Source organism: Rhamphochromis longiceps, linkage group LG18 (assembly GCF_057381845.1).
Source record: "Rhamphochromis longiceps isolate RC_006_pf linkage group LG18, R_longiceps_female_GT1.1, whole genome shotgun sequence".
Taxonomy (NCBI): Eukaryota; Metazoa; Chordata; class Actinopteri; order Cichliformes; family Cichlidae; genus Rhamphochromis; species Rhamphochromis longiceps.
The window spans coordinates 19508676-19571908 of record NC_140574.1 but is presented as its reverse complement, the minus strand read 5'-3'; the positions used below and the strand labels follow the sequence as shown (position 1 = coordinate 19571908).

The window sequence follows — 63233 nt, the reverse complement described above, 5'->3', positions numbered from 1 at the left end:
GACTCAGGAGACGATCACCTGCCAAAGTTTATGTAACTGTTCCTGAAGCCAGAATTGTGCCACTGTCAATCCCCTGCAGAGCTCCTTCACGCCGCTAGATGTCCCGCTCTGCTCGTGGGTGTTGTTTGGTAATATCTATGTAGATTTACTGCATTGCATCCTGATCTTTTTATTTATTTATCTATCTAAGATAATGAGATAAGATAGGATAACTCTTTATTGTCATTGCACTGTCATACTTAGTACAAATACAAAGAAATATTTGCTACAGTCATGGAACACAAAAGAAAAAACTCTTAATGTCTTTATATTTTCTGTCATCTATTCAGTCAAAGAAGACAAGATATTTTTTGTTGTTGTTGTTTTCTGCTGTGTGTGTGTGTGTGTGTGTGTGTGTGTGTGTGTGTGTGTGTGTGTGTGTGTGTGTGTGTGTGTGTGTGTGTGTGTGTGTGTGTGTGTGTGGATGTGTGGATGTACTTGTTTAAACATCTTTTTGAGGACCAAAAATTAGTATCCCATTATACTTGTGGGGACAACAGTCACTTCTGGGGACATAATGCCGGTACTCACAAATTTGAAAGCGTTTTTGAGGCTCAAAAATTGTTTTTTTTAGGGTTAGGGTTACAATTGGGTTATGGTCAGGGTAAAGGTTAGGGTTAGGGTTAGGTATTCATTTCTGATGGTTGCAGTTTTAGTAAGGGGCTAAGGAAAGCAATGTCCTCACCAAGATATGAAAATGTGTGTGTGTGTGTGTGGCTTTTTTTATTTAGTTTGTTTGGCTTTTTAGAAAACAAGTACTCTAAGTAGGAATAAATATTACAATGTAAACTATATGAAAAATAACAGGTGAAAGGCATTGGTTAAATGTAAGTTTTTTTTATTTGAAAAGACTGTAAAAAAAAAATTTTAAGTATGTAAAATTAAATATTTTGTTATTTCATTTCAAACAGTCATCCTCAAAAAAGAGAAAAGAAAAACTGTTATTTGCTACTTTGCTTTTAAATTGCTCGTGTGTTTTAAATTATAAAAACTAATCCAAAGGATTTTTTTGAACTGGCTTCATTAATTTCCCTGCAGTGTTGCTGTTTCTCCTGTGTTTTGAAGACCTGAGCCATTTATCCTCTTAAAATACCCACAACTGAGAATTACATAAAAGCAAAACAGCAATTTGTGCAAACACGGATTCAAACAATGTGGACACAGGAACTCAAGAGAAAACTGGATTTTAAGTGTAGCAAACTGAAACTGTTAAAAAAAAAAAGTTGTAAAAAACAAATACAAAAATTCAGTATTGTGATAAATGTTAGTGTGAAGATGCTCTGGTTATAAAAGGGTAAACTACAGCTGGATGTGAAACTATGAACGGTCTCTTGTATCTTTGCTTTTTCTCTTTTATCATAATTCTATATTTCAATCGGTTAAAGATGTAATTTTCCTTACATGTTGACTTTTTTGTATAAGTGTAGCTGTAGTTTTAACCTACGTCCTTTCACATTTCCTTTTTCTTTTAATCCCTATAAATGAACCGAATAAAGAGAAAGATTTTATTATTTTTTATTGTAAGCAAAATGCACAGAAAGATGATTTGCAAAGTCAAATCTCAGCAGAGGATTGCAAATGAGCTCCTGCTCAAACAAGGACACCATGCCTCAGATGATCACACTACACATGCTTAATGTTTATGTAACATCTGCCAAGTTAAACTCTGACAGTATAAATATTCCAGACATGAGGACTAAATGCTCAGAGGCCAAAGGAACATCGTGTCACTGTGTTTGTCTAGACAGAAAGATTAGAGAAAGACCTCGGAGTGAAATAAAATCCCACGAGAACCAAAGTGATACAAAAAATAAACAGAAAACATTTTTTAATGCCAAAAACATAATTGCAAAACTTGACACTTGACAGACAAAAAGCAACTTGGGGACCTTTTTTTTTAGTTTGATACAGCTCTGACACATAGTCAGTCTGAATAACTTCTTGCTGCACATTATGTAATTTATTTGTTATTCTATACTCTTGTGGAAAAAAGAAACATCTTGTCCTTTAGGTCTTCAGCAGAAGGGATTGAAAACTACAGTTTCAGGAAGACAAACGCACAGTCATAAATGTACAACACACACATATTTTGAATTTCTTCTTCTTCTGTAACTCAGAAAGTAATCACACACCACTTGCACTTTTACCCCCCTTTAGACAAAAAAAAAGAAATTAGGAATGACGAATGATGGCCGTTCCTCCTCAAAACCAAGCTAATAATCTGCAAACAGATTAGACTTCTGCATGGTGATTCCCTGAAAGAGTGTTTACCTCTCTTGGCATGTTGATTGCTGCTGATGCAGGCTTTATTCACATAAGGATTAGATGAAGCATTATAAAGTTAAGTCATTGTTTTCACTGGGAGTGCACTTACTTGTCCAAACTCAGGTGAATGGGAACATATGATCTCAAAAGATTTTCGGTGTGGCTTCTTGGTTCAGTCAGTTTTGCACAATAAAGTAGTTTTCAAGGCTTTAACATTTAAATGCATGATCAAAAAGAAAAAATAAATAAATACATTTATAGGGTCAGACACCTGCAATAACTTATTAAAAGTCCAACTTAAATACTTTTCTATATGTAAAGGGAATCAGAATAAGTAAAGTGAGACTATAATGTGTTTTGCAGTATTTTGTATAGTATTTTTTTTTCTAAATTACAACCTGTATACTGTTTACATGATCAAAATTAACTGAACAAATCCAAAACAATTAATAAATAAAACCAAGCTTGAACTCATAGCACTGAATGGATTTTTCTAGAATACCCACAATATGAAAAGGTTTTGTCAGGCTTTTGAAATTCCTCACCTAAAGCTTGCCATTGAAATGTTACTTAAGATCTCAGACTCCAGTTATCTTCCATTGCAGACAGGCACCTGTCTTAGTTATTAGCAAAACAGTTGCCAGATAAGTGATTTTATTGTAAGAAAACAGTGATAAGAAAGAAAAAACCTTTTCACACATATGATCAGTATCACAAACCTGAATTTTCACATCCATGGGGAGGGGAGAAGAAAAAGAAAAGTGCCTTTCAGCTCCAGTGTTTGGTAATGTCTCTACAGTTTTGTTTAGATGGGCTGCAAACAAGCAATGGATTAAAAATGATAATGTTGGGGTATATATACATAAACGTAATGAATTACATAACTCGGCCACTGCTAACCACATGTGAACTCGACTGTGTTTCTTCACAAACAGCACAAACTGCTCTGGAGTGCCGGCTTCCACAAATGACAGAATCACTGAAGAGAGAATGTATGAGCATGGGCAACCATATGATTTCTTAAGCAATCCTCACTGCTATTACATAAAGCACAGAGCTGAGAATTTAAAGAATCCCCCCCACATCCATTCATTCATTTTTCCACATCCAGATGAGGCCCATCCTGCCTAATTTTCCACAATTGGCAAAGTGAGGGAAACTATTATCTGCGCTGCGCAGTGGGACTGAATGTCAGCTTGTTTGCCGGTTTGTTAGCTCATATGCGATAAACTAAAGTCAGTGTTTAACAGTCACAGGACCAAGATGGACAGGGAGTGTGCTGTATTATTTAGGAATATGGCAGCAATGGAAAACAGCTGACCACGTCGCTGGAGACAAAAACACCAAGTCTCACATTCATGTCAGCTTATGCTTAAAAAGGGCAAAAACACTCCAATAAGCAACATGTTGCTCTCACCCTGCACAGTTAGACTTGGTTTGGATGATCATTTTAAGTTCAAGGTTTTGTCACATTTCCACCAATGCATGGATGATTTAACATATAAGTGTCATTGCATAGAGTTCTGGCTGCATGTGAAACTGACAGCGCCCATGAATTTAGCATGCTTTTAGAAGAAGTCCTTCACTTTTGTAAGAGCCCTGTCTCTGGGTGAAACTGAACTGTTAATATGTTAACAAGATCAGGATATTACACTTACAATATGGTGCCTGCCATGAATGTGAATGGCACATTCAGGAAGCCACCTGTCGAGGTTTTAAGGGGCTCTATCTGAAACTAAAACTGCCCATGTTGGAAAGTCTTTACTTTCTGACACAATGCGTTGCATTTCCAAAAGAATTTCACTTTTTTTTTCCACTTTATGTTTTCATGCTTTCACTTGAGTGCACTTAGTGTTAAAGTGTCATACAATATGTAAACAGACAGCACTGATTGCCTCTCCCCGCTTCCTTCTCGCCCTCTTTCATGTGCATGGATGCCTTTCATTCCTGCCTCTCCGTCTAATCTTGTGGTGCCGAGTAAATTTCTAACACTATCCAGGCCTCACGCCCAGCATCGCCGGTGCTTGGGGAACAGGTCAAACCAGAGGCACCAGAGGGCCTGTCAAATAGCTGCAAGGGTTGGGCAAATCCAAATGTGTCGTTAGGTTTGTAAGTGTATTGTGTGGGTTTGCAACCTTTAACCTAAATCAAGTATGAAGGATAACATTATTACGTTATCCTCATGTACTTCTTTACTTTATTTATTTCATGGCTTTTGGGAATCTGTATTTTTATATCAGTTCACTTTTTTCACATAACTCTGTTTGTTTTCTTGCATTTTACTGAACTTATTAAGTAACAATGGAGGTAGTCGCCTTTGGCTGTAGGTGTCTTATGCAGGGGGCCTTTAACTCTTTCACCCTATCGCCTTCACCACTTATTGATGAGGCAGTCCAATCACAGGCAGTCTCAGTGTGGACAGAGAGGTGGAGCCAAGCACTGAAACAGGGTGTGGTTGTGAAACTACAAAGTAGAGCCATGGGGTTTAAATTGAGCTGAATGAGCCCAGTCCCATAGTTGTCATAGCTCTTCTGTCACTTTTACTCATCTCCCTCTCGGTTTCTTTATCGGTCTTTCCTTAAAGCATTTTAGCTATTGTTGGTCTGTTTTCTGTGTAATTGTGTAAATATCATACATCAGAGGACAGCTGGAGGCTTCAACCCACGGAAAATCCCTTCATGCTTCTGGTTTTTCTGCCTGATCGCTCTCACGGGTGTCGCAGATCTGTTGAATTCACTGGATTGAGTGCTGCCGGCTGTGGCTGAGGAGCTGCTTTCCTCGCATACAGGAGTGCTCAGAGGGTGAGTCACTTGTTACACCTTGTAGCTTTTCACCTTCTTGTCAAAACTGAAGAATAAGCTTGAACTAGTTCAAAACAACAAATGATCGTGTCTCGTTCTACAATTTTACTACCTGAGCTTCATGATCTGCTCATATTTCATTCACTCATTTGGCCACATGGGCCAAGTTCTTTGCCTCACCTGTTTGACTTGCTCTGTTAGTCCCAATGAGCATTTCATTGTTTAAAACCTGTCATCTGAAATCACGTTTCACAATTCTGCCCAAAATATCTATGAAGGACTTCTTCTTTTTAAAAAGTCTGAGCTGTGAAAGAAGTTCTTAAATTCACTCTCATTTTTTCCTTGTATATCTGTTTGAAAAATTGGAGCCGAGGGCACTCAGGGGTGTTTGTTGAGGCCATCCAGCTGTCTCCTGTTTGTTCAGTCATTGAGTCAGCAGGTTGAGCAGTCATATTATTGCTCACCTGCCCAACCAACCTCTTTCAGCTCCGCTTTATCTCTTGTTCTCTGACTCTTTGTCTTTTTGTACTGTTCGTTGTTTTTTTTTCCAGGTGTTTTGAAAGGGTAAAGAGGAAGCAGTCACCATGCTGCAAGAGGCTATAACAAGCGTTGTTGAGTTCCACAGTTATCTACAATCAAGAACTGGTAAGTGTCTTCATTTCTCTCTTCACACCTACAATCTGCTCAAATCAGAACATTTTATTTCGTCATCATCATCAGGTGTGAAACAGCACAAAAGTATGTATGACCTGAAGTGCCGGTGGACCCACCCAGATATTCCAGTATGGAACCATGACTCAAGGACTAAAACATGCCTGTGTTTCCTGTATGCGGTTTCCAGATGCCAGAGTCAGAGATTACCCTCTGATGCAGAGCCCCGTGCACATGACAACCATCCTCCTGGGTTATGTTGCCTTCTCCGTGTACGTGGGGCCTCGCGTGATGGCAAATCGCAAACCTTTCCACCTCAACACCGCCATGATAATCTACAATGTTTCCATGGTTCTGTTGAATGCCTACATAGTGTATGAGGTAAGACGAAAAGGTATTTGTTTGCGCTCTTTTACTACAGGTGTGATGTCAGTGCTAAAAGCTGCTGGTGTGGGTTTTTTTTTTTTTTTTTCTTTTTTTTTACACTTAGTTTATGATGTCTGGATGGGCCACCACCTTCACATGGAGATGCGACCTTATTGACCGTTCCACCAGCCCACAGGCTCTTAGGGTAAGTCAGTAAATTTTTACAGGGGAGCTTTCATTGTCTCAAGCTAATAATTTAAATTTTTTTTTTTTTTTTTGGGTCTTTTAAATGTAATTTATTTTATTTCTGATTGAGTGTCAGATATCTGACATCACAGCCCTCTTCCTTTCCACAGATGATTTGGGTGGCCTGGCTGTTTTATTTTTCCAAATTCATTGAGCTTCTTGACACAGTAGGTGCATTTTCTTTTTCTTTCTTTTTTTTTTTTTAAATCTTCCCTTTATTATTTTGGCCTTTTGATCAGTTAACCGTGACTGATCCCATGTGTGCTTTTGCAGGTATTCTTTGTGCTGAGAAAGAAACAAGGTCAGATCACATTTCTTCACGTCTTCCATCACTCCTTTATGCCCTGGACGTGGTGGTGGGGCGTCACCCTGACACCCGGTGAGCTTACAAATGCATGTAAACGCATTGTTTGACAGTGCAAGACCAGCACAACTTTTCTGAGATGTTGCATCTGTACATTAACATAATATTTTATTACCCCCTTCTTAAGCTGGAGGAATGGGCTCCTTCCATGCCATGGTGAATGCAACAGTCCATGTTATCATGTACACCTACTACGCACTCTCTGCTGCAGGGCCTCGCTTCCACAAATACTTGTGGTGGAAGAAGTACATGACCGCAATCCAGCTTGTACGTTGTTTTGTATTTTCCACAGCAAAAAATTCAAATAAATGGCATATCTGATTTTTGCCTACAGCTCAACTGTTTTACAAAAACTAATGTTTGGGAGGGGTGGTTGTTTTTCAGACGCAGTTCATTCTGGTCTCCATTCACATCAGCCAATACTACTTCATGGAAAAGTGTGACTATCAAGTCCCCTTTTGGATCCACCTGATCTGGATGTATGGGGTCTTATTCTTTCTCCTGTTCTCCCACTTTTGGGTGCAGGCCTACATAAAAGGCAACAGACTTCCCCTCACGCCCGAAAAGTCGAAACAGAACGGCTCAACCAGCGAACCATTCACTGTGGTGGCCAACGGAAAGCACCTTCAGAATGGCAACAGTCACCACTGCACCAACGGCAAAATCTTCATGGGCAAAGTCAAGGAAGTCTAACTCTGTGACCCTGCCTGGAAAATGAGAGAGACACACAGACTGTCAGTTCGAATTAACACCATTAAATTCATCATTCATATCTACTGGCATATTGGACTGACATCAATTTCAGTATGCTTCATCTAAACTGTAGTTTCTTTGTAAATCTAGTCTTTTGTGAAAGCACATCCAGTGTTCTTGGGGCGTGAATGGTGATCTCTACCTGCCCACGTTGTGTTTGTAAGTTGTAACTGTGATGAATACTGTATGAAGATTGGTGCTTATTTTTGTCACTGATAGTATTCTTCAACTCGGGCTCGACCCACACTGCTGTTTTTGCTAACATGGGCTTTGTTGCTTGGGAGTACGGCACAGTTTTCACACAAGACTAGAACATGTAAATAACTGCAATTATCTGTTAGCCCCCCACAAAGAATTTCACTGTAAATGTCAAATATTTAAGGTTTTTTTTCTTATTTTATTTTTTTATTTATCTTTGAAATAAAACTAAATTTAAAGGTCTGCGTAACTTGAAAAACAGTTATGGTGTGCACTGACCGAAAAGTGTTACACCTAAACTAAATTTCAATTTTGAGAGTTGTGGGAGAGCAATGTTATACTGTATATTACAGTTTTGTGTTGTTTTTAAAGTGCACATACACTGCTGTGCATGTTCATCTGTATTAATCCAGTCTGTTTTACAACTCTGTATGGTCTGTTCTCTTTGCACACTGTGCTTGAAGTTAATAGGCTTTCTATGCTGTTGGTTGTTTCTGAATTATAACTAAAGAAATCTGAATATACTGAAACCCATCAATGTTTGCTGCTATTGATTACTTTAACGCAGGTGTCCCCAATCCCAGCCCGCGAGGGCCGGTGTCCCTGCAGGTTTTAGATCTCACACTGGGTCAAACACACCTGAATCACATGATTAGTTCATTACCAGGCCTCTGGAGAACTTCAAGACATGTTGAGAAGGTAATTTATCCATTTAATCCAGCTGTGATGGATCAAGGACACATCTAAAACCTGCAGGGACACTGGCCCTCATGGACTGGGATTGGGGACCCGTTTTAATGTGTATGTGCCCTCTGAGGAACAGAGGTTGGGCCTGTTATGCTGGTTTTAACTCTTGGTCAATTAAAGATAACATTATGGGACCTTTCTAAAAGCCAATGATTTATAAACATGAGCTTTCATAATCTGTACTCGTAGCAGTTGCACATCAATTTAAAAAAAAAAAGTTGACAGCAAAAACCCAGCTTATTTTTGCAATATGACACTTTTAGGAAATTCTGCATGTGAACCCAATCAGCATTCCTTTTAAATAACTTAAATGCAAGCACTCAGTTCTGAATTCAGAGTGAGCCACCTTGTGGCAATATTTGGGCATTTGTATTTACATTAAGTGGGGAAAAAAAGTTCAATGAAATACATCCTCAGGCCTTAGATACTTGAGACACATCTACAAAGTTGGTTGCATTTTATCAACAAACACTACAGAATAACAGCAGATTAAGTGATCCGTTATAATAGATCAACTTTTGTGATGTAACAAAAGCCAGCTCTAGTCTGACAATGAACAGCAGATTTAGTTCTACATCATAAGCAGGATGTATTTGAAAACAACACACCAGTAAACTTTTAAACTGGTCCTGGCAACATGAAGCAACACAAAGGGAAGCCGATATGGTGAAGTGTTTATTTATAACCCAGGTATACAGAACATCCAGATTTTAAAAGAAAAAAAAAAAAAAAAAAAAAAAAAAAAACCTAGGCTATACATTTTAAAAACTGACTGACAAAAATCACTAGTACCACACACACGGCCATTAACACTTTAAACCACCAACTGGAGCATCACAGAACACCAGGTGGTTTCCTTTATTGTGGATAAATTAAGAAAAAATATATATCACAAATAACTCAAACTCATAACAGATGTAAAATCTCATTGAAGAAAATTATCTGATGGACTGATGAATGACGCTGCTGGTTGATTTCACCATCCTCTCTTTAGCCTTCTTCTTAATGGGATCCATTTCGAAGCTCTTCCACAGGCGAATGGTCTCATCTGCAGCAACAGTAGCAACAGTCGAGCAGTCCGGACTGAGAGTCAAACTCAGAACTCTGTCGTCATGGCCTTAAAGAAAAATAAACAAATTATACCAGGAGAAAGGAGGAACAGCAGGTTCTCAGTTCACTGGATGTGCCTTTATGTGGACGGGACTTGTTTACCATTGAGCTCTGCGACTTTACTGAGAGAGGGATATTTCCAGACAACAACATTGTTGTGGGCATATCCATGAGCAGAGACCAGCTCCTTGTAGTTGGGTGCAAACACCAGGGATGAGATCTAAAAAGTTGGATTGGATGAGACATGTAGTCAAACACATTTTAGTGGGAATGACCATTAAAACCGAACTGTGTGGAACAGGGATGTCAAACAGGTGCAGGGCCAGAACCGGCCAAGCAAAGTCTCCATTTAGGCCCACTGGACAGTTCTTGAAAGTGAAAGAAATGATTTTGAACTTGAACCAGCTTTTCCTATTGATAAAGACCTTCCACATCGCCATTCATTCCACACTATAGTAGCTCAATACTATATGCACTTAAATATTAATACAGAAATGTTCATTTTAATCCTCTACAACTATTTAAATCTGTTATGCATTAACAAAAAGTGGAAATTTTGGGCGAGACCTTTATTTTACAATATAGAAAAACTGAGAAATGCTGTTGAAATTTTATTCTATATTAAGAGATTTCAGAGATTAAATGTTTAAACTTCTTTACACTGCCAGAAAACGGAGTTTTACTGATCGGGGCCATTTCAGAACAATGTGAGCTGTATGTGGCCCACAATGTAAAATTAGTTTGACATCCCTGGAAGGATGCAGTTACCTGGGACTGAGTGTCAAGCGAACTGATACAGGAGCCACTGTTTACATTCCAGATACGGATGTGGCGGTCGCTAGTACCACCTCCAGATGCAAGGATATTGGGCTGCCATGGACACCAGGCCAGAGCCTAGAACAATGGAAAGGCATACACAAGTGGCAACGAGAATATTTAAACTTCAGTCTTCATTAAATGTTCACAAGGAGCAGGAAGGGAGAGGAAACTGAAAAGGAGAAAATTAGCATATTGAACTTCTGTTTGCTGCTCACCTTGACTGCTCCCTGATGTTCGCTCCAGCAACGGATCAGCTGGCTGTCGTTGCCAGCACTGCCCCCCTGTGCACGGGGCCATATGCACACCAAGTTATCATTGCCTCCACTAGCCAAGTATCGCCCATCAGGGGACCACTTCAGGCCGCACACTTCCTGTGCGTGAGCAGTCAGGGTGCCGATGTGATGGTCTGCCACCCTCACATCATGGTGGTGGATGTGTCCAGATCTGGAGCCACTGCAGGGGGTGGTGAAAGAGGAGAACACACACTTGAGTGCAAAAATGGAAAACACCAGGGAGATATCACCACTGTCTTTGGTAGGAGAAACATTTTTACCTGGAGACAACATGGTCATTCCAGCTCAGACTTCCAACCCTTGCTGTGTGGCTGGCCATGCTGCGCAAGCGCTTCTGATTTTCAACATCCCACAACTAAATGGAAATCAATACAATTTATAAAAAAAATATATATAAAACACATGTTCTGATATGTCCCATATTCATTTGGCACGATCTCCACACGGACCTGAACCTTGCAGTCACTGGTGCCAACAGCTAGGTAGCTTCCCTCTTTAGTCCAGGACAGGGAGCAGATGTAGTCCTCTTCACGCTCCATCTTCATGAGAAGAAGGATGTCTCCTTGAGTGGCATCCCACAGGTAAACACTGTTATGAAGAGCAACAGCGAGAAAATTTCTACTGCTCCAATCAAGTAGATTCAAATCTAGAGGGGGGAGAAAAAAAGCCTAAATTAATATTGCATGTTAAAGTATTCTTAATTTACTAAACTAGGATGTTTATGCAACACTGAATTTCAGTTGGGTTCCTATTTATTAAACGGGAACATATATAAACAGGAAAACAACTTGGGAATGGTGTTGCTCTGAGATAGAGATCTCTCTCTCTCTTAAATGCTGCAGCGCATTCATGACGGAGCCTTGTCGTGATCTGGATAGTGTTTATACAGCCAGTCATGGACAACAATGGAAACAAAAATGACTTGCACTGCCATCTTAGCTTATGAGGTTGGAGGGCTGCTCCAACTTTCCTAGTAAGAAGTCTGACTTAAATATTCCAGCATGCAAGTCACGAATAAGGACTTCAAACCAAACATACAAGATTTGCTCTTTTAGAATCTATTGATCAGCGTCCATTCTCTGCCTTTCTGTAAATTTGTGGCATCATTTAAAGATTCATTGCAATTAAATAAAGTCAATTGTATAGAGATGTAAAATCCTCTTAAGTGCCCAACTTACAGAAATCATTTCTAAGATCAGGAGCATCCAAGATCCTGTCAGGAGTTGAAGATATGTATCTGGACTTTTTAATAGAGGCAGGGGTTGCTGTGTGAGTGTAGAGGACTTTTAGGTTGTTTTGGTAGCCTGTAAACAAGACAGAGCGACAATGAATAAAAAGAATTGCCTTCAATACAGCAGATATTTATAAAATGCACATATTTCTACCTTCTGGTGCATTAAGTGGTTTCCCTCCAAGATGGAGGATCTTTGCATCTTCAACGTTGTATCCATTCAGTGACACAGACCACGCTTTCTGGGTTTCCTTCAGACACAGGGAGCCACACTGATTGATATCCTACTTGTACAAATAGAAGCTTAAGTGTTTGTTACACAACTTACTGATGTAACTGATGTGTTTGTGTCCGCTGGCTCATTCTCCTTTGTCAGCAGGAAAGTTGCCACATCCATTTGCTTGCTGTTTCTGATGGGAATGAAACGATCACCCCCCATCTTGGATGGGGTTTGTTTCTTGTTTTTGCCTATGACCCATAAAAAAATAAATTAAAAAAAAAAACAAACAAAAAAAAAAACTTCCCAGTGGTTAACATTTGCAAAGCTTTCCCCGACATACGAGTATAAATGCAGACAAATACATTACCTGGCGTTTTGCTTGGTGTTTTTGATGAGCTCAGGGACACATTAGCAGACTTTCCCGGCGACAAGCCGCTCAGGGCGGATGTGTTTGATGAGCTCGCCTTTCTCTGCCACCTCGCCATGGGAGCGTTTGTGATCGGCATGTCCAGCTTCAAGATGCTGTGGATGTCGTTCTCAAACCCAAACTGCGCCATTTTATCAACGTTTTCATAGACCTGGACATCACAACAGATAAACAGTAAGTCCGTATCTGATTTGAAACAGTATAAAGGCTTACTGACAGCTACGATGCTCAGACTAATGCTAGGATAGCATCTGTCAAAAATGTCTTCATTTAAAAAGTAAGTCAGGTCCGATTGAAAAACTTCGCTATGCTTCTATTCTTGTTTTGAACGTTAGCTTAACGTGACCAAGCTAAACGATTGTGTAGCATGAATCCAATGAAAGAACGCGTTAGCACCATCGCTTAACCGATTAAAAATGATTTCAAGTATAAACAAAACAAACTTAAAACTAGTGATTGAATTTAAAAGTATATTTCTGCAATTTCAAAATCAACACAATGACCTCACCTCGTCGAGAAAACGTGAAATGCAGAGAAGCACAAACTCTTGTCTCTCTCTCGATTTTGAATTTCGTGCGTATGACGCCACGACGTTTAAATACCACAGAGCGCTCATGCGATTGGTTAGTTCAAGAAGCTGCAGTAAGCTCAGCGCATTGCTATGGTGACGTTTACGAATACGTTAACGTGATTGGTCAATGATACTTTCTTTAACGTATGAAAAGAAACCTCTCCACTTAAAGGTGTGGCCCTCTATCTGTAGTTTAGGTCTGCGCTGTATGAATTTAAAGAGCGACACAAAACTAAAGACCTGTAAGACGCTTTACTTTAAAACACGAGACCGCTATCAAGTATATTTTTCTGTATTTGAAGGCTAGTAAAATAAATAAATAAATATTGGGTTTTATTTTTTTTATTTAAGAATCTAATATTGGTAAATACTAATTTCAGGGAGAGTTTAAATATAAATATTTGCTGAGTGATTAAGCAAAAATCTTCTCATAGTCTGATAATATATTGTGTCTTTGCTCTTTGACTGATGTGTACACGTTGGTTTTCAGTCACCTTGACACACCTGTACACAGGTCTGGACCACAGCTTAAAGGAGGCACCTCAAACAAACATCTTTAGTATTGAACAAATAAAATATTTATTGTTTATTATGCACTATCATTTAGATTTAAAGTCATTTTCTTGTTTGCTTGGCATTTGGTCAATTGATTTACATCGGGGGTGTCCAACTCTACAGTTTTAGATATCACCCTGGGTCACCATACCTGAATCAAATGATTAGTTCATTACCAGGCCTTTGGAGAACTTCAAGACATATTGAGGAGGTAATTAAGCCATTTAAATCAGCTGTGTTGGATCAAGGACACATCTAAAACCTGCAGGGACACTGGTCCTTGAGGCCTGGAGTTGGACACCCCTGATTTACATGATCAGGATTTACTTTAAATAAAGTGATAACTCTGACATCACAGGTTAATGTGAATTCCAGATTATACTTTTATTCTGCTCTCCTCTTACCTGACATGCCAACAGAAAAAAAAAAACTAAATAAAGCAGTAGGAAATAAAAAAAAGTAATTTACTTAAATAATCTCATGGCCAAGGAATCCCAACAGTGTTTGGTATAAAGAGACGTGCAACTACACTGAAAGCTTTTCAAGTAAAGATGCTGCAGTCACATTTTTAGTTCAAAACAACCAGGATTTGACACTTTGATCAGTCTCTCAGTAGCAAAACAACATAACATTTAAATATTCTACATAAAGATAAGATAAGATAAGATAACCTTTATTAGTCCCACACGTGGGAAATTTGTTTTGTCACAGCAGGAAGTGGACAGTGCAAAAGTTATGACGCAAAAATTAGAATACAATAAGAATAAATACAGTACACAGCTGTACAGAATAGAATAAAATAATATACTATATACAGTAGAATAAAATAGAATAAAAATATACAATAAGATAAAAATAGAATACGAATGCCAGGTGGAGGTGGTGACCAAAACAGAGTACTGTGCAATTTTAATGCAAAAAACAAAAGCTTATGTTTCACTGGAGCCAGGAATGTTACCTAAAGCTTGAATTACACATCGCAAAGGCCTGCTGATATTCATGGAGCTACGCTATCAGTTTTCATACAGAAATATGCTGGAAATATCATCCGTTTTTTTAGTATTATTACAGTTGTGAGGTATTGTAACAGAAAACGTCTACACAATTTCCCGATCATTTTCAGTCATTTCATTCATATCTCTGTGGTAATGGACAATTGAGCCAATGACACCTGTGGGGAAAGGAAAAACACAGATTATGGTATGTGACATGTTACTGAGTTCATGAATATGTGGTTTTAATCTCTAATGATACTTTTAATGATACTATAGTTACAGTCATTTTAGACAGACCACATGACTGGGCCACAAACACCTTTGAAAAGCAAAGGGAGTCTGTTTGACTTCACTTAATATTTAACTTTCTGAATCTTTCACTAGGACTCCGAGCAGAGAAATGCATGAAAATAAAGAGAACACATGACAGTTGTAGTTTTCTTACCTCCAGGGTGCCTGAAACCTGCATAGCAAGTGTGAAAAAGACAAAACACAGGAACATAGTTTACACTTCTCTTGGGTATAAGAGTCATTAAAATCATGTGACAGTTTAAAGTTAGGGCAGAGATAAAGGTCAGCACATTCTGTTAAATGACAATGTGCAACACTGGACTGCAGTCACCTCTTAAACATGCATCTTGTTGCTACATTAAGCAGTGAACAGTGAATAAAGGATGCACAACTTCATGCGCTGACATCTAAATGGAAAGAAAGAAAAATTCTCAATGCCCACCTTTTATTTTGTAGATAACGATGCTGACCATAATTAGTACACCAAACACAATGAGCGCCAGGACTGGGACCAGAAGATGAAGGTGAAGAATTCCTGGAACTAAGAAAATATGTTAAATTTGTAACCCGACAGTCAACAAAAAAATTTCCGCTCCAAAACACGTATGTCCTGTATGTGGAGGTGAACTCTTGTAACTGCATGAAACAAAGTTGTTTTGTTTAAGTACATGCCCATTTTTCTGTTTTAGCGTCATATATAACTGTGCAAAAGTCTTGAGCTGCCCCTTATTTGTTTATATCTTGTATTTCAAGCCAGACTCTTGTCTTTTTTTACAAGTGGTCATTAACAACAGTTCAAGTCCAGACTTTCAAAGTTTTTCTTTGGACATTGGCTGCTTGACCATTTTCAGACAAATCTGTTGTATTTTTTTTATTGTTTGATAAGGCCATGTAACACTGACTTATGAATCATTTAAGCATAAACTTACCTCAAACAATAAACCGGTATTATGTTTGCTTATAGAGCACTTATAACGAACTTAGCAAAGAACCAATTTTAAATTGTGCTTTTAGGCTCTTTGTTACAAGCAGCTGTTCCCATTTTTTTTTAGCTGATTCTGAACAATACAAAAGACAACACAGTATGACAGACATAAAATAGTACCGTCTCAGTGAGTGTGTATTTGTAAAACATGCTTGAGGCTCTGTCATGGTTATGGGTTGTATTTCCACAAGTGGTGTTGGAGATCTTGTCAACAATGATGAAATTATAAATGTAGAAATTTTGAGCCACCAACCCTTAAAAAGCAGCTTAATGAGACCAGTTTCCATTTCCAGCCTAAAAATGATTCCAAAGGAGTAAAAGCACACCAAAATAGAAAAACCCACAGTGGTGCACTAGAAGAAGCCCAGAGAACTATTCCTGAATACTACTTAAAGAAATGACCGGAAAGCTTGCCTGAGAGAGTTCAGCGCATGTTGAAGAATAAAGGTTGTCATACCAAATATTGACTTTCAAGCTTCTTACATTTGGACAAACTGGTTTTGCCTTTTTTTTCTTCTTTCCGTGCACACTTACACATGTTTGAATAAATCGTTGCACCTACTTCAAATAAATGAGGGGTGGCTCAAAACGTTTGCACAGTACTGTACTACATTCCTTTACTACTACTTTCAAAGAGGCTTTTAAAACTAAACAACTGAAATGATTATGAGATACATTATTACGCATTTTCTGCATTTTAAAAAGATTAGCATTAAATAAATAAATGTCCTGTTTCTGGATAAGGAATTTCAGCATATCCTCAAATCAAATATGACACAGTAAGGATAAATTTAAACTAACTTTATTGTTTTCTACAGTAGCAGGCTAATCAAAGTTGACAAAGTAACATCGTCTTCTTATTCTTAACAAAGTCTGCCCAACTGTGATGGAAATGTAAGTCCTTAAATGTTCATTTTTTAGGTCTGTAATCACTGCAAAGGAGTTAAAGCTATCAGCTTAGTGTTTGTTCCAGATAATGACTCACTGTGAACAAAGGAGTCAATTTTGAAGAATAGAGGTGGTCATACCAAATATTGACTTTCAAGCTTGTTAGAAGTGCACAGATTTGTAGAAATGTACATTTCATAAGTCACTGCACTTATTTCCCATTTTCCTAGAAACATATAACAATAAATGAGGGGCGGCTCGAGACTTTTGAAGAGCAGTGTATCATTCAAGTATATGTCATTGAAAATATTTTGTTATTTTTGTATTCAGACATGAATTACTGCATATTATACTTATGGGTTGCTTAGAAAAATGTTATTACAGTTATTGCTGGAGAATCTGACAAGTTTAAAAAGGGCAGTCGGAGCAGGAGTAAAAAAGTTTCTCTAAGTTCAACACTTTATTGAACTGATTTTGTTCCGCAGCGCTTAAAGCAGGCAGGAAAACAGCCTGAAGTAAAATATACCTGACTGTTTCTCAGAAAGGTTCAAATGCTTCATCAGCTTGACGCATCCCTCCTGCAGATGGAGTCTCTCTGCTCTTGTTTGCTGCACTTCCTGGTCCCAAACCGCTTTGATGGCCACCGCCTCCTGTACGTGGGCTGTCCACATGTCATTCTGGTTGAGAGTCAGGTACAACTGGCTGTCAGCAAATACACGATCTGCCCAGCGCAGCTTAGACCCTTCCCACGTGCATTCTCGAGAACGAAGAATGGTGTGGTTACCTGTTGAGAGTTAATGGGTTGTGGCCCTGGTGACAACAATCTCACTTACACAAATGTTCAGTTGTAAAACAAGACAATTTGATTTTCTTACGTATTGAAGAGGTCTGGTTGAAACTGATAAGAGATGTTAGGAGTGTGTCATCTAATACGGCTTTGATAACTGCATTGAATTCTGGGCTTTTGCCCATTAAAGGAATTCCATTGAGAAGGACTTGCTCTTCAACCTGCTGACTTCCTGCCCTCCTCCACTGCTGGATCTGCAGTACGACGGTATCTAATGTAATATGGGCAAAAACAAAAACCAGATATAAATTTTAAAAACATAAAGAAAAAAGGAAATGCAATTGTAGCTTTATGTCAAGAGATTTATTCTAAATGACACTTCTTCAGCTGAGAGTGTCAGAGAGTGGAGACACACACGCTGCAGTTTTTACTTGCAAGGGCGGTCACAGAGCGCTCACATCAGAGTGGGGGCCCTGTGAAGTGCGCTCTGTTACCGCTCTGGTCTTTATTTATATACAAAAGTAATACAATAGTGAATACATCTGTTCATAGACAGAGGAATGTTAGTGCGTATGTATGTGCGTATGCAGGTTTATGTGTGTGTTGTGGGATTCAGAAGGGAGTGAAGATAAGAGTGGTTCAGCTCTTATTATCGCTGTGGGAAGAAACAAAGAAAGAGAACAGAACAAGTTTTTGTAGTGAACAACAGTCTAACACATCAAAAGGTCATCATGCAGTATTCTATCATATGCTAACTTATATCATTAAAAGCTTATACTGACTACTAAGTACAATTTTCTATTGACACTTTATTTATTTCTTGTTGTCGTTTATGGAGATGGCGTGAGAGATAGAACCACACACAATAATTTATCATATTATCATGTGAGCATTATTAACAGCAAGCTTTAGTTTCCTATGGACACGTTTCACATGGTGTCACAGGAGATGAAAATGTGTGAGCTGTGAGGAAAAAAGTTTTTTCATTGGTAATATGAAAATCTACTGTAGTATATTAATCTTTTTGTGTCATTGTAGAGTCATATAACCTTGTGTTGGGGGTGTGTGGAGGGGCGGGCTTTAGCACTCAAACAAAGATAGTGCTTTGTTTGACTAATATATTGCTTTAAGGTTTGGAGATGATCCAATGGGCAAACTGTAAATGGGTGCTAAAAAGGAAGATGAAAGTCAAATGCTTAGTCAGCCTAGGTACTCGTGTCCCACAAGTATATTGTTGCAAAGTGTGAAGACAATCCATAAGAAATTGTGGGTAATATGAAGTTTTTGCTGAACCTTGATCTTGACCCAATTTTCACCTAAATGATCTTGAGCTGTTTTTGGTATCTACCATCACACAAAGTCTGAAAATGATATCCCAAAAAACTTTGGAGCACTAGATTGCAAACACAACCAATTACATAATCCCTCCCTTAGAGGGGGAATAACCAAATCACATTGAACTGATGTATCTAACTTTCACTTCACAAAAGCAAAACTGAAAGCAAAAGCTAATAGCCTTTCTAGTAAATATTTTGCATTTACCATACTTCTGCTTTCTGGAGCAGGATAGACATTTTATGTTAATCGCATGGTGTGAAATAACAAGATGCGGTGATTTCTACATTCTGTCACACAGTGTTTATAGTTGATTAAATAACCAACACTAAATCAAGTCAAGTGCAGCTCTTTGAAATGCTTTGCAGCGTCACATCCCTCGGTATATTTTGATTGTTTTTCATCTCTCCTTCTCTCTATATATATATGCATATTTTAAAATTCACTGCATTTGTCAAATTGATGCAATAAAAGAATCATGTACTGTGCAAGTTGCCTGTTTTGTATCTGGATAACTTTATACAATTCAACATAAGACGCCCACAGATAACTTTTGTTTGGTTGTTTCAGTTTCTGATTACATGGCCAGACATTGTTTTATATTCCTAGGAGTCCTGCACATACAAATAAAACGACCTGTGAAAGAATTAAATCCAGTCAAATCCACCACCCGAAGATTAAAGAGAATAACAGAAAATGGGTGGATTCATGCACTGTTTGAAGCTGCTGAAAGCCGTCCCTGCTGTTCTGTCAAAAGAAATTAAGCAATCCTATACATTTTATTTATTTATTTAATGAATTACAGTGAAACCATTTTTTTTAAAAGACGTGATTCCTACCTGCATCGACAGGAAGACTCCGGCATACGTGAAATGATAGGATCAAAACAAAGCGCAATGAATACATTTCTACACGCGTACAGGACTGTACTGTAGCTGGCGCTCGGTGTCAGATTCAGTGTTGTTCATCTGTCAAAGAAGCACAAACTCCACAGCAGCAGTGTGCTTTAAGCCATTTCCTCATTAAAATGGTGCTCGAAGGATGACCAATCCATCAGGCTTTAACAGAAACTACTCCACAGACACAACGACAGCAATAGTCGGATAGACCCGATCCTCTAGGCGTTTACGTTTCGGTTCACCTGACTTCAGGCTTCCGCCTTGCTTTCTCTTTTGGCTGTCCGGTGAGGTGGAGTTGCTGTTGGTGTGTGTGTGTGGTGGTGGTGGTGGTGCGGGGAGCATGTGGGGCAGCCAAAGGTCATTTAAGGTAGCTTTCAAAACAGCGAAGTTAAGAAGTCAGAGCAAAGGACTCGACTGATAATTCAAAACAGCGCTGCGTAACCATGGAAACCGTAAATAATTAAAATCAGAGCCATCACGTCATCTTTATTTATTTATTTTCCATCTGTATGTAAATATTGTAACTCAACGCATTTATAGATTCATAATAGTCAAAAGTTGCCGGACTGTCTCCTAATTTAAATCCACCGGTAAGTACCGTCACCGCCTATCACGTGACGAATTCTGAACCCTGACACGACTCTGACTTATTCAAGGGCTCTAGCACCTGTATGTTTCTATTACTTTATTCTACCCTGCTTGTGTTTCTACGACAGGTATGCACTTTTGGGGGAGACGCACTAAATTTAAGGTATTTATAGAGGGATAACCCTGAGCCTGATATCCCTGAGAGCAGATTTCTCCCTTTGCTCAAATCCTGCAGTCAGTCCAGTTTAACACAGCTGCTGTCTGCTGTCAGAGATGTGTTGAAAGTGTAAACAATGAAACTCAGTTTATATGCTTAAATTGACTTTACATATAGCACTTTTCTACTCTGTGTGAGCACTCAGAGCATCTTCTTACTACGAGTGTTATTCAGCCACACACAAACATTCGTACGTGTGCTTCTTTCTATGTCTAAGAACTTTGCCTAACATTTGCACACACATACTTCAATGGATGCATCTGGGGCGACTTGGGATTTAATATCTTGCCCAAGGATACTTTGACATACATGCTGGAGGAGCCTGACCTTCCAATTAGCAATCTGATCTGATTGTGAATTATGGAGTCAGTCCGCTTAACTTCAGGCTGGGTTGTGATGTCTCTGAGTTATCGAGTTTTACCCTCAAGAGAGGAAATGAAAAAAAAAAGTCAAAACAAATCAGCAGACTGAAGCTAGCACAGGAGGAAAAAAAGATGTCTGCGCTTACTACTAAAATACATTTACTCCTCTTTGTATCATGGAATAACGAGGGACCAGACAGATCCTCATCAGGCCATTAAATTGTTCTCTGCCAATTTAGCCTCTTGGGGAGAGTGCATCAGAATTGCTGTAGTACAAACAGTTAACACAATACTTTAGCAGATTACAGTATGCATAGTCTTTAATCTTAAATTTCTTTTTTTTTTTATCCTTTTTGCTGGTGTACTGAGGAAAAAATGACTTATGGACCCACCTGTATATTGTATATTCTGCGGTTTATATGTTTGCTGTGCCTTCAACTTTCAGACAAATGTTCTAATTTTGTCATTACTCTTCTGAAGAGTTAATATTTACATTTGTGCCTTGAGTTGACTGGTCAATGATTCTGGGAGGTGCAGCTTAGAAACATATTTAGCTGCTAGTTAACCATGAAAACAACCTTTATTCTCCTATCCTGGCGGCCACACCTCTGCTTACCCCCGATAACATGTCAAGTAAGAATTGTATGTTCCTTTTTAAAAAAAAATCATATCTAACACGTTACACAATCACACTCATGCCGTCATAACAGAAACACATTGATTAGACACCGTGGGCTCAAATCGGCAGTGTCTGCTTGTTATGTTTTTAGAAATTTTAACTATCTGGATGCTGATGTTGTAATCAGGTCTTTTGTGGACGACAGCAGTGCCTCAGTCTTATGCAAGGGAATTCTTAAGATGGGCGGTACGTAGCACGCATGGGAAGTGGTCGTATAAACAACCTGCTGTGGTACTGCAGGAAATGAGCACAGAGGCAGGGCTGTTTTATGTTACATCAGACAGAATTACTTTAAGCACCCTTTTCACCTTGTATATGTAAAGTGGTGCTGCTCACTTTAAATTGTCATCTCTCCCTCTTTTGAGTCATTAATGTGCTACACAAACATCAACATTTTTACAGTCTGCGCCAAATAATTGCTTGAAACGCAAATAAAATAACAGACCTTCCAATCACAAGATATTCAATTCAGTTCTATTCAGTTTTATTTATACAGCACCAAATCACAACAACAGTTGCCTCAACGTGCCTTATATTGTAAGGTAAAGACTCTACAATAACACAGCAAAAAAAAACCCAACAATAAAATCTGATGATGATCAATCAGATTACCCTTATGAGCTAGCAGCTGGTGACAGTGGGAAGGAAACACTCCTTTCTAACAGGAAGAAACTACCAGCTGAACCAGGGGGGCAGCCATCTGCTGTGACTGGTTGGGGGTCCACAGGGTAGACAGATAAAAGAGGTGAGTAAAGCAGAAATGCTCAATGCATCATGGGATATGCATCTGGACTTATTTTGCAGTATGCAACCTTGCAGTGGAGGGGATCCTGATAGTCATACACTTTGACCTCACTGGCGCACATGATGGCAAGGTGGGGTAATATCTCACAAAGGAGTCTTGGCACTTTAATGACCCTTGCCGTAATTCAGAATCGTGGCTCATATGACTTTTAACTAATTACATGATGACAGGATGTGTGAGTGACTCAGAACCACCTCCAACAGGACTATCCCATCTGGGACTCTCCTACTAGAAATGAAACATCTTCATAAATCAAAAAGAAATCTAGGTGCCTTCATTTCAAGCACTTGGCTACCAGGAGCTGATGACTAAGAACCTACAAAGACATACAGTGCCCTAAAAAGACATGTTTCTTCATGAATTAACTGTAACTGAATTAACACATTTTTTTTGAAAAGTGAGCTCAATTTCACTACATACCGAGGCCTGATTGATGCCAGACCTGCTGAATTGAGAATATACTTAGACAGACCCTGTCAGACAAAGTGAAGTAGGATAAGATTTCAAAAAGCAACACACTGTGTCAAACTCAAGGAAAACATCTTTAATACAGTTATTGGTTGCAATCTAAAGAAACAGCTGACAAACAAAGCTAATAACATCTATCAGTCTGAAAGGGGTTACAGTGCTCAAATTAACCAACATGTTAGGTGTCGTGCTGCTGCAGAACAGTAGTAACAACTACCAGACCTCACAGTCACAGCTGTGCTGCTGCTGCAACCACCAGCTGTGGAGAAGGAGGAAGCCACAGAGGAAGATGAGATTAACGTGGTAAGAAAATAGATGAAGGGACATAATTAGGAAGGTAGGATTCAAGGATTCAGATGAAATGAATGGCTGCTCTGATCATGAGTCATTGCTAATAGCTTTTAAATGTGTAGCTTTTAATTGTCCCATGCTGCAGGGCAACTAAGAACTACCCCTACAACAACTGTACCAACCTGATGCCAGGCCCAATTGTTTTGTCCCAGTCCAGCTCTAACTGCATGTATAACATCTGCTGAACAGATTTTTAAAAAAAGAAAAAAAACTGCACTGTGCAGTCTAACAGTTTTATATTCAGGTGTACCGTGTGAAATCCAATAAGTTACAGAATAAGAGAGGAAATAAAAACAGCTTGCATTTGAAATTTTAAACTGAATAATGCAAGTTCAACAACGGTACTCTCTTGTCAACTAGTAGTGTTACATTTATGTCCTGAGTTATATAAACCTTACCGTATAATTTGTTGATGCTCGTTTCCAGCGGCCTTCAGCGCCCCCATGTGGCTGATGTCAGTGTATGCCTCCACTGGATTGGCTGCGCGGTTGTCAGGAGTGTTTACAGGAAACATGGCTTCCCTGTCTGTTGGAGAGCTTCAAGAAATGGAAGGTGAGTAGCCAAATTTTCAATGGTGCAGCCGTGTTGTGATCGATATAGCTTGGTAGCCTGGCGGAAATTTGGATAAAAGAGTCTTTTTTCATCTGAGCACGCTCCTTGATGTTTTTCTCTTGTGACTAACCAAACCTTCATCCTTGCTTTGCTAGCTAACAGGCTAATAACAAGACGCTAGCTGACGATATTAATTTAACGTCAGTTCATGCTATCTTTATAAAGGCCATCTACTGCGGCGTTTCAGGGTATGTTGAGTACCCCATAGTCATAGACGTTTATTTGTTTCCCCGTCCATGTAACATGTTTCAGATTCAGCTCGTAAAAGCTGCTAGCTGTGATACAGTCAGCAACCTAGCTGGCTAACGTGCTTAGCAATGTGTGTGTTCAGTAGGTAACGCGCGTTCAAACTGATTTAAAAAAATGAAAATAAAGCTGGGACACATCCCGCAACATGTAATACTAATAGATAAAATCCGTTGTAGTGCTTTCACATTTTTCCACGCATTTTTCCACAATTTGAGCGCGTTGCAGAGCACAGAAATGTGCACTATCACGATCTTGTCATAGTGGAGACAGAGGGTGGCTGCTCCAGATAAACCTGGGCTTGGCATCATCCAAATGTGTGTGTGTAACCAGTCGGAAGCTGTGAATCTTTGTTGAGGTTTTGAGGCTCTCTTCTGTTTGCGTACTGTAGTGGACCGGAGGGGAGAGTCTGAGGAGTCTGGTGATGATGAAACCAGGAGGAAGAGCATCAATGGCGATGTGGACCCTAATCAGCCCACTGCTACAAGTAGGTCATTATCACCTCCTACCCAGCCAATAAATGTGTTTTAGTTTACAAATTAGGCATGCTGCTTGTGTTATTTTCTCACAAAAACTTTCTTAGATAAAATCTTTATGTGACAATATGTTTGTGATTGCAGTGGATGCTTTAATTTAATTTCATTCATTCTTGCTCATATTAAAGGTAAAGAAGAGTCTCCTGTTGACATGGACACCATAACTTTGGACCCTGAGGAAGAGGTCAGTTTAAGTTTTGAAGAACTTGCCTTTCATCTCTGATGACTTGTTTTGTTTGGAGTTTAAGAAAGTGAAGATTATAGTGTTAGAGTTCATATTAACAGTGATTTTTGGGATTTACAAACTTCTGTGTGTAAATCTGTATACAGGTGCTGTACCATAATGGCTAGTAACCATAGACTGCGTGATCTCTTATGGTGTCTATATTTCTTTCTAGGATGTCGATCTTGTTCACTGTCGTATTGGAAAGATTGAAGGACTGGAGGTGCTACAGAAGGCTAAAGTAAGAATTATTTAGGTGATGCTGTTGGCAGCAGTGTCATTGGCGTCTGAGGCGTTTTATTAGCATTTTGGTTTCATCTGCATTTTTAAAAAAAATATTAATCTCTAAAATAAGGACCTGTCACATGCACTTTAATTCTGCTCTTGATGGTATCCTCTGTTATTTTTGCCTCTCCTCTCTTCACGCAGACACTCTCCTTACGGCAGAACCTCATAAAAAAGATAGAAAACCTCGACAGTTTGAGTGCCCTGCGAGAACTAGATTTCTATGACAATCAGATCCGCAAACTGGAGAACCTGCACAACCTCACAGAGTTGGAGTAAGTGTGACAAAACTGTGATTCTTACGTAAGCCTAAACAAAAGTCTAAGATATCAAGGTATATTTATTCTGAGAGGGACTGTTGTTTTGCCAACCCACAGGCAGCTTGACATGTCATTTAACGTTTTGAGGAAGGTGGAGGGTTTGGAGCAGTTGACTCGGCTGAAGAAACTTTTTCTGCTTCACAACAAAATTAGCAGCATTGCGAATCTGGAGCACCTCACAGGTCTGGAGATGCTGGAGCTCGGCTCCAATCGCATTAGGGTGAGATACGAAGGGACTGTGCTGCACTGAGAAATTGTTTTGAACTCCTTATGTAAATAATGGGTTTTGTTTGCAAAATATAAATGAAGATTTGTTGGAAAATGTAAGTTGTGATGTGATTTTAAAGTGTTGCCTCAATGTTGTTGTGTTCACAGGTCATTGAAAACCTGGATTCACTTACATCTTTGCAAAGTTTGTTTCTTGGCACTAATAAAATAACAAGGCTTCAGAATCTGGACGCTTTACACAACCTGACTGTTTTAAGCATCCAGGTATCATCACGCATATTCATCACTTGATTACAGTTGCACACGCTCCAGGCAACCAACAATCATTGGGTTTGCATTTACTTGCAGAGCAACCGGATTACGAAAATTGAGGGGCTTCAGAACCTCATCAACCTGAAGGAGCTCTATCTGAGCCACAACGGCGTTGAGGTCATTGAGGGGTTAGAAAACAACGTGAGTTATAAGCTTTAAGGCACACATTTCCAAGACACATAAAAGAAAATGGGGTTCCATACTGTTGAATTGTGCAAACATGTAACAGCAATGTTTGTTTTTCCGAACAGAAAAAACTCACCACCCTCGACATCGCAGCCAATCGAGTAAAGAAAATAGAAAACATCAGCCACCTGACGGAGCTGCAGGAGTTCTGGGTACAAATAGTTTGTTTGACATGTTATTTAATGTACAGCCTCAGTACAGACAGCCCATTTTTCACTGCTGACAGTTTGACAGAAGAAGAAAAGTTTCTTAGAACATTAACAAAATTTAACGTCGGCATGCATTAAAAGACAACCATCATCAAATAATTAATTACACCTTTGCTTGTTAATAAAAATGTTGACATTGTGGGTAGAGAACCGATAGAAGAGATCCTGCTGAGGTGGAGGTATGCGCTGGAGAAAAGAGGAATGAGACACCTGGGAGATGGGTAGAAAAGTGAAGATGCAAGGAGTAGAGGCAGTGAAGGTGGATGGGTTTAATTCCCCTGGGTCAGTTATTCAAAACAACAGTGCGCAGAGAGGTGAAGAAGAGCGTGGAGGCAGGGTGGGTGGATGTAATGAAGGCGGACATCCAGAGGGCTGGTTGGACAGAGAGCAAAAATGACAAAATAAATGACAGAAAATTCAAAGTAAGACATAATTAGTTGAAGTACTCGTGTATTTGTATCGCATAATTTTTTTGTTGAGCAGCACATTTAAAATGAAACTTTCTTAAAAGTCAATTTTTGTTGCTACGTTCAGTGTGTTGCTCTTTAAACAGTGGGTCAGTACAAAAAGTTTCAAAGTGTAGTTCTTATATTGTTATGAGTTAAACTGATGGTGCACCCTCACTGCTCTTGTTGTTTTGTAATATCTCCTCAGATGAACGATAATCAGATAGATAACTGGTCTGACCTTGATGAGTTGAAGAACGCCACTTCTCTGGAGACAGTCTACCTTGAAAGAAACCCTCTACAGAAGGATCCACAGTACCGGCGAAAGATCATGCTGGCGCTGCCCAGCGTACGCCAGATCGACGCCACCTTTATCCGCTTCTAAGCTGCAGCGTACGATTTACCTGCCAGCTTCACAGTGTTCTCCCTCACCTCCCTGCCTGTCCTGCCTACACAAACAACAACCTTTGGAATCACATTGGCCTCACTCGATTATATAGCTGCGTCACACATTCCAACATATAGCACACCCACTGCTCACTCAACATACATGTATGCATGTATGCACTCATTCAAACCTTGAATCTGTACTTTTGTGTGGAAGCTTTTATTTATTAAGGTGGACCTGTGAAAATGAAAAACTACCATACACTCATTTCCACATTTTTTTTCCTCTGCACCCTTTTCCCCCCTTGTGTTGTTTTGCATTTGGGATGTGCCGTTTTCATTCATGAAGTGGAGGAAATTATGAAATCAGTCTTATTTATCACACTATTGAAGTTTCACTGTTATTATAGCAGAGGAATTCTTAACATTGGAGGCATTGTTGTATATTTAAGGGATTTTGTGAGTTTACTTCTTTCATTTGGGCGGAGAAAGGCTGGGGTTTTTTTGGGGGGGGGGGGTTGTTGAGACATTAAGTAAAAGAACAATTCAGCATTAAAGGGAACGTCTATAACATAATAGAAGCTGCTTATGTTAAACCTTGGGATATAGCTCACCATTGCATTCGGCCTCAAAACTGTTCCACACTTAGTACCAACTGTGACAGTTTGAGAAGCCTCTAAAACGAAGCTCACTGTGCCATAATGACATCATGCTGACTCAGAGCAGCGCAGTAAAGGTGCAGTTTCATCAGTCCTTTTTAAGGAAAGCAGATCCTTTACGGCTTGATTTACCATTTTAATAAACTGGTTCTATTACTGACAGAAGGGGGATTTTTATTTTATTTTTTTGATGTCCAGCAGCCTTGTCTGTTCCTTGTTCAGAGATTTTACAGCTTATAGATCCATTTGCTGATTAACAAGAGTGACCTCTGCAGTAAAATAAAACTCATGAGAATGTAAGAACAATTAATGTGTCCACAATGATGGTTTTGTAATCGGTGGTGCCGTCACTTTTTTAGTTTATTTTTATTTTTTTAGCCTTTAATGCATCACTGATTACTATCACAGCGTATTAGGGCCACATTGAGAAAAAACAAAAACGTTGTTGCTCATTTTGAGAATAAAGATGACATTTCGAGATTAAAGGCGAAATGTGGAGATTACCGTTGTTGTTTTGAGACCAACTGCCACGGTTGCACTACCCTCTAAAAAATGCCTTGTTTACATGAGTTAGTGAAACAAATTGTGATCAAACATACATCCTCTTTATTGGACGAGAGTGTAACCACTGGTAACCTCACATCTGTCCACTGCCAGTCATTTCGTGTTGTACAAATCAGCTCTTCTGAGTTTGTGTGTTTCTGTATAAACTTTTCAACGTCCTTAAAAGAAATCATTTCCTTCCTTGTTACTCGATTTTACTAACGCAGGGGGTATAAAAACCATGATAGTTTGTCTGGAAACAACTGTAACCTCCACATTTTGACTGTTTTTCTCAAAATGATTGATAATATTTTTTTCATAATGTGGCTGTAATACTTCATAGATTAAAGCTTGGTGATTTCTTTGGCTAAAAAAAATGCTCATAAAGTTTATTTGAACCGATAAAATCTAAATGTAGATTTTTCCTTCATTTACATTCTACTGGCTGGTTTGATCTCATGATAACTAATGTAAGATAGACTATTAATGCTGCTGGTACCGACAGTCTTTATAAACTACTAAACTACATTCAGCAGATGTGTGAAGACACTGCATTGATTCATTTGGCATTTAGGATGGCTTCCAAAAAAAAAAGAATTTCTGTGTATTTATTGACAACATTTAATACAGGATTTTCTCAGATCAAAAAATACAATGACTGCCTGGAACCAAAGTTAATAGATTACTCTTTGGGTCTCCTGTATATAGTACTCCTGTATATGCTTGAGTGCACTTGGTTTTATCCCTGGTACAATTAAAATGCGATGCATCTTTTATATGAAATATGAACTCCCCACCTCAGGGCTTTTAAGTTCACACATGATTACAGTAGAGAAGCATCAAATTTATGTGCATTAAATGAGAAGTGCTAAACGAAGTGCTCCCTTTGCACTCATAATTATAACCTGATTTTATTTGGATTCATTGGAAACCTTTGAATCGTTAAAAGTACCCTGAGTTGGCATTTAAATCTCCCACTGTAGCCTAAAACCCACGCTGAAATGTTGGTTTCTATCGTAGAACAGCTGTTTATTATGCTTATGATCACAGCCTTTTTAAATCCAGTTGCTTGTGATCGTGAGCATAAATTAACAGTAGAACAATTATCAGACTATCAGCACTGACGTTCTTGCTTAATTGAAATGAATGTAATGTTATTTTTATATTCAGCTTGACTGAAACTGGCCAGTGGGGTTGAAAGTATCACGTTGTGTATTTGTAAATAGAGTTTGGACATGCCATGATGTAGAAAGTCAGTTCCACCATCACCTTCCCTTTGTAAAGTGACATTCTTTTTCCTCTTGTTTTGTTTTCACCCGGCAGCACAACAGATTTGTGCGAGATACTTAAGATGACATGACTCTGACTGGTCACTGAGGGAGCAGCTGTTCAGATTGCTGTTTGCTCCTTGTTAGGACTGAGTCTTCAGGTTTTGGGCTTGGTTGATGCCGTTTTCAAACTGAATGTATGAAGCAAATAACAATAAAATGACACTACTTAAGAAGCGGGTTTGTTTAGTTTTAATTTCAAAGATAAAGAGTCTCATAAAGCACAGTGTGAAACTTGATTCACCGTCAAATGATTATGTACCTGGGTATTAAAGGATCCTTTATTATGACAGCTGCTTAATAAATTAGATTTGCTACATTAACAGCCAAAACAATAACAACACACTATGAAACCCCGCAGCTCATCATCTGTCTGAAACAAGCTGTTTTAGCTGCATGGCCATTTAAGCCAAACTTTGGGTCTCCTGTGTATTAGAACTCGTCCTATTGGCTGCCCCCAGCAAACAGACGGTTTAAATCACAGGTGGGTGGGGCTTGCTATGCTCACATTTTAGGGGACATCAATCGTGAGTCATCATAGAGACTCAAGAACGGGAAAATATATAAAGGGTGTGATGGGGAGCACAAAGTCTGGCCTCATAGGGACTGCTTTTGCATACGAAACGTTGGCCATGGTTATTAGCAGTATTTGTCTTTTTGCATGCATTATGTATGTATCTGACAATAAGGAAAAGCATAATGAATTTCTTTTAAGTTAAAGTTAATGGACTTTGACTTTAAACAAACTTAATTCCTTGAAAATCTAGATACACTCACCTGCCATTTCATTAGTTACACCTTAAGATACACCTTGTTAGTTCCCTGTTTTCTTTCAGATCTGCCTTAGTTATTTGTGATTCAGATTCAACATGATGCTCAAAACATCCTTTAGAAATTTTGGTCCATATTGACATGACAGCATCACACAGTTGCTGCGGATTTGTCACCTGCACATCCATGATGTAAATCTCTACTTCCACCACATTTCAAAGGTGCTCTATTGGATTGAGATTTGGTGACTGTGTACGCAGTTTGAACAGAGTGAATTTATTGTCATATTCAAGAAACCAATATGAGGTGATCTAAGCTCTAGTCTTCTATTGTTCAATTTGCCCGTACGAACTCTTATCTGACAGTAGTGGCACCCGGTGTGGTCTTCTGCTGCTGTGGCTCATCTGCTTTAAGGTTTGACGTATTGTTTATTAACCCTAGAGATGGTTATGTAGGAAAATCCTAGCAGATCAGCACCTTCTTAAATATTCAGACCGGCCTGTCTAGCACCAACAACTATCCCATTTCTTCCCCATTCTGATGGCTGGTTTAATCTTCAGCAGGTAATCTTGACTTTGTCTACATGTCTAAATATGCTGAGTTGCTGCTATGGTACTGCTATTGGCTGATTTTGGTATTTGCATTGACAAGCAGTTGAACAGGTGTACATAATGAAGTGACTGGTGAGTGTAGATGAGTGTAGATATGTTTACTGAATTATGACCAGGTAAATTATGAATTATGAAATATAGCCGTCTACACACAACATTATCATATGAATAACTCTGTGTCTACAGCACAGAAAATGTAACTCAGTTTCTGAATATGAATTAAAGAAAAGTTTATATTTTTAGCAAAACAGCAGGAAAATAAAGATAAATTTTATTAACTTTTATTACTAATGTAAAAGGGCATATAATATAATATAATATAATATAATATAATATAATATAATATAATATAATATAATATAATATAATATAATATAATGTAAAAAAAACTGTATAAAATTCCAACACGTATTTTTTACATAATAAGCCATCAACGGTAATTGACTTTAGATCATTAAAACTACATGACCCAGAATGCAGCACTATTGTTACGCATGGGGTCCGCGTCGCGCCGGGCAGGGGAAAAATTACGACTTTGCGCATGCGCCTCATCTATGTTGTTGTTTGTGGCGGTAAGATGGCGGCGCTCGGAGATACCTCAGCTCCGGGGGTGAACGGGTTAATACAACAATTCACAGCAATAACAGGTAAAAATAACATTTTAATTAGCGTTTATTTCACTCAGTGGATTTTTGTGCTCATATAGGAACACTTCCCTCGCCGGGTAAATCTTGAAATCCGTGCGCAGATGAGAAAACGGGCGTTAAGTGTTGCTCTTGCTCCTGCGCTGCCAGTGGTTTGCAGAGGGGAAAAAGCACAGGCAGTTATCAGCTAAACTCAAGTGAAAGACTCGGAAAATGAACCTTAAAGCCGCCAGCTTTGAAACTTATTTTTAATCATCACTTAAAAATGTCTGTTTTTCTTATTAGTGCTCGTTAAAGACACAATCTCGCTAACCTAGAGCGGTTTGTATGCTCTTTTTTTCCGTGGCGTGTTGCTCGATAATGTGGAATGGAGGTCGGCTGTTCAACATTTCCCTTCTTCATCACCACCAGCCAGACTTCATGTTGTTGCTGTCACTATGCCTCTGACTGTGGCCCCAGACACTATTTATTGGTCACAACCTGAGGACTCCGAGTGTCATCGCAGACATTATCTATAGTTTATCAGCACTTTGACACAGTGGACGGTGTTTTTTAAGTTATTAAGCGGCAAAGAAGAGGGAGACTCTGTTAAGGGGCTGCTACTTTATACGGACATGCGCAGTGCAGACCAGAATTTCATCGTCGCCCCGCGGCACTCCGCTTATAAATCAGGTTCATTCAGATGTGGAGTGTCCAAATCACTGTCACGACGTTGTGGACTGCCGCCATGTGTGTCATTAAGGCTTTTTGCATTGTTCAGGTTTTTTCGCACATTTCCGTTTATTTACCAAACATCGCGTTGTATATGCGGAGCATTTCCGCCCACTAAACCTTTTCTGAACTGAAACTGAACTGTCATGCGGTTGTTTGGCGTTAACTCATTTCACTATAGTGATAAAGCGTTAGTTTAAGATGTGCTTTGTTTGTCCTAAAAGTTGGGGAAACTCAGTAAAACAAGTAAAGCATTTTTTCCCATTTAAAATCAAAATAAATATAAAAGGTAAAATAAATGTGTCCATTGTCAAAGTGACATGTGGTTGCTTCTGTGACCACATATACGGAAAAACAAGTAATCAAATACTAAGATATTCCAAGGTTACCAAGTACTACTAGACTATGTTGTCACATGATAATAAATGGCATTTAATCCCTTGAGTGAATAAAACACGTGTGTATGTACTCATAATGTTTAGTGAGCTGGTTATAACTTTACTTTGGGCCTTATGTGGAACAGTTATAGCATATGACAGAAGTTTGAACATTTAAGAATTTTTAATGAGGTCAGTGTTGCTGTTTGCCACCCTCTGTGCTTTGCTTTCACCCAGTTATATGATTTTATTCATACTGCTGACAGTGTTGTGAAATTATTGGTGAGGTTTGCATAAAGCAGAAAAAAGACTTGATCCAGTGTAATAGAAAAAAAAAAGCGGACAAAAGGTTCACTGTCACGAGTTTGATGTGATGCTGGTGACACCTTGGTGCATTGGTTAGTACCGCTTTGGAATCCATCCTTGGTACTCCAGCTTCCTCTAATAGTTCAAAGACATGCTTGTTTAATGGTGATACTAAATTAGCTCTAGGTGTGAATGTGATGGACTGGGAACATGTCCAGTGTGCCCTGCCTTTCTATGAAACTTGGGATAGGCTCTAGCCTTATGTGACCTCACAAGTAGAAGATGGATACCTAGACTGTGATATACCACTCTCAGAAAAACATGAGCATTGTAATATAGCAAGTAGGGCTATATTACCGCCTGGTTCTGCTGGAGGTTTCTTCCTGTTAAAAGGGAGTTTTTCTTTCCCACTGTCGCCAAAGTGCTTGCTCATAGGGTGTCATATGATTGTTGGGTTTTTCTCTGTATGCATTGTTGTAGGGTCTATCTTACAGTATGAAGCACTTTGAGGCAACTGTTTTTGTGATATATTAATAAATTCAATTAAAGTTGAATTATGAACAGGAAGGTTGCTGAGTGTAACTGTTAAATGTTCATTTCTGTGTATATACACAGCAACAGATATGTGATTTTCAACAAATTGTCACAGGTAATTGCTGCATTAACCAAAATAGACTGCATTTAGTTAACAACTTGACCCCAATTATTCGCAGACCAAAAGCAGACTTATGGCAACATTAATGCAGTTTTTAGTGACAGTGTTGGTTTGCTTGACAGTCTTTTATAGAAAAAATATTTTTTTTTTAAAATGTTTTATCACACTAATGTAATTAGGACCTGGCCAATAAAGTTGTTTGTTTTTTTTTAGCACAGATACCAATATTTGATTTTCAGCCAATATTTTGTTTTGTTTAGGCAGTCAAAACAAAAAAATATTTGTGATGTGTGGTTATTTATGATTCCCTACTAAGATAATATCCATCCACCCATTCGCTTCCGCTTATCCTTTTCAGGGTCACGGGGGGCGCTGGAGCCTATCCCAGCTGTCATAGGGCGAGAGGCGGGGTACACCCTGGACAGGTCACCAGTCTGTCGCAGGCCTAACACACAGGGACAGACAACCATTCGCACTCACACTCACTCGCACATTCACAGCTAGTGGCAATTGGGATTATCCAATTAACCTATCCCCACAAGCTGCATGTCTTTGAACGGTTGGAGGAAGCCAGAGTACCCGGCGGGAACCCACGCAAACACGGGGAGAACATGCAAACTCCACACAGAAAGACCCCAGCCACTAAGATGGGGGCTAAGATAATATGACGATGCATTTTAAAAATAAACTTTTATTGTCATGAGAAGTGGTAGATTGCTCCTTGTACTCTGCCCATCTCTGCTTAGATTAGCAGGTTGTTGTTTGCGGTGATTCAAAATTAAGTTGCCATCAGAAAAAAAGCAGAGTGCCCTCTAGTGGGAAAACTATGCAACATCAACACTCATAACACGGTGGAAGTGCATTTTGTTCATTTTGACTTTATTCATTTTTATTTATCAGCATCTATGAGATTTCCAATACGGATATATTAGCAAATACCTTATAGCTGCTGGTTGAAAATATCGGTCAGCTGATATTTGGCTCTGAAATACAATGTGCCACTATGAAATTCTCAATGTTATTTGTTAATCTGTAAACATTTGTGAACGCATTGTGCTCATGGTTAGTGCCTACATATCTAACTCTCTTCCAGGGGCCACAGAGAGCGTAGGAAAACATATGCTGGAAGCATGCAACAACAACCTGGAGATGGCAGTGACCATGTTCCTAGATGGAGGCGGGATTGCAGAGGAGCCCAGCACCAGCTCCAGTTCTGCAGCGTCAAGCAGCAGAGCGCCCTCTACAGAGTAAGCTGTGACTTTTCTCCACAAGCCTAGGTCAGACAAAAGTAAAACAAAACCCACAGAGTTAGTTTGTCTGTTTTGGTCATGTTTTATTTCAAAAATGGAAACTTCTCAAATTTTCTGCTGATTGTTTATCCAAGCTTAGAATCTGTGTTTACCACAAGCTGACATGAGACGAAAAATAGCATTCGTTTCATTGCTTCCTTATCATACTAAATGTTGATTGTTTGTAATATGATTACAGATCTTTTACAGCTGATTGCTTGTCTACATAAATAACTCTGTATATGTTGCCTTCATGCCTTCCTCAGTGAAGTGCGGGCTCCAATTCCTCAGAAGCAGGACATATTGGTGGAACCAGAACCCCTTTTTGGAGGTATGTTGTTGCTTTTATTTGTCAGTCCTGCTTAAGGCAAAGAAATCTTCATGTAGACTGCCAGCTGTCTGTAAAGATGATGATGATTTTTTTTATTTGTTTACTTATTTATTTTTTTATTACATATATTCAGTGCCAAAGCGAAGAAGACCTGCTCGATCAATATTTGATGGTTTCCGAGACTTTCAGACGGAAACAAGTGAGTATTTTCCAAAATGTACAAGTTAAAGCAAATAAAATGTGGTAGTGCTGTTTCCTAACAATCACCATTAAAAGTCTGTCTCATATTTCTGTTGTGGCATCTTAACTTCCAGTAATGAGTGAATGAATGTTTTTCTGTTCCTAGTCCGCCAGGAACAGGAGCTGCGTAACGGTGGAACAGTGGATAAGAAACTGAGCACCCTGGCAGACCTTTTCCGTCCTCCCATTGAGCTCATGCACAAAGGCAGCTTTGAGACGGTGAGGAGTCACTCACAGGACACTGTACCCCACACCTTTATTCAGCCTGTGTGAACTTTCAGCCAAATTTTAGATGATGACTGAGTAGGTAGATGGTGAAAACCTGCAATGTCATGCTTCCTTGCTTGTGATCGCACACCGCTAATGCAAAAACCTGTTCCCAAAAAAGTTGGGAGGACTAAAATTTGTGTAAAAGCAGATTGCAATGATTTGGCATAACACCAATTTGACTGTTTGTAGTGGAAGAAACATCAAATGCTTAAAATCAGAAATTTTCTCATCTTCTGGAAAGGACACACTATGTTTTTCTCACTAGTTTGACTGCTTTGAATGGGCAGTTACTTCAAAACAGCATGACCCCCACCTAAAGAAACACTGGGAAATGCTGGATGATATATATACAGGTTTTAGGCCAAAATATGCCACCATTAAGGGGACTTAGGGAGTTGGTGCCAAAAATAGATATTTATAATTATTTAGAATATGTACCAGTATCATTTCCTAAATGTAGGCCGATATAAACAAAGACAGTAGAATTTTTAGCATAGTTGCAAAGAAAAATTAGATTTGATAAAAGTTCGACTTTATTTGACCTTGGAGAAGAGGTCAGAGGTCAAAGTAATGTGATGTTGAGAATCCCAAAAGATCATTGCCTTTATTTTTTTTACATTGTAAATATACCAGTAAGAAACCTAGGTCGTGTCCAAATTCATGGGCTGCATCCTCCTGAGGACCTGGCATTCGCAGTCTACGTGGGCCGGGTCCTCAGAAGGTCGGGTAGGCCGGAAGTAAACGGCTGTGAAATTGGACGGTCTAGCCTTCAGATTTGCGACACCGCTGTCTCGGTGGAGTCTAATTAACTCAGCTGTCTGCTCCTTGCTATCTAAAATATAACAGGACACTGGTGTAAATTCTCGACCATCTCACACGTCTGTTTAATCAGTTTTCTGTTTGACGTTTATTCAGCTGTGTGAAAACCAAGTAGGAACCCACCCGGGGAATTAATAAAGTTTTATTTTACCTAATCTAATAACTTTAATTTCAGCCAAACCGATTTACTCATGAACAAATAAAACACCGAAAAAAGCCAAACAATAACATTTTTAGGTTATCTAAGTATATTATATTATTTTTAACCTGAGTAGCGAAAGACCGTGGTGTTCTGAAAATGATGTGCCGGGAGTTTGCCGTTCTCGGCGGCTCTAGTGACCTAGCGGCTTAGCTCCCAGTTAGCTATCGAGCTGGTGGATAACAGACGTCTCCGAACACGTCAGACAACTTTTGCAAATATGTGATATCTTGATAAAGCGAGCAGATATTTGAAGTTTACACAGCTACATTCTCCCCTGAAAATATGTTAAAAGTTTGTTTTGTGACCCAGAAAGAGTAATAAGAACAATATTAAAAACTTAGTAGTGGCCGCCATTGTTGAAAACTGGAATTGGCTGGGCCGCGCTATGAATTCTGGTATATTGTGGGCGACGATGGATACACCCAACCCATCCTTCAAATTCGGAGAGAAGGAGGACACATTTGTCGGCTAAATTCGGAGGAGTCTACGAATTTGGACAGCCTTCGTCACGTCGCTGTGACGCAATTGGCCTACAAATGCGGCCTCAGGAGGGTGCACCCCATGAATTTGGACACCCCCATAGTTTTAAATATCTCTATATAGAATTATTATCACTTTGACCTTCAGATCATACTATTGACCTTGAAGCAGAGGTCAAATGTGACATATTTTAAAACTTTATAAACTTTTCTATATGTTGACAGTATTTACCACAATATTCAGAGTCACAGTCACTAAGTCTTTTAATGGATTGTTAACACGACCCCACCCCTAATTTTTTTTCATCAGAATTCATACAAAAAAATTCAATAAAAATTTCATGTACACACAGAATTACACATAACGACACACACAAGAATGAAGAACAGAATTTTTCGCTTTCAGCATTTGATTTGTAGTCTTTGAACTATTTCCAGTTGAAATTAAGGTTTCAGTTCATTGTAAATAATCTTTTTTCTTAGTTAATTTTATTCTTTGTTCTCCACCAAGCAAAAGATATGTTTTGCGTTTAAATCAAAACTTGCAGACTTAATGATTTCCATCATAAAGTATATTTGTCTTTGTAAATCGTGAATTCCCTCTAATTCCATATGTCTTTCTTTACGTTTATAGGCTAAAGACTGCGGACAGATGGAAAACAAATGGCTAATGATCAACATTCAAAATGTTCAGGACTTTGCCTGCCAGTGTCTGAACAGAGATGTGTGGAGTAATGATTCAGTGAAGACCATCATCAGAGAACACTTCATATTCTGGCAGGTATGAGGTTTTAAGAGCGCAGTGTGGTGTTTTCTGTGATGCATGGCGTTATTCGTGAGGGAATTTATTTAGTCCATCCATCCATCTACAATTTGGTAGTTAGGTGTTAGCACCATCATCTCACAGCAAGAAGGTCCTGCTTTTGAATCCACTGGGTAGCTCAGGCCTTTCTGCATGGAGTTTGTATGTTCTCCTTGTGTGTGCGGGTTTCCTCTGGGTACTTGCTCCTACAGACCAAAGACATGCATTTATAAAGTTTGGGTTTTTTGTTCTACACAGGGTATAAAATGCTTTTTTAAACCTGTAGGATATACTTCTATGATGCACGTTATATTTTTCCCATGTATGGACAAAATTTAACAATGGTATAACTTCAATTGCAGCTCAGTGTGTAGCAGTGCCACAATCAACACCTCTGGTTTATGCTACCAGAGCACTTAAATACCACCCTAATTCTTGCAATGAATACAGCAAGCCAAGCCAAAAAGTACATCAAGCCTACATGTTCACTACAATAACGAACAGATGTGCCTGCTTCCGAGCAGTTGAGACCATCATGCATGTCTGCTGTGTGTAGGTGTCACTGCAGTCACATGCTGCTTATAGCAGATGGCAAACGACTGGCTCGTTCGTGGGTGGGGCGAGACAACTGCTGGCATGTCATATTGTAAGATGTGGATTATAGTCTTTAGAAAATGCAGTACTCAATGATCAAAGGTGTTTAAATTCTGTTTCGTGTTTAAAATTGCCATCAGGTGAATTAGCCATCATTGAGCAAAGATGGGAATAGGGCTGCTCGATTATGGCAAAAATGATAATCACGATTATTTTCACTGAAATTGAGATCACGATTATTTTCACTGAAATTGAGATCACGATTATTTTCACTGAAATTGAGATCACGATTATTTGACGATATTTATTTAACCCTTTAAGACCTACTATAGAACCAAGTCCACCAGAGCTTTTTTTTTTTTTTTTACATGTTGTAGTGCCATTTGTGGGAGCATTTCAAGTTGCTATACATCAATACAACTGTTATAGCCCATATTTTAATAATATGTATGCATTAAGTCCATAGTAATTACATAAATTGCAAAAAAGTGCAATAAACTACAAAAAAAATTGAAAATTGCTTTTGTTTTGTTTACATATATTTCTACTTGGAGAAATTTAAGAGGTTTATCCCTCAAAACTTTAAATACAATAAAGTTGCAAAAAATAGTTTCCCACCACAGGAAATTTATTTTTAGTGTCTTCATAGTTTTATTTCGGAGATACAGCAATTTTTATGTACTGCAGGAAAAACAAAAAACAATCCTATGATGCAAATTTGCAAAGAAAACAGCATGTGCATCATTTCACTGTGGGAAGTGTTACGAACAGCTGATAGGAACGGCAAAGCGTGTTTCTGGAATATTATGTTTTTGTTCCTGCAAGCGCTTTTTATGCAATTTTTGCAAAGCTATATGTGGAACGAAACCGTGACCGAGGACAAGCTGATGGCATCAGATGTAAGTACAACTCCTCCGGTTTCATATGCAAAACAAATTATTGCGCTAGCTTACACGGTTCAGGTTCTACAGGGATTTAAAAATAGTTACACAAAACGGAGCTTACTGCTCTGACCGGCTTTAAAGGGTTAACAACGACTTTAAAAAAATAATATAAAATAGTGTGCAACACCACTGAAGTTTTTTTTTTTTTTAAACTCTCTTTTCAACCAACGGCAGTCACTCTCCAAATAACTTCTGCTTAGCTTTCCGAGTTTCCCTCGGGTCCTCTTAATCAGCGGTCTCCAACCTTTTTTGCGCCACGGACGGTTTATGCCCGACAATATTTTCACGGACCGGCCTTTAAGGTGTCGCGGATAAATGAGGGAGGGGCTAATAATCGGCTCAGTCATTTTTAATGATCGTTGAAAGCCCAGATCGTAATCGTGATTAAAATTCGATTAATTGAGCAGCCCTAGATGGGAAAGTGTATTTTTAGAGCTGTAAAAAACAACAAAAGACAAAAAAAAAGAAGCAGTTTTCCACGTAGAGGTAAAAGGTTGGTTGGTATTGGTGAGTGAGGCTATGCTTTTCTGTTTCTGAAGTGGGGTGTGCCTGAGTAAAAAGTAGAAAACTCTGGTCCTGTTAGCTCTAAAGGGCTTAAAGTGAGAGTAAAAGTTCAAAATAATGGGCTATGGAGAGGAGCAGCACAGTGGTGCAGCTGTTAGCCTCAAGATGGTCCCAGCTTGAGCCTTTTGGTGAAAAGTTTTCATGTTAAAATGAAACATAAATGCAGGGGTTCTTCCTTTTAAAAGGAAGTTTTTTTCTTCCTACTGTCACCAAGCACTTGCTCATAAGGGGTCATATACTGTAATAACTGTAGGATCTTTACTTTACAAAATAAAGTGTCTTCAGACGACTGTTGCTGTGAATTGGCGATATATAAATAGAAAAGAATTTAATTGAATTCCTCACACAGTCCATAGAAGACATGGATGTTAGGTTAACTGGTAAATCTAAATTGGCTGCAGGTGTGAATGTGAGTGTGTCAGTCTCTCTGTGTTAGTCCCATGGCAGACTGGCTACCTGTCCAGGGTGTACACCACCTGGGATAGGCTCGAGCCTGACTGTAACTCTGAATTGGATAAGTGGAAGAAAATGGGTGGATGATGGAGAGTTGGGGAGGGAGGTACTTTTCCAAAGCAGTCCACCCGTCTTTGCATTATGCAGTGTGGGCACACTTTAAGTTCAGTTTATATTCTATCGTTCATTTTCTCCCTCTGCAGGTATATCATGATAGTGAAGAGGGACAAAGATACATCCAGTTCTATAAGCTGAACAAGTTTCCCTACATTTCGATCCTGGATCCACGCACAGGTGAGTGTTTGTGGAGGGCTGATTGATGATGAGGGTTTGCTGATGTACGAACACACTCACACCATTGAGTTGTTTCCAGCTGATCAAGAAAACAAACAAATATGTGATTTACTGGCAAGATTAAAGTACAGCTCTCACTCTGAGAGGCTTACAAAAGCAGTTTTTATTATAAATGCACAGGAAGATGATGTCTGCATGCATCATTTTGTAAGACATTAATAGTGTTATGAAAAATAATTTAAATGTCAGTAGTCTTCAAGTAGCTTGAATAACAGTGTTCATATCAGGAAATGGGATTAAAGCAATACTAAAGCGACACAATTGGCTATTATGTCACAATAAACTGTGTAAATCTGCAGTGTTGATCCAAACTGATGTGTGCGTCTCTCTCTCTCTTTTCTTATAATTAAATACTTAATTATTTCCTGCTTTTGGTGATCGGTTCTGTTCAAACCATGTTCACATCAGGTCAAAAAATGGTGGAGTGGAACCAGCTGGATGTGGCGTCGTTCCTGGAGCAGGCAACTGGCTTCCTGGCAGAGCACGGACAGCTCGACGGGCCATCCTGCCACGCACCTCCTGCCAAACGAGCTCGCTCTGTGGGTCTCTCATCTCATGTGTCACCTCTAATTCCCTCTATGTTTTTGCTCTAATAAGAGCTCCTCGCTCCTGCTGTGGCTCTGTTGGAATTTCCTCAGTCACACCTCTGATCAGTTTCAGAGGCATCTGGGATGTTTGTTAGGATTTTGCATCAGAGCTTCAGGGTTTGGATAAATGTCATGCTATGATCAGTATCAGCATATTTTAGTGCTGTGATATTTGATGTTGTCAGTGTCACGCAGCCATCCATATTGTTTAAAGTCTTTGTGTTGCTTTACTCAGATCTTTGTTACTTTTTTTAAACAATTGTACACTATTTTATCTTTTAGGAAAGTTTAATCGATGCCAGTGAAGACAGTCAGTTGGAGGCAGCAATCCGAGCTTCTCTACAAGAGACCCACTACGAGTCCTCAAATGTCCCCGAACCCCCCGATTCTCCTCGATCAGACGATGAATCTGATGCAGAGCCTTTCTCTGACAGCGAAGGGCCTTTCTCTGTTGACGGCTCAGACAGCGAGACGCCAGCACCCCATGAAGAGAAAAGTTCGACCGGCAAACACACTGCGACCCCCTCTGCAGCCACTGCAGCCCAGCAGCGTCTTCATCCTGATAGCTCCACTTCTTCCTACAGAAAATCACCGTACAAAGAAAACAACCACAGTCACAAGAAAGAGGAGAGCAAAAAGAACCACCTGGAGCCCTCGGCTCCCGGGCCTCGTCATCCCCAGCCTGATTCAGACTCTGGTGGGAATCACTGCGCCCCACTACCTGAAAGCGCAGGAACTTCAAAGATCAGCACCACCACAACCTGTGATGTGGACTGTCCTGAGGACAATGGTACGACAAATGAAAAGTATTTTAGGTTTCATGAGTGTGCGTGTGTGTGTCTATATGTCTGTTTTCGATGCAATCATAATAAGGTGAGCAGCAAGTTTGCTTTAAAAAAACAAAAGTCTAAAGGCCTTTGCGGACGTGCAAACTCTTTCCGAATATTTTGTGCACTAAAAGTTAATTTTAGGGCTCATCTATTCTTCAGTGTCAACTTATTTCACTGCATGAATTTGTGACTTTTATTCACATTTGGAAAAATAAACAGATCTGCCCAGACAGACTACTGCACTGTAGTTCAAAGTGCATCAGTACTGAATATACAATGATATGGAAATCGTAAAATAATGCTGTTTAGCCACAGACACAGCGCTAGACACTGCTCCGGGTCAATCAGCTCTCTGAAATTATTTCTCTTCCTCCTCAGTTGTGGTTCCAACTCTTTCAAAAACAGCTCAAACTGTCCCGCTGACATCCTGAGATATTTACAGAAGCGGTCGTGGTGCTGCTTCAGCTCCTTGATCAAACCATGAAATTGTCCCTACTACTGTCTTCTCATGATGAATTTGATGATGTTCGTGTTTAGAAACATCAGGACCATCATCATCATCGCTTGATGTTAATGTCATCTTTTTCACGTCACTTTTTTTTCAGGCGAATTTTCTGCAAACTGCAATGCTTTCAGTGTGCATCTGCGTTACACCACAAGTTTGGATCCAAAAAATTAGCTTTTTTCAACGTGCTCAGGGTATTAAAGCCTTAAGGTGTCTTAAGAGCCCACTTATGCCAACACATAAGTGGGTGCTGCTGGACTGACTCCTTTTAGATCAATGATGGCCGTGAAGTCAGTCCTAGTCAGTTGAATGTAGACAGACCCTTAATCCTACTGTACTATTTGGTCCCTTTGGCTGGATTTAGCATTAGTTTTATTGCTGGAGTGTGTGTGAAGATTTCTATCAAAATGTGTACCATATATGACCAGTGAAGACTGGTACTAAGCACTAGATTTTCTGACGGTTTCTACAGTCACATCCCTTGCAGAATGTGGTGGTTGTGTGTTGTTTTTACTTGGCGGGACCCAAGTGATAAGTATGTTAGTGGTTTCACTCATCTTGTCTAATTACAGTCTGGTGTAATATCTGTGTGCGGGTACCTTCTAGTGGTTGTAGTTCTGGAGCATAGACAGAAAAAGCAATGAATGTAGCTTCTGTGACGTCACCTATTGTTTAGTAAAGTCCTGTCATAAAACCTCAAGCCGAGCATTTTCCCCCGTTGCCACCCTCACCGCCACTCCACTAGTCCGTATACTGACGTCTCTACTGACAGCTTAATAGTGTGAAAGCGGAGCGTGACAAGGCTGCTATAGGACTGAGTCGGAGGAGTCGCCCTCTGCTGACCATTAAATAGAATGCAAGTTTAATGCAAGCGCACACAGTCGTAGCTGTTAATTCAAAGATCAATCCATTGTTTATCTATGTGATGTGTGTTTTTTATGCTTTTTGACCAGTGTGTTCTGGCATATATAAGTATAGTGGCTTTTCAGTTCTGACAGCATCATCTTAGTAACTGTTTTGTTTTTAATAGGTCCCAAAGCCAGGTTGATGCTCCGCTACCCTGATGGACAGAGAGAGCAAATTTCATTGTCTTCTAAAGCAAAACTTTTGGTGAGTGAACCCCAAAATCGCTGATATTCAAGTAAAATAAACAGTAGTACATGTTTATAATGCCTAATAAACATGGCAACATTTTTTTAAATCTTTTTTTCCCCTACCTTCCAAATTATACTCTCTCTTTAAGGCCCTGGTAAGACACGTCCAGTCTAAGGGTTATCCTAACGAACGCTTCGAACTCGTCACCAACTTCCCCAGAAGGAAGCTCGCCCACTTGGACTATGACATCACGCTGCAGGAGGCAGGGCTGTGTCCACAGGAGACTGTATTTGTGCAGGAGAGGAACTAGCCTTCCAGACACACTCACTTTTCGCTTGTCTGTATCTCTGGTAGACCTCACCCTTTCACCAATGATGTGGGATGATGTTACTGGCCTTGATCCCATAACCTTTTGTTCTGGAGGTGGCCCTGGTTTTTGCCAAGACAGATAAGGGTGGATGGGCTACTTTCACCGCCACTCCACTAGTCCGAATACTGACGTCTCTACTGACAGCCTAATACCTTTGTAGTGCTCTACAATTGGCCAGTAAGGTTTAATGGATGCCAGCAGTCTTTAATGTTTTTAATAAACTATATACTCTGCTCTGAGGCAAGCCTCATTTAGCTTTCAACACTGAGGCATATCAGAACAGAATATATATCATATCGCTCGTCTTCAATTAAAAAATGAAAAAAGAAGAAAAAAACACAAATAATAGATCACTAATTGATGATGGGCCACAAGGGACTTGTACAAAGAGACTTTTACCTCTCAGAAAGGACATTAAATCAGTCAGAGTTTATTTTCTAGCTCTTCTTGTTATTTTCTCTACCTGGGACAGGTAAAGGGAGGCTCATTCTTGTTTATTTTGACCCAAATTTGGTCTCTCACTCGGTCATTGTTGAAACAGTTGTAATTATTTGGAAGGCAGGGGCGCTAAGAGGCCAGGTCCAAAAATTACAAAGTCGTGAAAATGTGTCTTTTGATACAGAAGGGAATGAATAAAAGGTGGTACATCTCATCAGTCACACCTACACTGTACAGAGATGGCTTAGAGAGACTGATATTTCGATGTAGTCATTGTTTCCTTTCTTTTTTTATATGCTGCCAAGAAAATATGCTGATGTTGAAATATAACCACCAGAAAACAAAAAGAGAGGTTCTGCTTCATCTTTTTCTTTATTATTATTATTTTGAATCGTTTGTGTGGCTTTAATTTAAAGTTAAAACCCCAAACGCTTGAACAGCTAACAGAGTAAATAACTTCAGATTCAGCTGGAACTACTGAGAACACAAATGTGTAGTGCACCTCACTTTAAAGATTAAGCATTTTTAGTGTGTCCATACTACGTTTTGACATGTTTTATTCCTGGAGCCTTGGTGAAACCAGTAAGAGTATTTTACATCTTATGTGTAATGCACATTTCTCAAAAAAATGACAGGAACACTTGATCATCACAGTATAACACAGATGGTTAAACTTTTCAGTTGGTAACCACAGCTCCCAATGGGGATCCATTCCACCTGGTTTGGTCCAAATGAAGTGACAACAGCTGCACTGGACAGGCAACTCCCCCCTGCGCAGGGAAGGCCACAGACTATTGCTCCTGACTGATTTTCCTCTAGTTCTCCTTTTTGGAAGTGCCCTTGCCATCAGTGGCAGCATGAAATGATACCAGTTAGTCCAGCTCTTCTGTGATACCGTATGCAAACAGGCAGTTGCAAAGTTTTCTGTCTCCTAGTACAGCCTTGAAGGTGTAAATGGGTTATTGCACAAGGAGAACTAGACAGAGCCACAGAGGGGGCATCAGCTCAGCAGCAGGACTGGTATCTGGTTCTTGATGCGAGAAGGAACTGGAGGAGCACTGCCAAAGCCCTACAAAATGACTTCCACTGGAATACTTGAGCATGTTTCTGATAGAAACACTACCTGAGGGTGGCATGAATGCCCAGCAGTTTTTAGTAGGACGTGTGCTCACAGTACAGCACCGAGCAGCTCAATTGGTGATGGCCTGACAACACCAGAGCTTGCAGGTTAGCCACTGGTGCTCTGTTCTCTTCACAGATGAGAGCAGACCACCTTTAAACAACATGAAAGAGTCTGAAGACGTTGTGGTGAATGTTTTCTGCAACATTATCTAGTATGACAGGTTGGGCAGTGGTGGTCTCAAGTGGGATTTCCTTGCATAGAGACCTCCGTGTGTTAGCCAACAGCAGTTGGGTATAGAGATGAAATCCTCAGATTCACTTTACATCTTTTGCTGGTGCAGAGTGGTGCCTTGCCTCGTGTGGGCAGTGTGTAGCCATAGTGGTAAAGGCATAGGTATCATGGCCCTAGAACAATATTTATGAGTCCCACAGATTATCTAGTACCTCACTTATGCTCTGATCCAGGATCTGGGAGAAGATGAACCAGGGCATCATCCACTGTCTGACCAGGAGCGTACCCAGATGTCTGAAGTGCATGGAGGCACATTGAGGCTGTAAACATTAGTGAGCCAGATTAGTCTGATCACTCTGATATAAATTTATAGCTTTTTTGTTGTGATTTGATGATTTTGGTTTCCCCTGGCTTTTGTTACATAATTTTGTTCTCAGCAAATTACAGTGTGTATCAGTAAAAACTTTCAGCCTGAATATTTTGTCATCAAGAACCAATGTGTGATTTAAGTGTTCCTGTAACTTTTTTTAATTTAATTTAATTTTTTTGGAGCGGTGTATTTAGATTTTTTTTTTTTTGTGCTGAGGCTGTTAAAGACTTTTCTGTGTGTCTGTTCAGACTGAGCAGGTTTGTGTTTCTTAATATGGACAGATGGTGGTGATAACGTACCTTAAATACCAACAATTCCCCGAACGCAGGTGAAAATTCCACTAAGACCAAAAAGACACTGACACCAATATTTTATAAGCAGTGTTTTAAGTTTTAACTGTTCAGATTAAAAAAAAAAAAGTTTTAGGAAGTATCTTGATGCATTCTCAATCATCAAGGTAAGTAAATCTCCAAAAGTTGATTCTGTTCATCTGGACGTAGCGTTTCGTCACTTGGAGTCATGCACGTGTTAACTGGTGCAGGGGTTTCTGTGGTGGAGTATGAGCTGTTTCCTTCCCAGAGATTTTTCTGTGTTTAAGTTTTTCACTCAGGCGTCCAGTCCTGGAAGAAAAGAGGTGATGTTTCTTAAAAATGTTACAGTGATCTATGTCAGTGGTAACAATCATAAGGCCAGGGGACTAGAAGCAGCCCAGCAAAGATCCACTATCTGGTCCACTGGAAGACTTTGGAAAATATGAAGGAGGGCATGAATTTTGGACTTTTAGATGGATTTATTAGATTTAGATTTCATTCATTTTTCTTGCTGATAAAGTCTCCTCCATGGCCATTCATACAACGCCAAAGTAATTAAGAGACAGATAAACAATTAAATGACAGAAAAGTTCCATCAGCTATTAAAAAAATTTGTTGTTTTTTAAAGTGGGTTCACAAAAAGCAATTTTGAAATCAAATCTTTGAATTGACAGAAGCTTTGTTTTGTAATTAGAGCACAGTCTGAGCTACCAGACGTTGTCTAATTTTGCGTATTTATTTCTTGCAGTTTAAGCCCAAACAATATTTCTTTAACATAAAGAAAAACAAAGATATACTGTTGAATTTACATGGCTGCTTTTATTAACCCTCTCGAGGCAGGCGTTGCCGATTTGCAACAGTTAAAAACTAACAACCTGGTTACCCCACATACATATTTTATGAGGTTTTTTTTTTACTCAGAAGTACCACTGCAGGACTTGGTTGTGCATTAGCAACAAAAAGTTTAATTTGAGCCTGAAAGGGTTAAGACATCACAGCCAAGTGTGTAGGTAAACTTCTTTTTACTAACTGAAATGGGAGTTTCACTGGTCTGGATAAAAAATGGGCTGTATGTGCTGCAAATTGAATGTTGGCTTCAAATTTTGTCCAATCAATCAAAACATCTTTCTTCGCAAATAAGAAATCTCACAGTTAATACAAGACTTGATGCTCCTGCATCACTGGCATCAACTCTTTGTGTGACAGGCATTATTTCCAGTTTGATGGGTTGACATATTGTTTGTCACACCCACCTAGAAGCAGTTGTCTGGTCTTTTTAAACTAATATGTGACCACTGCTGTGACTCATAGATTAGAATGAGATCTTTCCAAAAGAAAAATCCCTGGACAACACCTGAAAATTGTTATTAACAGTGCCTGGTGTGGGGGGCAGTGGTCAGAGGTGAAAGAGTACAGTGTGCAGCTGTGCAAACAGATGAGGAGTCTTGAGTCTGTTTCACTCCCCTCGCTGTGTGGATAATACAGTATGAGACAATCATTCTTTCACCTCCTGCTTTTTGTGTAAAGGACAAGGGTGAATAAACACAGGAGGGCGAAGGGAAATTTTATTGCTGACTAAAACAGAACAGCTAAAACCATTTCCCCCCACGAAAAATCGTTAAGCCCATCAGAAGTTTCGCAAGTCTGAGATTACTGTGTGTTCCAAAGTCACATCTTCAGAGCAGGAAACTCTTTAAAACATGCATTTTCTTTTTCACTTTGTCAGTCAGTCAGAGAAATTGTGTTTTTCCCCTGCTGAATTTCTGGTACCTCCAAATAAAGGAGCAACAGTTTAAAAGCCCACATCGAGTAGCAATGACCTAAATCAATTTCACACTGAAGCCGAGTTGATTAATCGGTGCTGAAATTTTAATGACACAGCAGGACAGCAGCCCTCAGGCTTTGTTTGTTCAAAGGGTTTGTCTGTTGCATAAAAGGCTGGTGACCCCAGTTGTCTAATTACCTCTTAGCTCATTCTCAGAACAAATCAATAACAGTTAATAAACAGTGAGCCATTTTTGGGTTGAGTTTAGACATAAAGTTCAGTTTGGACATCACATGAACCAGTACTCAGACTGGGATTTTAGTCTTCTGTGTCCCCTGGGGAGCTTTTTCAGAGTTTGAAAACTTTATAGGAGCTCCAGTGAAGATGCTGTTGGTGCTTGATGTGTTGACCTTTGATTTGTTCCTTAGGAGTCCCAATTTTATGACCTCCATGGAGTACCCACTAATATTTATGCATATTTGGAGAGTTTTTAGACTCTTGCAGGTTTTGCACATTTTCTTTTGTACTCTTTATGAAATGGATTTAACTCAATCAACAAAAAGTTACAAGTTACTACAACTTGACTGAAATCCATTAAGTATTGCTCATAACAGGAAGAGATGCAAATTAGCTCATATAAGATCCTTGCATGTAATTGTGTATCCCAGAATGAAAACCTAGCATGGAGGTTCAGTGGCTTTTCTGTAGACCTGCAATAGATTGTGTAAAAACACAGATTCTGGGGAAAGTATACGAATATCTGAAAATGTCCAGGAGCAAAAAGAAGCAAGGTGCCACCATAAATCTTTCAATAACTGGCCACCAGTTTCCCAAAACACACCTGAGTAACTCACTTCAGCATGATCCTCCAGTCTTCCTATCATTTCTCTACAGGTTAACCATGACATCATCTGCCCTCAGACTTGAGTGAAATCCAGATCTTTTGCCAAGTATATCATGAATTGATGAGGGAACAAGCCTCAACTTGCCATGAAAGTGCCTGTGAGTCTTAAAATCACTTATGAGCCTCTGAAAACGGGGATCTGTTTAGAAAAATCGCTGAAATTCCTAAACATCTTGATTGTTTATTTAAACTCCAGTGTGGTGACATTGCCCAAAAACTCCTGGAGTTTCCTGGAGTTGACTGTATGACAGGAATAATTCAGAATGACGGCTGTTCAGGTATCAGAGAAGCAGCTCTGAATATGTCTCCTTCCACTTTAATGTCAATCTCTACTGAAGGTGCAATTAAAGTCACCATTTCTATCAGTGACGTAATAACAGTATGAATAACTGAGGAGCCCGATGTCTCTGATTCCTGATGGAGGAGATGGATGTTTTTCTACAAACTGACACTTTCTCAAAGTGTACTCATGTGTGGGCCTCAAGATGAATCACTCCTGGCTCATGTGTCACAGTTAACTCCAGTGTTGCCTCTCACTCAAACGCCTGCCTTGAACACGCCTTCACATCTTACAGGAGCACACAGCATTTCACCTGCACCTGAAGGGGTTATTGCATGCACAGTGGAACAAAACCTTAAAAACAAAGATGACCATAAAAAATACAACAAAGCATCTGCTCTTGAAGCTCACCCGTTTATGCAGACTACAGTACTTTGTTATTCCCCTGCTCTGTGTACTCTAGGAGAACAGCCATGGATGATAAGCTTATCTCCTCTGACTCAGCACAGTCAGAATGACTTAGCGAACAATAATCTCTGATACGCAGTCCTTCGCAATAATCCTACACTTCAGAAAGTTCAGTCACAAAGCTACAAAGACAAATAATGGTGTTCAAATTCATGTTCACAGCCACATATAAAAATATAGAACTGTGTGACGATTTTATTTGGTTCTGTTTTCTGATCTTATGACAAGAAACGGTCCTGCCTGCAAAAGCTGGACAGGTATGTTACGGGATTGCCAGGTGTGTTATCAAGCACCTCAAAGTCCTTTAAAAATGGGACTGACAGCAATAATCTTCTTTGATTTTTTTATAGAGTAAATGTTTAATTCTAGTGTGTGCGGCAGGAGTTAACCACCATGATGAATTAATTTCTGTTAGGATTAATAAAGTTTTGTAGAATCAAATGAAAGACAATTCATGGCCCAAGCAGTTCTGAGTGAAGTGTCAGCAAAGATTAACAAAAGCACAACATTCAGATTGAACTGCAGACTCACAAGACAGATACTGTAACGAGGGCTAAAATCATTCAAGATCAATTCCAGACTACATACCTCAGATGCCCACAACATTCATTTGTATTTCTTCTGGTTCATCTGAGTTCTTTAGGTTCATAACACAAAACAGGGCAAGAAAATAAACAACCCTTGCAGCAAATACCCCATCAGATCAGCTGCATGAGCAATATCTGTCCAGTGTATACCTAATAGAAACACACTCTGCACCCTAGCAATAGAAAGAGATGCTTATACACAGAAATGATTAACCTGGACTCCTGTGTCTCCTCCTGGGATTTAGTCCTACAATTAATACAATCATTCCACAAAAACTGAATGGCAGCCTGGCGCTACTTGGACTTCGACCCTCTCTGTATCACTGAGTGATGGATTTTCTTACAAGGAGGCCGTCATTCACAACACCACCTCCTCCTCCACCAGTCAAACACTACAGCCGCCTTCCCCCGGCTGTGTCCTGACCCTGTTTCTGCTGTGTCACAAAGCTGGAGTATGATGGCTCAGCTGGACGTATGGGGCAATCATGATGCCAAGTTTGCATAAAACATAAAAACTCACGTACTGTGGGAAGGAAGTGAAGGAACTGAAGACCTGGAGAGAAGAAGAACTACAAAACCTCACAAATGCTTACCATGCATGCACAAACACAGCCAAAGAAAGACAGTCAACCGGTGCCAGGTTCCTGCCATGCATCTCCCACAGATGTCCAGTGAAGTGCGCTCTGAGCATCATGACCCACATCATCACACTGTTTCGTCCTGCTGATTAGAATGGGAAGTAGTCATGATTTATTAAAATAAAGTTAAATACAAAATTATAATAACGATAAATGTAACTGATAATCTAAAGCACAGAAATATGTTTGTTATCAGCGTATTACAACTATTTGATAAGGTACAACTTTATTTGGCAGGAGATCAGTTTCTACTTCATAGATAAGTCTATAAAGTAAGCTTATCTTGATTTTGAGGACTTTAATCTCTCAAAATAAAGACTTGTGTAATCTGCAGACTCACCTTTGGACACATTTCAGTTTTGCTAGTTTATCTTCCAAGTCACACATTTGTGCTGATTACCTGAAAAAAAAGAAACATTTTACAATCTGTACTTTCCCTGCTTGTATTATTTAGGGGTACTTCCTGCAAGCCCACTCTAAGGTCAGCATAACACCTTAAAAATGTGCACTCAAACTTTCCCTACTCAGAACTGTCCTCTTTGTGGAATGGGTTTATTTTAGATGTAAACATTTCTCAATACTCAGGGGTATCATATTGATTTCTCAGCTGATGGTGAATAATACTGTATCAGAGACCCTGATAAGATGGCTGGACTAATTCCTCATGTTGTAAAGTAAATTTAACCATAGCAATATTAATACTTGCAATCACCTATTCCACAATTATGTGTTATTATATCTAGAGCTGGGAGCAAAATCTGCATAAATATTTCTTTCCCTCTTATTTTGCTTTTTTTTTTTTTTTTTTTTTTAAAGAAAGAAGCATGGAAGAGATGTGCTTTTTGTTCCGATTATCAATTTTATTCATGGCTGGCCCAATTTCAAAGTTGGATGGGTCCAACCTTTATCTTTAAAATTGATATAAGGGATAATTTAGCTACTTCTGCTACTCATCATCTTCACTGGACCTTATTCTGTTATTAAAAATGATTATTTTAGGTTTCCTATTGTTCCTTTAAGTTTTACCTGCTTCAGCCAAGTAAGACATTTAAAGTTGCAAACGGACACAGCAGCACAGAACAAAAACTGCATGAATAAAAATGAATTTGGATAATAAAACACTGCAGAAGCAAGAAAGAAAAGCAGATGATGCAAAATAAAAAATAGATCAGTTTTCACTTACACAGGCTTTGGCTGTGGACACAGGATGGTGTGCAGTCCTCTGCAGAGCTGTAAAAATTAGGTTAATTAGTTAACAATAATAATATTTTATTTTGATTACTTCATTGTGAGTGGTAAATTATGTCTCCTAATTCCAGAAATACTAAGTAGTTTCTAGATACAGCAAATATTCTTCTTCTTCTTATCCAATATTAAAGGATGGTGTACTACAGTAATGTTGCTACATTAAGTATTAAATCCATCCAGAATCATGTTTTGGATCTTCCAAAGTTACACCACCGAACATGCATCATTAAACATGAAATGTATTATGAGAGGTATTATGTGATATCTCTACATTTGATGGCTGAGAATAAAGGAAGCGGTCAAATGTGCAAATCAGCATGAACCTTAGTGCTTGCATTGGGTAATATTGACTCTGTAAACACAGCTCCCAAGTGGGTCACACAAACTGCAACTTTTCCAAGTAAAAAAAAAACAAAAGAAAAGTTTGCAGGTTCTGATTTTAGAGGCTGAATAATTATGAATATTGAATGAAACTTTCATGCCACTTCTGGATACAGAATAAAGACAATTATATTAAATTAAAAAACAAATTGCAAAATAAAGACATTTTCTCAAGAAATACAATATTTTGTGTGCTATATAAAGTCTGGTGGCATTTATACTTCTATTCCACGTATTTACTAAAAAATTAAAATATTTTACAGATGTTTCCACAACAAATATTTCAGGACATCCATTCTTTCCTGCAAAACATCACATGAGTATATTAAATTCTCTACTTTAAGCAGTCCAGAGTTATATTCTGAACCAAAGTTTCGATTTTTCTTTCTTTCTTTCTTTTTTAAGTTAACTTCAGCATGACTATGAAGATATTCCATTGCAGGGCTTTTTACATGTGGAGTATTTTTACATTGTGCCATATATACTTTTATTCAGACACCAAAATCCTTTTCACGTGGCTGGTTAGTCCTGAGACCAGAATGCTTTACTGCAGTAAAAACTCCAGGGGTTTTTGTTATTGTTTTGTTTTTTTACTCTTAAATGTAGTTTAGACTCTGTGCTGCAGAATGTTTTGTCCTCTGACCAAACCTTTAACCCACCTGAAAACAAAGATTTTTGGTCCTGCACGTGTATCCTAAATATGCTCATCTCTAAATATTTCTGATTTCAAATTGTGCAAACAAACTGTTTCAGATGACTAAATGTTATTTCGTATTATGTGGCAATTTCAGATTGTCCATGAAACCTAATCTCTGTCTTTTGCACACTAAAGTACACACGTGCGCCCCCACATGCGCACACATTAGGAAACCTGAGCAAACTCTGGCATTTTTATCTTTTGTCCCGGTCCACTCAGGTTTGCTATAAAAGCCCGAGCAGCCTCCCAGTCTCTCTGCTCTGCTGATCCGGAGACCCCACCGCCCAACATGAAGCCCCTCCTCCTAGTGGCGCTGCTCGGACTGCTCGGTAAAAGCTTTTCAGCCCCGCACTACTATATTTAATCACACACATGACATCACATTTTCAATCCAAACTGACATCCATGTGTTTTAACAGCCAGCGCGTTCGCCCGACCCGGCTCTCAGAAGGTGAAATGGTGCGTCAAGTCGGACCAAGAATTGCGTAAATGTTTAGATCTCGCCGCTGCGGCTCCTGCGTTCTCCTGTGTGAAAAAAGAAAACACCCTCGAGTGCATTATTGCCATTAAGGTGAGCGCTTTTTACATCCAGAGCACCAAATTAACCACAAATACTCAATAATAGACTTTGACCAGGGCAGTTGTTATAATCGCAATGTAACTGAAGTGCTTCACAGTGCTCGGCTTATTCTGAAATGTTACTTAAATAAAAATAAGTGAATGTAATGACTTCATTTTATTGTTTTTTTTTTCTTCACTTTCTTCGAGTAGGTTCATACTCGAACTACTACTAAAACATATCTAAAGTAAAGATAAACTAACTGTATCTGCTGTGGAGTGTTCTAGAAAAATAGAGTCGAGTTAAAAAATAAAAAAATAAAATCCGAACCAAATGATTTGACTTTAACTATTTCAATTGTATCTAAATATTCAGTTTCATTTGGTTACATAAATACAATTTAAATGTTACATTTAATGGAAGCTTGTCAAATAAAATTTATTTGATTGGCATGGATTCAGTTTATACCAAGCACATTTTCCTTGATGATTATTTAGCTCATTAAATAAACATTTGATTTTATATATTTCAGCTTTACTCACTTTACTCAAAATGATTGCATCATGTTTGCTGAGGATGAATAACTCCCCCCCCCCCCCCCCCCCCCCTTTTAAGTATTTAATGTGGGGGAAAAACTACCAATGCCTTCAACTTATCCAGTGAAATTCTATGTAAAAATGACTTGACCTCAGTCATACAGCAAATACTCTCCGGCAGGCTGGTGAAGCAGATGCCATTACTGTGGATGGTGGGGACATTTACACTGCTGGCTTGAACAACTATGACCTCCATCCCATCATTGCTGAGGACTATGGCGCCGGTATGTCTAGTCATCAGCTGTCGTTAGTAGCCTAATGAAATAAGCTCAAGCAAGAACATGTTTAGCGTTTTATTTGAATGTGATTTAGCTGTTTCAATAATATTATATCCATTTTTTTTTTTCATTCATTCAGGTACGGACACCTGCTACTATGCTGTTGCTGTGGCAAAGAAGAACACTGGATTTGGCTTCAGAGATCTCAGGGGGAAGAAATCATGTCACACTGGTTTGGGGAAATCTGCAGGCTGGAACATTCCCATAGGATCTCTGGTGACCATGAATGTTATTGAGTGGGGTGGCATTGAAGACAAACCTCTGGAGGAGGGTAAAGGACTTTTTGTTTCTGGTTAGCTAATAACATTTGACAGTTTTAGTGCATGTATGGTCAAAGGACAATAAGATCAGACCTTTTTATGAGAAACTGGACACCTGAGAAACAATTAAACACACTTATTTGCTTTACTGACAAGAATTTATTGACGGGATCAAAACTACAGGAAAAGTAGAAACAGACAGGGGCTACCTAGCTTCTTTTTTTATTAGTCCTTTATTTAACCAGGGAAAAAAAATCTCATTGAGATTAAAAATGTCATTTCCAAGAGAGACCTGGCTTCTGCCCAGGGATTATAAAATCCTGTGCCTGTCAGCACTTCTTATCACTTATAACACTTCCTTTTGTTAAATATAATTTACTGAAGTTCAAAAACTAGTCTGTTTAGACTAGTTAGGCCTGTTAGACAGTTGAACAAATCAATATCCATCCATCTTCTTCTTAACCAATTCCAGATCACAGGGGCTGGAGCCTGGCTCTCAGGGTGAGAGGCGCGAAAGGTTGCCAGTCTGTTAGGGGCCAGGAAAAGACAGGAAAACCACCCACACTCACATTCGTACATATGGTCAGTTTAGAATTGACAATTAACCTAACATGAAAGAAACTGGTGTATGCAGTATCCCATGCAAGGGGATGCAAACTCTGCACACACAGTATAATATGAAACTTCTAAATGATAAAAATGCATATGGGAACTTTCATATTTGTCTTTAAAGGGAGACAGTGGTGACACTCTGGCTCTATTGTCAGTGTTTTGGTTTTCTTTTCTAAATTATGACCCTGGCCTTGTTTTTTGTTATGCAGCTGTGAGCACCTTCTTCCATGCCAGCTGTGCCCCTGGGGCAGCAAGAGGCAGCAAGCTGTGTGAACTGTGCAAGGGAGACTGCTCCAGGTCCCAGAGGGAGCCTTACTATGACTACAATGGAGCCTTTCAGTCAGTGTCCACTTTTTAATGCTTCTCATTAGTGAACATAAACGTCTACACATTTAGCCAAACCTTTTATCTGTAATAATATGACTTTTGTGACAGGTGTTTGGTGGAGGGAGCTGGAGATGTGGCTTTTGTGAAGCATCTCACTGTGCCAGGTCAGTATCACAACAACCTTTATCCATTCTAACATGTAAAGAAGCACTGAATCATAGCATTGTCAGGTTTTATTTATCAAAAAAAAAAAGCTTTACCAAGATTAAAAGTTTCATTTTGAAAAGCGACAGGGACAAGAGGGGACCTGATGAACATGCATGACATACAAATACAACTGTTGCACACTGCACAAGTCAAGGACAAGTTGAGCAGAATTTCAAAGCAAATTTCAGAGCAATCACGTTGACCAAGAATGTCATTTTCTCCATTGATTAAAATCGTCTTAAACGCCCTGAAACTTCTACAAAATATGGGAAAGGATAACTGTGAAAAACACTGATGTAAAACCTGTGTCATATCACACTTCCAGAATCGGATAAGCCATCGTACGAGCTGCTGTGCAAGGACAACACCAGAGCACCTATTGACAACTATAAAGCCTGCTCCCTAGCCAGAGTGCCAGCTCACGCTGTTGTTACTCGCAAGGATCCACAGCTGGCCGACTTGATCTGGCAGAGCCTTGACCAAGTTCAGACTGACCACGTAGGAAGTACACTGAATAACATCTAATTTCAGCGTATTCTGATTCCTTGTGTTTCAGCAGCCTCATTGCTTTCCTAATGAATCATCTCACTTGCTGCCTTTTCAGAGCTTTAACCTCTTCTCATCTGAAGCCTACGCACCCGCCAAGAACCTGATGTTCAAAGATTCAACAGTGAGGCTCTTGAGGGTGCCCCCAAACACAGACTCCTTCCTGTATCTGGGTGCGAACTACATGAGCATCGTCCATTCCCTTAAAAAAGGTAAAGAACACAAGCAAGACAGGCAGAAACGCAATTGTTAGTCAGGTGTCAGTCTGGCTTATGTCTAAGTCTTTCTTCCCTCTCTAGAGCAGGCATCAGACGATGCATCCCCTGCCATCAGATGGTGTGCTGTGGGCCATGCTGAGACCGCAAAGTGTGACACGTGGAGCATCAGCAGTGTGTCTGGGGACACCACCTCCATTGAATGCCAGAACGCCCCTACAGTTGAAGAGTGCCTGAAGAAGATTATGGTAAACTCTGGAGGAAATATCAAAATCTGTTAATTTATTATTTTTTGTCTCCACTCTGTGACATTCATCTCTGCTTTGAATCGCCCCGCAGCGTAAAGAGGCCGACGCAGTGGCCGTGGATGGAGGTCAGGTGTTTACGGCTGGAAAGTGTGGCCTGGTTCCTGTCATGGTGGAGCAGTATGTGCAAGGTAGATAACAAGAAGAAGAAATAACACACACACAATCCTGTGTCTTATTTCAACTTTTTTATGAGTAATATTTGTTCATTTTGTCTCCTCTCACAGAGTTGTGCAGCCGCTCTGATGGTAGTAAACTTTCATCTTTTTCCTCTTCTTTTTATGATATGGACAAATTTTTTAAAAAGTCTCGAAGTGCATTATTTTAATTGTAACACAACTTCAATGACCTGTTGTGCTGATGACCAGATTTGTATTTTTATCCTTGGACTCTACCACTCTACTACTACAACTATAATTTAACTAGCTTTATATGAACAACCAGTTCAAGGAATCCTTATTTATTAGTTTATCCTCTGAAACTTCTGAAGCTTTGAACAACAGGTGGATGGAGCTTGTCTTCATTATATATTAAGGATATAGTCTCTTTATGGCATTACAAACAACCAAGATTAAAAAAACAATACTAAATAAATCCCCAAATTGAGCATTTACATAAATCTGGAGACCTAGCATTTAGCTCAAAGGTATTGCTTGTACATTGTTTAAAATTTTAGTGGCTCCGGCTTTGTAAGTGTCCACCATTATAATGAAAGATGACCTTTAAAAAGTGGATTAATTTCAAATTAATCAGTGACAGAGTAGATTTATATGAATGTCTCTCTGCAGTTGAATCATCTGAAATGTCTACCTCTACTTCCCGTATCCACTCTCAGTCACATCCTCCTCATACTATGCTGTTGCTGTGGTAAAGAAGGGTTCAGGGGTGACCTGGGACACTCTGAAGGGCAAGAAGTCTTGCCACACAGGAATCGGCAGAACTGCTGGCTGGAACATCCCCATGGGTCAAATCTACAAAACAGAACATGACTGTGACTTCAGTGAGTGACTGCAAGCTTCTCCTTCTTTTACCAACAGAAAGAAATTTAAAGCCACCCACAGAAATCATGCAACTCCCCTTTTTCTAAAAAAGTTTGTTTAGATGACTCACGTGATGAATCTGTATTTAAACAAAAGCCACAATCTTCCATTAACCTTGACAAAAGAGAGGTTTGCTGATTGTGGAACTCTTTCTGCATCTCTTCTTCTCATCAGCCAAGTTCTTCAGTAGTGGCTGTGCCCCCGGAGCAGAGCCCAACTCTCCGTTCTGTTCTCTGTGCGTCGGCAGCGGTAAAGCTGTGGGAGACCAGGCCAAATGCAAAGCCAGCGCTGATGAGAAGTACTACGGTTATGCTGGAGCCTTTAGGTACAGCAAGAAACAGAATGGCATCGCATACAAGTTTGTGTATAAGGAGAAAGTTAGCAAAGAGACGGGAAGCAGAGGAAAACAATCTTGCTCAATCTTGCCAGCTACTGTTATGTTTTTTTTTTTCTTATATATTTCTTTTGTAAACAGCCAAGAATGTGTCAAGAGCTGAAGCATGTTTTCCTCCTAAAACCAGAACTTTTTAATCGTTTTTAAAATTTTTGTGAACTTTAGCAGTGATAAGGTGTAATTTTTAATTGGTTAGCCATTTACCCCCAACTTCACTCTTTGTCTCCAAAGTCATGATGTATGGCATATCATTACAGGTGTCTGGTTGAGGGTGGTGGTGATGTTGCCTTCATTAAACACACAATTGTGACAGAAAACAGCAATGGTAAGAGGACTGCACTGATCTGCACTACCTGCTCCGATGACATTACAACAGCTTCTAAACTTTATTCCACCTCTCTTTATCGAAGGTAACGGTCCAGACTGGGCTCGTAATCTGAGATCTTCTGATTACCAGCTCATCTGCCCTGGGAAAGGACCAGTGGAGATCAGTGAATATGCCACTTGTAACTTGGCTCAGGTGCCTGCACACGCTGTGGTGACGCGCCCAGAAAGCCACAGTAAGGTGGTCCGCATCCTTCAGGAACAGCAGGTTTGTGATAAAGTCTAAGATAGCTACTTGAAATGAAATAAGAGCTTAAAATAAAATTGTTGTTGTTTCAAAGCACTGAATTCCCAGTGCAAAAATCTGACATCAAGGTTCAACTTCTCTAGCCGACACAGATGCTGAGTCTGAAATAGAGAAGCATCCTTTCATTACAGAAGCTGCATACAGTTTGTTTGGCATTCTGTTTTGAGCACAACAATGAATTTTTAACCGATTTTTCCAAATAGTTGCCAATTAACTCTGACAACTTTAACATTGTCCCTTTGTAGGGGCTACATCTAAGACTCTACAGGCCTCAGTTAACAAGTTAAAGCTTATGACAGCAGAATTAGAAAAATACTGAGCAAATGTGGCTTGTTTGGAAAGAAAAATCCGCTTCTCTCTACAGAGAACATAGCAGGACAGCTATATATATTTGCAGAGTTGCATCTGAACAAACCAAGAGACTTCTGGAACAATGTTCTCTGGGCGGACGAGACCAAAGTGGAAACGTCTGGCCTTAATGTACAGGACCACGTTTGTTGAAAATCAAACATATTCGCACAAACACCTAGTAGAAACTGGTGGTGGAGGGGTGTTGATTTGGGCTTCTTTCACAGCAACGTGGCACAAACACTTCAAGTTACTGCTCCCAAAGTTGATTCTACTTGCTACTGAATCATGGAGTGTACTTAGTTTGTCACAACTGCATAGAGTCCTGTGAAAACTTTCTTTTTGATATGACTGTACTTGCACTTGATCTCAAGTGGGGGGGACCTTGGCATTTCAAAAACCAATAGTTACAAAAGTTATGATGACTTCTGTTTTTCCACATTCTGTCGGTTTCAATGAGTAAAGTAACCAGTGTAATAGAAATCTAAACTAAATAACTGCTTCAAACCTAAATTGTGTTCTTAGGCCAGATTTGGAAACACCGGAACCGATCCTTCATTCAGAATGTTCCAGTCAGAAAATGGAAAGAACCTCCTCTTCAAGGACTCCACTAAGTGTCTCCATGAGGTACCACTGGGAACAACCTATGAGCAGTTTTTGGGAAATCCTTACATGGAAGCCATGAAGGCAGTGAGACATTGCAGCGAAACTACTCCAGGTTTGTACTACTGCAGAAATTACTTAGCATTTAAATGTTACTTTTGTACCATCTTGTACCAGATAAAATAACATTCATACTCGACATTCTCCAATTGTTTTTGTTTGCCTCTCTTCCCAACAGATCTGGAAAAATCTTGCACATTCCATACCTGCCAGCAAGGCTAATGGAGATGTACAACACAGTGATTCAGCCATCTTACCCACTTACTTCCTGCACTTACCCAAACATAGTGTTTCTCCTGTCTCCTCTTCTGATCTTACTATAGACTTGTTTTTAGAAGCACAATTGACACCAAATATCATCAGTCCTGCCAATCAACAATATGTGAAACGATCATCTCCACATATAGCTATTTTTATGCTGCTGAAACAGCATGTTACACTGCATTTGTCACTAGATCAACTATGTTTTGTTAACACACGACTGACTTTTCTCAAATAAAGACATTTCAATGCTCTTTCACGGTGAAAGCACAATTTCTGACAACGCTGATGGTGTTTTATCTGATCTTCTCCCTTAATGATTGTTACCAAAAGAACAAAAAAGAAAAGACAATATTATCACATTTACTGCAAGTACCAAAAACACTGAGTCACTGGCTCGAGTGCAGGTTTAAAGAGCTGCTGTCTGAAGGTGCATTCAATAATAATGAAACATTAGGTGAAAAAACATGTAGCAGAATGACTGTCAGTACCGGTAATGTACATTATACAATTATAATACAATAAGTATAACTGTAGACTACATTTTATTAAAATGTGATTTCACTAGCTACCTTCAAATTGTTACCAGTCTATATTTAAGCACATGGATGTACAGTTTCTAACCGTGGTAGTCAGCTGAGCTGCATTTCCACAGGCTTCGCAGGCAAATGAATAAATAAACATAATTTGAGGAAAATCTGTTTGAGTGAATCGCACAGACAATGTGGCACCATCTGCTTTTTGGATACTTTGAAGACTTTTGGATAATTTACATTCAAATCAAAATCCTGTGGCATGAACAATGTGAAGCTGTTCCATCATAGAGACTTCACAGCAGGTTGGCATGTTCTGGAAACCCCTGTTAACACTTGGCTGGTGAACAAACACATGGTTGGATTAACCTAAACATGGGAAAAGGAGCTTTGGAATATGACTCCTATTTGACACAACTTAGTTCTATTCAGATATGCAGTATATTTAGGAATATTCACCCTGTACTGTACATGACAAAAAGAAGAAAAACTACATCAGTTAATGCTAGAGCTGATTTTTTTTTCATGAATCTGCTGAATACTTTTATACTTTATATATATATATTGTCAGAAAATAGTGAAACATCCAAGTTTCAGTCCAAAGTGGTATTTTTATATCTATACAGCACTGAGCAAAAGTCTTGAGCCATTCCTTATTTCTTTATATTTCTTTTTATATATCTTTTCATTGAAAAACTAGACCAAACATCTAGTTTGTTGCCATTTGTTTGGGTGAATCCACAAAAAAGGCTAATGGCAACACTGTACGACGGGCATAAAATAAATAGTATTCTTGGCGCAACATGAAAGTTTGGCATATCTTAGTGCGGTGTGCTGTGTATCCTTAAAGAAAATCTGTGGACACTGGACAAGTGGAGGACAGAAGAATGAGTAGCAGGTCTGAAAAAAGTATCAACAACAAATGAAAAGTTTTTGAAAGTCATCTTCTGAAGAAATCTGAAAATATTCCAGAAAAGACCTGACACAGGACCCGACAGACACATCTGGCCCTCAGTTGATCCCTCTGCTGTTCACTGAAACCTCATTAGAAATGGTCTCGCTGGAGGGCCATCTGAAACCATGCTCAAGAAATGGAAGCAATAAGAAAAGGCTGAGGTATGCAAAACTGCACAAGAACAGGTATTACAATAAAAACACAACAATGACAATAAATATTTTACCACATTAACAAATACTAAAACTAACAATTTTTATTTTATTTTAGTTAGCTGTCCAAGTTGACAAGTTAATTTTTTTCAAGGTCTAGTTTTTATTTTTAGCTGTGTTAACTAAAACGAAAACAATCTTCCCCCATACAATATCGGTTTTTAGTTTCGTTTGAGTTAACTATAATAACCTTTCCAACAGGTCAGTAATGAATCCAAATA

At 39.2% G+C, this 63233-nt stretch overlaps 6 protein-coding genes and 1 long non-coding RNA gene across 8 annotated transcripts; 4 read left to right on the top strand and 3 right to left on the bottom strand.

Moving 5' to 3' along the window:
• Nucleotides 1-4795: 4795 nt before the first annotated feature.
• elovl1a (ELOVL fatty acid elongase 1a) lies at nucleotides 4796-8556 on the top strand. Its single transcript, XM_085389659.1, has 8 exons — nucleotides 4796-5105; nucleotides 5657-5750; nucleotides 5947-6137; nucleotides 6247-6327; nucleotides 6479-6535; nucleotides 6642-6747; nucleotides 6860-6999; nucleotides 7117-8556. Exons 2-8 carry the CDS (start codon nucleotides 5690-5692, stop codon nucleotides 7423-7425), a joined length of 945 nt encoding a protein of 314 aa, XP_085245785.1. The 5' UTR covers nucleotides 4796-5105; nucleotides 5657-5689; the 3' UTR covers nucleotides 7426-8556.
• Nucleotides 8557-9092: 536 nt separating this feature from the next.
• On the bottom strand, nucleotides 9093-13146 carry cdc20 (cell division cycle 20 homolog). Its single transcript, XM_085389898.1, has 11 exons — nucleotides 13039-13146; nucleotides 12471-12681; nucleotides 12212-12351; nucleotides 12038-12134; nucleotides 11831-11956; nucleotides 11102-11298; nucleotides 10913-11007; nucleotides 10575-10812; nucleotides 10309-10434; nucleotides 9643-9760; nucleotides 9093-9547 (listed from the first exon to the last, which is right to left on the bottom strand). Exons 1-11 carry the CDS (start codon nucleotides 13144-13146, stop codon nucleotides 9369-9371), a joined length of 1635 nt encoding a protein of 544 aa, XP_085246024.1. The 3' UTR covers nucleotides 9093-9368.
• A 562-nt stretch (nucleotides 13147-13708) lies between these two features.
• Nucleotides 13709-20114, bottom strand: LOC146648127 (uncharacterized). The gene is made up of 6 exons (XM_085389899.1): nucleotides 19777-20114; nucleotides 17691-17873; nucleotides 17342-17599; nucleotides 15385-15483; nucleotides 15097-15114; nucleotides 13709-14827 (listed from the first exon to the last, which is right to left on the bottom strand). Exons 1-6 carry the CDS (start codon nucleotides 19841-19843, stop codon nucleotides 14754-14756), a joined length of 699 nt encoding a protein of 232 aa, XP_085246025.1. The 5' UTR covers nucleotides 19844-20114; the 3' UTR covers nucleotides 13709-14753.
• A 3606-nt stretch (nucleotides 20115-23720) lies between these two features.
• Nucleotides 23721-30002, top strand: ppp1r7 (protein phosphatase 1, regulatory (inhibitor) subunit 7). Its single transcript, XM_085389751.1, has 10 exons — nucleotides 23721-23858; nucleotides 24556-24651; nucleotides 24829-24884; nucleotides 25099-25164; nucleotides 25353-25483; nucleotides 25586-25748; nucleotides 25904-26020; nucleotides 26105-26209; nucleotides 26320-26406; nucleotides 27118-30002. Exons 1-10 carry the CDS (start codon nucleotides 23750-23752, stop codon nucleotides 27292-27294), a joined length of 1107 nt encoding a protein of 368 aa, XP_085245877.1. The 5' UTR covers nucleotides 23721-23749; the 3' UTR covers nucleotides 27295-30002.
• A 1735-nt stretch (nucleotides 30003-31737) lies between these two features.
• Nucleotides 31738-45414, top strand: ubxn7 (UBX domain protein 7). The gene is made up of 11 exons (XM_085389141.1): nucleotides 31738-31855; nucleotides 34995-35148; nucleotides 35457-35521; nucleotides 35655-35720; nucleotides 35868-35980; nucleotides 38166-38312; nucleotides 41092-41182; nucleotides 41651-41781; nucleotides 42112-42619; nucleotides 44195-44274; nucleotides 44408-45414. The coding sequence occupies exons 1-11, from the start codon at nucleotides 31750-31752 to the stop codon at nucleotides 44567-44569; spliced, it is 1623 nt and encodes a 540-aa protein (XP_085245267.1). The 5' UTR covers nucleotides 31738-31749; the 3' UTR covers nucleotides 44570-45414.
• Nucleotides 45415-46930: 1516 nt separating this feature from the next.
• On the bottom strand, nucleotides 46931-53230 carry LOC146648124 (uncharacterized). 2 transcript variants are annotated; one of them, XR_014908463.1, is made up of 4 exons: nucleotides 52928-53230; nucleotides 52085-52144; nucleotides 51700-51829; nucleotides 46931-47411 (listed from the first exon to the last, which is right to left on the bottom strand). It is a non-coding gene; the product is annotated as an uncharacterized LOC146648124 (long non-coding RNA). The 2 variants fall into 2 exon arrangements; XR_014908464.1 differs by having other exon boundaries at nucleotides 51700-51826.
• A 1036-nt stretch (nucleotides 53231-54266) lies between these two features.
• On the top strand, nucleotides 54267-61566 carry tfa (transferrin-a). The gene is made up of 17 exons (XM_085388331.1): nucleotides 54267-54399; nucleotides 54490-54641; nucleotides 55347-55449; nucleotides 55583-55774; nucleotides 56585-56714; nucleotides 56811-56866; nucleotides 57235-57407; nucleotides 57514-57667; nucleotides 57755-57918; nucleotides 58010-58106; nucleotides 58203-58223; nucleotides 58811-58975; nucleotides 59190-59340; nucleotides 59667-59734; nucleotides 59820-60001; nucleotides 60914-61106; nucleotides 61230-61566. The coding sequence occupies exons 1-17, from the start codon at nucleotides 54360-54362 to the stop codon at nucleotides 61271-61273; spliced, it is 2085 nt and encodes a 694-aa protein (XP_085244457.1). The 5' UTR covers nucleotides 54267-54359; the 3' UTR covers nucleotides 61274-61566.
• The last annotated feature ends 1667 nt before the right edge of the window (nucleotides 61567-63233 follow it).

What these genes read in the sequence shown, in the direction of transcription:
- elovl1a (XM_085389659.1), top strand. Translation starts at nt 5,690, where the DNA reads ATGCTGCAAGAGGCTATAACAAGCGTTGTTGAGTTCCACAGTTATCTA. An exon ending in TTATCTACAATCAAGAACTG is followed by an intron (nt 5,751 to 5,946) that starts GTAAGTGTCTTC and finishes TGCGGTTTCCAG; the next exon opens with ATGCCAGAGTCAGAGATTAC. An exon ending in ACATGACCGCAATCCAGCTT is followed by an intron (nt 7,000 to 7,116) that starts GTACGTTGTTTT and finishes GTTGTTTTTCAG; the next exon opens with ACGCAGTTCATTCTGGTCTC.
- cdc20 (XM_085389898.1), bottom strand. Translation starts at nt 13,146, where the DNA reads ATGAGCGCTCTGTGGTATTTAAACGTCGTGGCGTCATACGCACGAAAT. An exon ending in AACACCAAGCAAAACGCCAG is followed by an intron (nt 12,352 to 12,470) that starts GTAATGTATTTG and finishes TATGGGTCATAG; the next exon opens with GCAAAAACAAGAAACAAACC. An exon ending in TAAAGTCGCAGAGCTCAATG is followed by an intron (nt 9,548 to 9,642) that starts GTAAACAAGTCC and finishes TTTTTCTTTAAG; the next exon opens with GCCATGACGACAGAGTTCTG.
- LOC146648127 (XM_085389899.1), bottom strand. Translation starts at nt 19,843, where the DNA reads ATGTATTCATTGCGCTTTGTTTTGATCCTATCATTTCACGTATGCCGG. An exon ending in GAGTCTTCCTGTCGATGCAG is followed by an intron (nt 17,874 to 19,776) that starts GTAGGAATCACG and finishes ATATTACATTAG; the next exon opens with ATACCGTCGTACTGCAGATC. An exon ending in CCTTTCTGAGAAACAGTCAG is followed by an intron (nt 15,484 to 17,341) that starts GTATATTTTACT and finishes ATATTTTCTTAG; the next exon opens with TTCCAGGAATTCTTCACCTT.
- ppp1r7 (XM_085389751.1), top strand. Translation starts at nt 23,750, where the DNA reads ATGTGGCTGATGTCAGTGTATGCCTCCACTGGATTGGCTGCGCGGTTG. An exon ending in AGAGCTTCAAGAAATGGAAG is followed by an intron (nt 23,859 to 24,555) that starts GTGAGTAGCCAA and finishes TGCGTACTGTAG; the next exon opens with TGGACCGGAGGGGAGAGTCT. An exon ending in TGACTGTTTTAAGCATCCAG is followed by an intron (nt 26,021 to 26,104) that starts GTATCATCACGC and finishes ATTTACTTGCAG; the next exon opens with AGCAACCGGATTACGAAAAT.
- ubxn7 (XM_085389141.1), top strand. Translation starts at nt 31,750, where the DNA reads ATGCGCCTCATCTATGTTGTTGTTTGTGGCGGTAAGATGGCGGCGCTC. An exon ending in CTGCCAAACGAGCTCGCTCT is followed by an intron (nt 41,782 to 42,111) that starts GTGGGTCTCTCA and finishes TTTATCTTTTAG; the next exon opens with GAAAGTTTAATCGATGCCAG. An exon ending in GGACTGTCCTGAGGACAATG is followed by an intron (nt 42,620 to 44,194) that starts GTACGACAAATG and finishes TGTTTTTAATAG; the next exon opens with GTCCCAAAGCCAGGTTGATG.
- tfa (XM_085388331.1), top strand. Translation starts at nt 54,360, where the DNA reads ATGAAGCCCCTCCTCCTAGTGGCGCTGCTCGGACTGCTCG. An exon ending in GGCGCTGCTCGGACTGCTCG is followed by an intron (nt 54,400 to 54,489) that starts GTAAAAGCTTTT and finishes GTGTTTTAACAG; the next exon opens with CCAGCGCGTTCGCCCGACCC. An exon ending in GCATCCTTCAGGAACAGCAG is followed by an intron (nt 60,002 to 60,913) that starts GTTTGTGATAAA and finishes TTGTGTTCTTAG; the next exon opens with GCCAGATTTGGAAACACCGG.